The sequence below is a fragment of the Tachypleus tridentatus genome, unplaced genomic scaffold (genome assembly GCF_004210375.1).
Source record: "Tachypleus tridentatus isolate NWPU-2018 unplaced genomic scaffold, ASM421037v1 Hic_cluster_2, whole genome shotgun sequence".
Classification (NCBI taxonomy): domain Eukaryota; kingdom Metazoa; phylum Arthropoda; class Merostomata; order Xiphosura; family Limulidae; genus Tachypleus; species Tachypleus tridentatus.
Genome location: NW_027467782.1, coordinates 19,063,272 through 19,135,360, shown reverse-complemented (window position 1 = coordinate 19,135,360; position 72,089 = coordinate 19,063,272). Strand labels below are relative to the sequence as shown.

Genomic DNA, 72,089 nt, shown 5'->3' with positions numbered 1-72,089 from the left:
GTGTCTCTTGTTCTTTGTAACAAGTGTTACAAGTGTTATTAACACGAGTGTCTCTTGTTCTTTGTAACAAGTGTTACATTAAACACGAGTGTCTCTTGTTCTTTGTAACAAGTGTTACATTAACACGAGTGTCTTTTGTTTTTTGTAACAAGTGTTACATTAACATGAGTGTCTTGTTCTTTGTAACAAGTGTTATATTAACATGTTATATTAACTTACTTGTTACAAAGTACAAGAGCTCATCATGTTAATGTAACACTTGTTACAAAGAACAAAGAGAACTCGTATTAATATAACACCTGTTACAAAGAACTAGAGACACTCATGTTAATGTAACATTTGTTACAAAGAACAAGAGAACTCGTGTTAATGTAATACTTGTTATAAAGAACAAGAAAACTCATTAATAGAAAACTTGGAACAATAAGCAGGAGACACTCGTGTTAACGTGACACTTGTTACAAAGAACAAGACACACTCGTTATAATTTAACACTTTTACACAGAAAGAGACACTCATGTTAATGTTACACTTGTTACAAAGAACAAGAGACACTAATATTAGGTTAATACTTATTGCAAAGAACAAGAGAAATCGTTTTAATATAACACTTGTTACAAAGAACAAGAGACATTCATCTTAATGTAACACTTGTTGCAAAGAACAAGAGAAATCTTGTTATTATAACACTTGTTAGAAAGAACAAGAGACATTCATGTTAATGTAACACTTGTTACAAAGAACAAGAAACAATCATGTTAATCTAACACGTGTTCAAAGAACAAGAGACACTGATGTCAATATAACAAGTGTTACATTAATATGAATGTTTCATGTTCTTTGTAACAAGTGTTACATAAACACGAGTTCTCTTGTTCTTTGTAACAAGTGTTATATTAACATGATTGTTTCTTGTTCTTTGTAACAAGTGTTAAATTAACACGATTGTGTTCTTGTTCTTTGTAACAAGTGTTAAATTAACACGAGTGTATTGTTCTTTTTAACAAGTGTTTCATTAACACGAGTTCTCTTGTTCTTTGTAACAAGTGTTAACATTAACACGAGTTCTCTTGTTCTTTGTAACAAGTGTTTCATTAACACGAGTGTCTCTTGTTCTTTGTAACAAGTGTTACATTAACACGAGTTCTCTTGTTCTTTGTAACAAGTGTTAAATTAACATGAGTGTCTTGTTCTTTGTAACAAGTGTTACATTAACATGAGTGTATTGTTCTTTTAACAAGTGTTACATTAACACGAGTGTCTTGTTCTTTGTAACAAGTGTTAAATTAACACGAGTGTCTTGTTATTTTATAACAAGTGTTAAATTAACACGAAACTAGACACTCATGTTAATGTAACACTTGTTACAAAGAACAAGAGTATTGTTAATGTAATACTTGTTAGAATTAACAGGAGACACTATGTTAATGTAACACTTGTTACAAAGAACAAGAGACACTAATATTGTTTAATACTTGTTACAAAGAACAAGAGAAATCTTTTAATATAACACTTGTTACAAAGAACAAGAGAATCTTGTTGATGTTAATGTAACATTTGTTAATGTAACATTTGTTACAAAGAACAAGAGAACTCGTGTTAATGTAATACTTGTTACAAAGAACAAGAAAACTCATTAATAGAAAACTTGGAACAATAAGCAGGAGACACTCGTGTTAACGTGACACTTGTTACAAAGAACAAGACACACTCGTTATAATTTAACACTTTTTTACACAGAAAGAGATACTCATGTTAATGTTACACTTGTTACAAAGAACAAGAGACACTAATATTAGGTTAATACTTATTGCAAAGAACAAGAGACAATCGTTTTAATGTAACACTTGTTACAAAAGAACAGAGACATTCATCTTAATGTAACACTTGTTGCAAAGAACAAGAGAAATCTTGTTATTATAACACTTGTTACAAAGAACAAGAGTTCATGTTAAAGAAGAAGATGTTAATGTAACACTTGTTACAAAGAACAAGAAACAATCATGTTAATCTAACACGTTTCAAAGAACAAGAGACACTGATGTCAATATAACAAGTGTTACATTAACATGAATGTCTCTTGTTCTTTGTAACAAGTGTTACATAAACACGAGTTCTCTTGTTCTTTTTGTAACAAGTGTCTTGTTCTTTTAACAAGTGTTACATTAACACGAGTGTATTGTTCTTTTTTAACAAGTGTTACATTAACACGAGTGTATGTCTCTTGTTCTTTTAACAAGTGTTAAATTAACACGAGTGTATTGTTCTTTTTTAACAAGTGTTAAATTAACACGAGTGTATTGTTCTTTGTAACAAAAGTGTTAAATTAACACGAGTGTATTGTTCTTTTTAACAAGTGTTAAATTAACACGAGTGTATTGTTCTTTTTAACAAGTGTTAAATTAACACGAGTGTCTAATATTAGTTTAATACTTATTTGTTCTCTTTTTAACAAGTGTTAAATTAACAGTGAGTGTATTGTTCATGTTTTAACAAGTGTTAAATTAACACGAGTGTATTGTTCTTTTAACAAGTGTTAAATTAACACGAGTTATTGTTCTTTTAACAAGTATTGTTCTTTTAACAAGTGTTTCATTAACACGAGTGTATTGTTCTTTATAAAAGTGTTTCATTAACACGAGTGTATTGTTCTTTATCAAAGTGTTTCATTAACACGAGTTCTCTTGTTCTTTGTAACAAGTGTTATATTGACATGAGGTCTCTTGTTGTTTTTAACAAGTGTTACATAAACACGGTCTCTTGTTCTTTATAACAAGTGTTATAATAACGTGTTTCTTGTTCTATATAACAAGTGTTATATTAACATGATTGTTTATTTTTCTTTGTATCAAGTGTTACATTAACATGAGTGTCTCTTGTTCTTTGTAAGAAGTGTAACATAAAGATGATTGTCTCTTCTTTTTGTAACAAGTTTCATATTAACATGAGTTCTCTTATTCTTTGAAACAAGTGTTATATTAACATCATTGTTTCTTGTTTTTTCTAACAAGTGTTACATAAACATGAGTGTCTTGTTCTCTGTAACATGTTTATATTAACACGAGTTCTCTCGTTCTTTGAAACAAGTGTTAATATAACATAATTGTCTCTTGTTGTTTGTAACAAGTGTTATATTAACACGAGTTCTCTTCTTTGTAATAAGTGTTACATTAACATGAGTGACTTTTGTTCTTTGTAACAAGTGTTACATTAACATGAGTGTCTCTTGTTCTTTGTAACAAGTGTTACATTAACACGAGTGTCTCTTGTTCTTTGTAACAAGTGTTACATTAACACGAGTGTCTCTTGTTCTTTGTAACAAGTGTTACATTAACACGAGTGTCTCTTGTTCTTTGTAACAAGTGTTACATTAACACGAGTGTCTCTTGTTCTTTGTAACAAGTGTTACATTAACACGAGTGTCTGTTTTTTGTAACAAGTGTTACATTAACATGAATGTATATTAACATGTTCTTGTTCTTGTAACAAGTGTTATATTAACATGTTATATTAACATATTACTTGTTACAAAGTACAAGAGCCTCTCATGTTAATGTAACACTTGTTACAAAGAACAAGGGAACTCGTATTAATATAACACCTGTTACAAAGAACTAGAGACACTCATGTTAATGTAACATTTGTCACAAAGAACAAGAGAACTCGTGTTAATGTAATACTCGTTATAAAGAACAAGAAAACTCATTAATAGAAAACTTGGAACAATAAGCAGGAGACACTCGTGTTAACGTGACACTTGTTACAAAGAACAAGACACACTCGTTATAATTTAACACTTTTTACACAGAAAGAGATACTCATGTTAATGTTACACTTGTTACAAAGAACAAGAGACACTAATATTAGGTTAATACTTATTGCAAAGAACAAGAGAAATCGTTTTAATATAACACTTGTTACAAAGAACAAGAGACATTCATCTTAATGTAACACTTGTTGCAAAGAACAAGAGAAATCTTTTTATTATAACACTTGTTACAAAGAACAAGAGACATTCATGTTAATGTAACACTTGTTACAAAGAACAAGAGACATTGATGTTAATGTAACACTTGTTACAAAGAACAAGAAACAATCATGTTAATCTAACACGTTTCAAAGAACAAGAGACACTGATGTCAATATAACAAGTGTTACATTAATATGAATGTTTCGTGTTCTTTGTAACTAGGGTTACATAAACACGAGTTCTCTTGTTCTTTGTAACAAGTGTTAAATTAACACGAGTGTATTGTTCTTTTTTAACAAGTGTTAAATTAACACGAGTGTATTGTTCTTTTAACAAGTGTTAAATTAACACGAGTGTATTGTTTTTTAACAAGTGTTAAATTAACACGAGTGTATTGTTTTTTTTAACAAGTGTTAAATTAACACGAGTGTATTGTTCTTTGTAACAAGTGTTAAATTAACACGAGTGTATTGTTCTTTGTAACAAGTGTTAAATTAACACGAGTGTATTGTTCTTTTTAACAAGTGTTAAATTAACACGAGTGTATTGTTCTTTTAACAAGTGTTAAATTAACACGAGTGTATTGTTCTTTTAACAAGTGTTAAATTAACACGAGTGTATTGTTCTTTTAACAAGTGTTAAATTAACACGAGTGTATTGTTCTTTTTAACAAGTGTTAAATTAACACGAGTGTATTGTTCTATTTTTAACAAGTGTTAAATTAACACGAGTGTATTGTTCTTTTTAACAAGTGTTAAATTAACACGAGTGTATTGTTCTTTATAAAAGTGTTTCATTAACACGAGTGTATTGTTCTTTATCAAAGTGTTTCATTAACACGAGTTCTCTTGTTCTTTGTAACAAGTGTTATATTGACATGAGGTCTCTTGTTGTTTTTAACAAGTGTTATAATAACGTGTTTCTTGTTCTATATAACAAGTGTTATATTAACATGATTGTTTATTTTTCTTTGAATCAAGTGTTACATTAACATGAGTGTCTCTTGTTCTTTGTAAGAAGTGTAACATAAAGATGATTGTCTCTTCTTTTTGTAACAAGTTTCATATTAGCATGAGTTCTCTTATTCTTTGAAACAAGTGTTATATTAACATCATTGTTTCTTGTTTTTTGTAACAAGTGTTACATAAACATGAGTGTCTTGTTCTCTGTAACATGTTTATATTAACACGAGTTCTCTCGTTCTTTGAAACAAGTGTTAATATAACATAATTGTCTCTTGTTGTTTGTAACAAGTTATATTAACACGAGTTCTCTTCTTTGTAATAAGTGTTTCATTAACACGAGTGTATTGTTCTTTATCAAAGTGTTTCATAAACACGAGTTCTCTTGTTCTTTGTAACAAGTGTTAAATTAACACGAGTGTATTGTTCTTTTTAACAAGTGTTAAATTAACACGAGTGTATTGTTCTTTTAACAAGTGTTAAATTAACACGAGTGTATTGTTCTTTTAACAAGTGTTAAATTAACACGAGTGTATTATTGTTCTTTTAACAAGTGTTAAATTAACACGAGTTTATTGTTCTTTTTGACAAATGTTAAATTAACACGAGTGTATTGTTCTTTTTAACAAGTGTTAAATTAACACGAGTGTATTGTTCTTTTTGACAAGTGTTAAATTAACACGAGTGTATTGTTCTTTTTTAACAAGTGTTAAATTAACACGAGTGTATTGTTCTTTTAACAAGTGTTAAATTAACACGAGTGTATTGTTCTTTTAACAAGTGTTAAATTAACACGAGTGTATTGTTCTTTTAACAAGTGTTTAATTAATACGAGTGTATTGTTTTTTTTAAAGTGTTTCATTAACACGAGTTCTCTTGTTCTTTCTAACAAGTGTTATATTGACATGAGGTCTCTTGTTGTTTTTTAACAAGTGTTACATAAACACGGTCTCTTGTTCTTTATAACAAGTGTTATAATAACGTGAGTGTTTCTTGTTCTATATAACAAGTGTTATATTAATATGATTGTTTATTGTTCTTTGTATCAAGTGATATATTAACATGATTGTTTCTTGTTCTTTGTAACAAGTGTTACATTAACATGAGTGTCTCTTGTTCTTTGTAAGAAGTGTAACATAAAGATGATTGTCTCTTCTTTTTGTAACAAGTTGTATATTAGCATGAGTTCTCTTATTCTTTGAAACAAGTGTTATATTAACATCATTGTTTCTTGTTTTTTCTAACAAGTGTTACATAAACATGAGTGTCTCTTCTTCTCTGTAACATGTTTATATTAACACGAGTTCTCTCGTTCTTTGAAACAAGTGTTAATATAACATGATTGTCTCTTGTTGTTTGTAACAAGTGTTATATTAACACGAGTTCTCTTCTTTGTAATAAGCGTTACATTAACTTGAGTGTCACTTGTTCTTTGTAACAAGTGTTATATTAACATGTTACTTTTTACAAAGTACAAGAGACTCATGTTAATGTAACACTTGTTACAAAGAAAAGAGAACTCTTATTAATATAACACTTGTTACAACGAACTAGAGACACTCATGTTGATATAACACTTGTTACAAAGAACAAGAGACACTCATGTTGATATAACACGTGTTACAAAGAACAAGAACTCGTATTAATATAACACTTGTTACAAAGAACTAGAGAACTCGTGTTAATGTAATACTTGTTACAAAGAACAAGAAAACTCATTAATAGAAAACTTGGAACAATAAGCAGGAGACACTCGTGTTAATATGACACTTGTTTCAAAGGACAAGACACACTCGTTATAATTTAACACTTTTTACACAGAAAGAGACACTCATGTTAATGTTACACTTGTTACAAAGAACAAGAGACACTAATATTAGGTTAATACTTATTGCAAAGAACAAGAGACATCGTTTTAATATAACACTTGTTACAAAGAATAAGAGACATTCATCTTAATGTAACACTTCTAGAAAAGAACAAGAGAAATCTTGTTATTATAACACTTGTTAGAAACAACAAGAAACATTGATGTTAATGTAACACATGTTACATTAATATGAATGTCTCATGTTCTTTGTAACTGGGGTTACATAAACACGAGTTCTCTTGTTCTTTGTAACAAGTGCTTTATTATCGTAAGTGTTTCATCTTCTTTCTAACAAGTGTTATATTAGCATGATTGTTTCTTGTTCTTTGTAACAAGTGTTAAATTAACACGAGTGTGTTGTTCTTTTTAACAAGTGTTTCATTAACACGAGTTCTCTTGTTCTTTATAAAAGTGTTTCATTAACACGAGTGTCTCTTGTTCTTCGTAACAAGTGTTATATTAACATGTCTCTTGTTCTTTGTCACATGTGTTACACAAACACGAGTTCTCTTGTTCTTTGTAACAAGTGTTACGTTTTCATGAGTGTCTTTTTTTCTTTGTAACAAGTGTTACATTAACATAAGTGTCGTGTTCTTTGTTCTTTGTTATATTAACAAGTGTTACAATTATCATGTTAATGTAACACTTGTTACAAAGTACAAGTGACTATCATGTTAATGTAACACTTGTTAGAAAGAACAAGAGACATTCATGTTAATGTAACACTTGTTACAAAGAACAAGAGACATTCATGTTAATGTAACACATGTTTCAAAGAACAAGAGACACTGATGTTAATATAACAAGTGTTACATTAATATGAATGTCTCTTGTTCTTTGTAACCAATGTTATATTAACATGATTGTCTTGTTCTTTGTAACAAGTGCTCTATTAACACGACTTCTCTTGTTCTTTGTAACAGGTGTTACATAAACGTGGCTTTTGTTCTTTGTAACAAGTGTTATATTAACATGTTACTTTTTACAAAGAACAAGAGACACTCATGTTGATATAACACTTGTTACAAAGAACAAGAGACACTCATGTTGATATAACACGTGTTACAAAGAACAAGAACTCGTATCAATATAACACTTGTTACAAAGAACTAGACACACACTCATGTTAATGTAACACTTGTTACAAAGAACAAGACAATCATGTTAATATAACATTTGTTACAAAGAACAAGAAAACTCATTAATAAAAAACTTGGTACAATAAGCAGGAGACACTCGTGTTAATGTGACACTCGTTACAAAGAACAAGAGACACTAATATTAGTTTAATAGTTATTGCAAAAAACAAGAGAAATCGTTTTAATATAACACTTGTTACAAAGAACAAGAGACATTCATCTTAATGTAACACTTGTTGCAAAGAACAAAAAAGTCATGTTAATCTAACACTTGTTAGATAGAACAAGAGACATTGATGTTAATGTAACACTTGTTACAAAGAACAAGAAACAATCATGTTAATCTAACGTTTCAAAGAACAAGAGACACTGATGTCAATATAACAAGTGTTACATTAATATGAGTATCTCTTGTTCTTTGTAACAAGTGTTACATAAACGTGAGTGTCTTTTGTTCTTTGTAACAAGTGTTACATTAACATGAGTGTCGTGTTCTTTGTAACAAGTGTTATATTAACATGTTACTTGTTACAAAGTACAAGAGCCTCTCATGTTAATGTAACACTTGTTACAAAGAACAAGACAATCATATCAATCTAACTTGTTACAAACAACAAGAGACACTCATGCTGATATAACACGTGTTACAAAGAACAAGAACTCGTATTAATATAACACTTTTTAGAAAGAACAAGAGAACTCGTGTTAATGTGACACTTGTTACAAAGAACAAGAGTCACTCATCTTAATGCAACACTTGTTTCAAAGAACAAGAGAAATATTGTTATTATAACACTTGTTACAAAGAACAAGAGACATTCATGTTAATGTAACACGTTTCAAAGAACAAGAGACACTGATGTCATTATAACAAGTGTAACATTAATATGAGTGTCTCATGTTCTTTGTAACAAGTATTACTTTAACATAATTGTTTTTTGTTCTTTGTAACAAGTGTCACATTAACACGAGTTCTCTTCTTTGTAATAAGTGTTACTTTTAACATGAGTGTCTCATGTTCTTGATAAGAAGTGTCATATTAACACGAGTGTCTCTTGTACTTTGTAACAAGTGTTATATTAACATGAGTGTCTATTGTTTATTGAAACAAGTTTTATATTAACACGTTTTCTTGTTCTTTATAACAAGTGTTTTATTAACACGAGTTTTGTTGTTCTTTATAACAAGTGTTTTATTAACACGAGTGTTCTTTGTAACAAGTGTTAAATAAATATGAGTGTCTATTGTTCTTTTGAACAAATGTTACATTAACACGAGTGTGTCTTGTTTTTTGTATCAAGTGTTATAATAACGTGATTGTTTCTTGTTCTTTGTAACAAGTGTTGCATTAACAAGTTATATAAATTCTAGTCCTCTTGTTCTTTGAAACAAGTGTTACATTAATATTAGTGTTTCTTGTTCTTTGTAACGAGTGTTACATTAACATGTGTGTCTCGTTCTTTGTAAGAAGTTTTATATATACGAGTTGTTCTTTTTAACAAGTGTTACATTGACACGAGTGTCTTTTGTTCTTTGCAAGAAATGTTATTTTACCATGAGTGACTCTTGTTCTTTTAACAAGTGTCATATTAACATCTTTCTTTCTTGTTCTTTGTAACAATTGTTATATTAACATGAGTGTTTCTTGCTCTTTGTAAAATGTGTTATATTAACACGAGTGGGGAAATTTCCTAAAAAACGGGGTAAGCAGTGTCCGAAATGTCTCTAGCAATTGTGGTAAGCAATGGGGAAAATGTTTTTTAGCAACGGTGGTAAGGAGTGGGGAAATTTCCCGAAGAAGGGCGGTACGCAGTGGTGGAAATATCCCTAGGAAGGAAGGTAACCAGTGGTGGAAATGTCCTTAGCAACGGGTATAAGCAGTATTTCCCTTTAGGGTGTATTCAGTGGGGAAATGCCCCTAGCAATGGAAGTAATCAATGGGAAAAATGTCTTAGCAACGTGGGATAAGCAGTGGGGGAAATATCCCTAACAACGTGGGTAAGCAATGGTGGAAGTTTCCCTAGCAAAGGGTGGTTAGCAGTGGGGGAAATGTCCCTCTTAACGGGTGCAAGCAGTGTCCGAAATGTTCCTAGCAACAGGAGTAAGCAGTGGGAAAAATGTATCTTGGAACGTGGTTAGTAGTGGGGGAAATATTCCAAGCAACGGGTGAGGGTAGAGGGGGAAATTTCTTTAGCAATTGGTGTAAGTAGTGGGGAAATGTCCCCAGCCACGCGGTGTAAGCAGTGTCGGAAATGTTTCAATTAACGGGGTAAGCAGTGTCCGAAATGCCCCTAGCAACGGAGGTAAGCAGTAGGGGAAATCTTCCTGGCAACGGGGTAGGAAGTGTGGATAATGTTCCTAGTAATGGGGTTAAGCAGAATCGGAAATGTCCCTAGCAGGTGGTAAGGAGTGTAGGAAATGCCCCCAGCAACAGGAGTAAGCACTTGGGAAATGTCCCTAGCAACCGGGTGTATTGAGTTGCGGAATGTGCCTCTCAGCGAGGGAAACAGTGAAGGAAATGTCCCTAACAACGGGGTGAAAGTAGTAGGGAAAATGTCCCTATCAATGGGGTAAGCAGAGGGGGAGAAATCCCTAGCAACGGGGGTAAGCAGTAGGGGAAATGCCCTTAGCAACAAGGGTAAGCAGTGGAGGAATTGTCCCTAGCAATGGGTGGTAAGAAGTGGGGGATATGTCCCTAGCAACAGTGGTAAGAACTGGGGGAAATGTCCCTAGTAACGGGGAAAGAAATGGGGTAAATGACCTTCGCAACGGAGGTAAGCAGTGGGGTTTAATTTCCCTAGCAACGGGGTAAGAAGTGTGGGAAATGTTCCTAGGAACGTGGGGTAAGCAGTGTAGGAAATGCCTCTAGAAACTGAGGTAAGCAGTGGGGGAAATTTCTTTAGCAATGGTGGTAAACAGTGTAGGAAATGTCCCTAGCAACGGTGGTAAGAACTAGAGGAAATGTCCCTAGTAACGTGGAAAGAACTGGGGGAATGTCCCTAGCAATGGGAGGGAAGCAGTGTCGGACATGTCCCTAGCAACGGGGGTAAGCAGTGGGGTTAATTTTCTAGCAATGGTGTAAACAGGTTGGGAAATGTCTCTAGAAACAGGGGTGGTAAGAAGTGGGGTAAATGTCCCTAGGAACGCGGAATAATCAGAGGGGAAATGTCCTTAGCAACAAGGGTAAGCAGTGAGGGAAATTTCCCTAGCAATGGGGTAAGAAGTGTGGGAAATATTCCTAGGAAAGTGGGTAATCAGAATCGGAAATGTCCCTAGCAGGGGGGTAAGGAGTGTAGGAAATGTCTAGTAACTGGGGTAAGCTGTGCCAGAAATGCCCCCAGCAACGGGGGTAAGCACTTGGGAAATGTCCTTAGCAACAAGGGTTATCAGTGGGGAAAATGTCCCCAGCAACCGGGTGTATTCAGTGGGGGAATGTGCCTCTCAACGGGGGTAAACAGTGAAAAAAATGTCCCTAGCAACGGGGGTAAGCATTGGGGTAACTTTCCATCGCAACTGTGGTAAACAGTGGAGGAAATGTCCCTAGGAACAGGAAATAAACACAGGGGAAATGTCCCTTGCAACTGGTGGTAAGAAGTGTAGTAAATGTCCCTAGCAATGGGGTAAGCACTAGGGGAAATTTCCCTAGCAAATGGGGTAAGCAGTGCCCGAAATGTCCCTAGCAAATGGGGTAAGCCGTGCCCGAAATGTCCCTAGCAAATGGGGTAAGCCGTGCCCGAAATGTCCCTAGCAAATGGGGTAAGCAGTGGGGGAAATGTCCAATGGTTATCTAAAAAAATACAACAAATTAACATTTTCAAAGGGAGTCACTTTTTTCTGTCCATCCCCTTATATGTAATATTTATGTATGTATATGAATACATTGTTTGGAATAACATGGGAAAAGTAGTTTAAAGTCGACATTTGGTGGCCAGAGTAACATTGGCTGCATTTTAGTAGATTAGTATTTGGTAAAATAGTCACATTAAATTTAGAGAAAAAGAGAGGACGCCATTACATTTGAAAATTGTTGAGAAAATCACTAAAATATTTTTAGTGTTTAATTGATTATTCAATTCACATATAGAAGTAAGTGTATTTTAGGGACTATTTCCAAATATGGAAAGAGGGGAGTGGGGGCCACCGTGTTTGATTCACTAGATATTGAGTTTTCTCAGCAAAGAGAAAAGATAAAAGGTCTTTATTTTATATTCTAGCTTTTTAATATTGGTAATTTGAATTCCTAATTCATACAAGACTACAGACTTTGTATTTTGATATCACAAACATCTAACTTGAACCAGTGCTGTTTTCAACATACCACATAAAACACAAAAATTGAACTTTAATGTTTAATTTTTAATTAAGAAATTAAATAATATTTAATATGAAAATCTGAATTATAATGTACAGTTTGATACTAAACTTAAGGAGATAAATTCATAAAATAGTAGTTCAATAAAATTTTGAATGTTGGTCAACAAAAACAATGACATGGCCTTTGACCCATGACCCATTTCAAAACAGTTAACATGAAATTCAGTTTGCACACAAGACTAGTTAATGCCTGAATCACTCTGAATTGGTAGCATTACAGACAAATTTTTAGAAAAATATTCTATAACTAAGTTTGGATTTTCTGTGTACACCATATTTGTAATGTTTACTAATAACTTACATAATTTTATGAAGATGCCCAAAGTATATTTGCAATTATTACATGCATAAAATTACACATTAACAGTTCAATCTAACTGTCCAACTCCACAAGCACAAGATTAAAAGAATTTCTTTTAACAAGGCATTTTCATTTTTTGCAAATCAGGATTTGAAAAAAACCAAAATCATTAACTCGTTATACAACATTTATATTTTCTAATTTACTACATAACTTACTTCTCAGGAATTCTTTTTCTTCCTGTGAAAGAGGATATTTTACCACTTGAGCAAGATCTTTAAGAAGTATAATTATAACTTCACTCTCTGCAGGTGGTAAGTCAGGAGGGATATTACTCTCCAACAGATTCACTAAGTAACTGTACAGTCTCCGAAAGTCTGGTTCACTGTCTTTTTTTGGTGTTTCATGATGTTCCTCAGTTTTTGCAGCTTTAAGCACCTACAGAATATAAAAGAAATACACAATATAATCGTAAGCTGTTTATCTTTAAAACACACATGGATAACATGAACTTTAACTGAAACTGTTGTAAAAGTTTTGATAAATTGAAAGAGAAATGTAATGATAATAAGATCAAAGCACCAGCCATTTTGCATTATGGCTGGTGGGAAAAAGTTATATCAAAACTATGAAAGATGAATATATTTGAATTACACATTAGTTATAAAAATCATTTAAAGATATTCATTTTAATGTAACTGTGGAAAAAATTAATTTTCGCAAAACTCAAGTTATTACAATGCAATATTTGTTGCTGTTGCTGTAACTTAACTAAAGATGAGTAAGGATTTTCTTTATGAAAACTGATTCATAATACATAAATAATTGTGGTGGGACATTACAATTTAACTAACTCTCTTGATATAGGTTTGGTAATTCTGACTAACCATATAACCAATATGAAAGTATCCATACTCTAACTTTTAATGTGATATGTGTATCTTTATGAAATTTGGCAAGCTTTTAGAAAGCAGTGCATGGTTAGTACACACACACACACACACACACACATAAACAGAATATTTACTTAAGCTTGTAGTTATGATGACAATTCATTTGTGGGGATGTTCAACAGAAGGGTTTTGAGAGTAGTATCTACTTGAAAGTTGTTTGAATTATAAAGATGTAAAATTTGAATTAAATAGACCCAACATTTGAAGTTTTTAGATTTAGAATACTCACAATGTTAAAGTAGATGGGAACAAATAAACATAAAAAGAAACTGAAAAGTATAAAACCAAAAGCTACAACACAGGAACATAATAAATTAGACTACAAGAAATATATCACCAAATGAAGCTGAAGTACAATTCAGAACAAGAAAATTTGCAGATTTGAGGAATAAAAATTAGTGCAAATAAAAAGACAGGCTCTAAAGAACACACATTCATGAAATCATTTAATTTAATCAAAGGAGTAATTTTGTTAGGAGTAATGTTATGTTAAACCTGTGAAGCCAACAATGGTAGTGACATAAAATAGGTTAGAGGAAGATATATCAATAATGCAGTTGTATATTCTTGGGGGAACAACTCAGACATATGTTATAAAAGGACATACTTTAATCTTGTTATCTCATTATATAAATAATTAAATAATTTCAAAACTGTACACACCTCTTGATTTGTAAACTGGGTGATTTTAAAGTGCTACAGAAATAACTGGGGGTTGCGTACGAAAAAAACATACACTAGAGAAAATAAGAGACTTTCGACTGGATGAATGAATATAAATAAAGGTTCTTAATGGATAAAAAGAGACTGTACTTAATTATTCTACCTTTCTTGTTCCGTGCTGTATATGTAGTCAAAATTATTCAGAATTTCAGAAACCCTGTAAAAAGTTAATAAAGGATACTAGGTAGGAAATACAAAACTCCCAAGAGAGATTCCATCTGAAGAACAATAAAAATACTAAATGATGTAAAGAACAAGATGCAGAGTCCATGAGACCTTACACAGATAGCCAAATGTTAAATATGTTATATAACCTGAAATCCAATTAAGGTGGTCAGAAACACCTTGATAAACAAGACATATGAGGTGCACAAACAAATTCAATGGAATGAATAAAGCAAGACCTGTGGAACATGAGCCATTGCAAAATATAAAAACTAATGTTGATCTCCTTGGAAATATTACATTTTTCACACCAGAAACAGACAGCCTTATTGGTGAGTTAAGAAAACTACAAAAAGAAAAAGGCATAAAACAAAAAAAGAAGAATTGAGGTCAGTCAGGCTAGGTAACATAATATAAGAAAAACAGCTGTGACTATCTCAGCCCAAATCTCTGGTAGAAAGACTAAGGTGTCTGTACAGAACCTTTCTAAAAGAAAAAATAAGAGTATGAAAAAAATTTGAAAAATGTCAAATCATCTTAATCTTGAAGTTAGTAACAAAATACAACATATCTTCAGAGGAAGAATGGAAACAAGATGCACAAGGTTCAAACAAAGACAGGCAAATTAATACCAGGCTTACATCCAATGATGACATCTTGGTACCAAAGAAAGATGTATGAAAAACACATAAAACAGCAAGAAAAAACAGTGAACACAAAGACATGAAGACTGCAACTGAAACAAAACAAACCATAATCATGAAAATGGTATATGAAACATGAAAAAAATAAAACTTCAAATTCTGTATATAACAGCTAGCCATTACAGAAGATTTATCAAAAGTAATGGAACAGGATTTCTTTGGGACAGGCAAGAAGAATGAAAATCATTAAGGAGCAAGTCAGCATGAGGCAATAAGATTTGGACAGTGGAATTAACTGATCTTATCTTACCCATTACTTGAGAATGAAGATAAAATAGGCAGGTTCAGAGAAACAAGTTTTTTTCCAAGAAAGACTCACAGTACCCACTGCTACAGAAGATGGACTTAGAACTTTAAACCAGTAAAGTATCAAAAATGTGCAATGTTGCCCCTAAGGCACGGAACATGGGATGACCTAAATACCTGTTTAGACTAGCATGATGTGATAACAGCCAAAACAATAGCAAAACTGTAGCAAACAAAGGCAATGAGATCAAGTTCAACTATACTTTTTGAAATATATCACAACAAAGTTTTTGTGAATACTATAACATCTCACTCAGTTCAATTAAAAAAAACATGAAATCCTGATATTCAATTGAAACAGAATAAATCTTTGGAAGAGTGATTTTAAAATGAGATATCAAAAAGATTGCTGATCCTAAAGCTAACAGTTTTTTTTTACTACAAAGAGCTATTACCTCATGTGTACTATCATGCATGTTCCTGCAAATGCCAGAAGCCTTGAACAAAGTTCCCATCCCCTTACGTGCATCAACATATACTGCACCAGTCTTTAATGTAATCATCATAAGACCATAGCTCTCCGTGCAAGTAATCATGGGAGGCAGCACTCAGTGAGAAACCACATCCATTTCAAGCAGAGAATGTTTTTTGTGCAGCTGAAGTTATAGGGGAAAAGATTGTGAATAAGAATCTTTTGGTGAGTGCATATGTCACAAGCTGATGAGATGGCAGATTATTCAAGCATGTATAATCTCACAGAAAGATAGCTGGACATAAGTGTTTAGAGTTGCTAGACCTATATGTCAGGTCATTCCATATTAGAGGAATACCTACATGAGATATTACAAAAAATTAAACAGAAAAAGCATACAGACCCACGTTCTAAAGTAAACCCATGACTTATCCATCTTGTTATAATCAACTTACTTCATAAAACAGCAGATACCTGAAGTACAATATCAGGTAACACCCCAATCCTACTTTCCAAGCAAAGGATGTGTCCACTTAGTATTGGAATATTGGTATTCCATTTAATGAGGAACTCTATGTCGACTTCCCCAACTCCACTAGAAGAATTTGAGGGAAATGGAACTTGCATGGGGGAAAACACAGGAGGGATACATGAATCATTGTTAACAGGCACATACATCTGCAATTAGATGTCACACTGAGAGACAGTACCACGGATTACCATGACTAAAGACAGCAGACACACACCTAGTGCTGTCCTTCATATTTTTGTCAAATGTTGAATAGCCTGGAATATATATTTATAATATATATGTGTGTGCGTGCGTGCACCCATAGAAATCAATGAATGATATGCACAAAGCCTCAACAGAAGAGCTTAATACTTTTAGTACTTCTCTCCACTTTCTGTGAATTTTCAGCAAATATTTCTTTTGAGCAAACACTGGACACTTAGTGTGTTCTATGATCTTAATAATACATAATGTTTGAATGAGGTCATTATGAAAAAAAACAATGCAGAAACGTAAACAATTCAAATTAGAGCCACGATGATGAGTGAATATAGGCAATTGGAATGAGACAATGAATAAAGGAGAGGATGGAACCAACACAGAAGGGAGGAACTGAAAACTAAATATTTCACCCACAGAAGATAAACCAAATGAAGCAAAATCATGATGTGGAGGAAATGTCTGAAAACCAGGATTGGTCATCCATCACAAGGAATAGTATCTGTAGAGTGAGAAACTGCCCATCAGAAACAGGAAAAACCAAAACTGAATCAAATAAGATAGGATGATGTTTGGCCAACAATTTTCCAACTTTGTGGGAATAATAAAAGGATGAAAGTACAACCTCATGGTGGGGATGAGGAATTGTCTCAAGGATTTTTACACAGGTGAGAGGGAGAGTAAAAGTTTAGCAAAACCTCTGAGAAAGTCCTGAGGAACTGAACAGGCATAGAAAAGGCGATTCATCAGAAAAAGAGTTGGAGAACAAAGCTCCTACAAAACTGGAGCCAAGGGGTTGCTTCAGAAACAACTCATCTCAAGGACCTGAAATGGCTAACCCTCAAAGAAGACAAACCATACAGTAACAAAAGAACAAAGAACAGTAGATGAAGGGACCAACAAGGCCATATGTAATGAAAAAAACCTGTTGTAGTCCTCTGGTCCAAAAGGTAATTTACTAAAGGTAGAACAGATGAAGAGCAGCATCAATACAAACTGCATCATTTAAAAAATACCCCAAAAAAGCACTAAAAAGGAAAGAAAAGTAATATAATGCTTTACGAGTGTAAAAAAGGCAATAGTACAGCAGAAACTACAAGAAACATGCAAGATGCTTATGGTGGAGTCTCAATGAAATAAAATGTTGAAGATGGTTTCAAAAGTTCAGTTTGTCCTGTTGAGTTTAATGATAACTCGCTGCAGGCTGCACTTGATAAAGACTGTGCTGTAATAGTTGAAGAACTAGCACGGAAGTTTAATTCAACCCATTCAACAGTTTACTATCATCTGCAACAGCTTGGAAAGATGTCAAAGCTTAAAAAATGGGTCCCCCATGATTTGACAAAAGCCAACCTTAGAACAAGAGTGGACATTTGCACTTATCTGCAATCTCATGAATGTAACTCACCTTTTTTGGAAAGGTTAGTGCCTGGAGATGAAAAATGATTATTTTATAAGAATGTTAAGCACTGAAGAAAATGGGCCTACACCATAGGAAAGTCTTGTTAAGCATTTGGTGGGATCCATCCACTTTGAGTTGCTGCCACTCAATGTAATGATTACATCAGACTTCTGTTGTCAACAGTTATAGCACTTGAATGTTACACTGAATATTGCTGTAATCAGTCGTAAAGGTGTTGTGTTATACCAGGATAATACATGGCCCCATACAACAAGGATCACATCTGCAAAGATTGAAGAGCTAGACTGAAAAAAAACTTCCACATCCTACTTATTCTCCAGACCTTGTCCCATCCGATTATCATGTATTCCAAAGTTTGCAGAACTATCTTGATGGAAAAGAGCTTGAAACACACAATGCTCTGTACAGTAAACAATATAATACATCACTTTTTTGGCTTTCCATTGATTATAATAATTCGGTATAAAATATCAGCAGGAGAGAGCTACTGGAAATTTGTAAAAGAGAGAATGCAGTAGGTGTGCATGGGAACTATGTCTGGTTTTGTATCTTATGGCTCCATATGCAAATAAGATTAAAGGCTATAAAAAATAGACTTTACCTTAGTAATATCTGGATTATAATGAGAAATATATGTGCAACTTTGTACTTCTCAAGAGTTGTAGCAAATAATTAAAAAAGAGGGAATACTTGGAGAATAATGTCAATTTTCATACCAGGGAAAATTAAGGCTTTTGTAAATATTTTGTTATATAAACAAGAACTTAATATTTACAAGATATTAAAATTTGATTCACTGACTATGTTTTCATGCCAAGATTATTTGTATATAATGTTAATAAAGTTAAATTGTGAATGTAAGTCTAAAAGGTCATGTACTTTTACCTACCTGAAGGAAGAGGGTTAAAAGAAAAATTTAAGATAATTTAAATAAAAGTTCTAACCGATCAATTAAACATTTTTTGTTGTTTCTGAAAATCAAAAATATCATGTAAAACACGAATCATAAAAAACGAGTTAGTGTTCAAGAGTCAGAGCTCATGAGGATTACTGTGCATCTTGCCTTCCTATTAGTGGACGGCTATAGTCTAATGGTAATTAAATCACATACCAGCATACTACTCACTGACACACAGTGAAGTGAGAGCTTTATTCTAGACTTATAGCATGTGTAGGAATTTACACAACAGTGTGAAAAAGGGTAAGAGTTCTTTGTTATGCAGAAAGACAAATTTATGAAGATAACGCCAACTCCATAAGTATATAAACACTTTTCTGGACACTGGTATTGTTGAAAAGATTCAGAACCCAAAGGAGATAGAGGAAAAGAGGTTATCTACAAAGTTACAGAATGTCTATACAAAAGACACAGATTAACAAAAGACTGAAAACATAAAAGATGAAACTTAGAATCATAAACAAACTCTTCCAGCTAAGTGTTGGTGAAATTCAGTGTAAACCACATACTGAGCAAAAACCTGCTAATCAACCCCATAATTAAGGCAATCAATGCTATGTGGAAGATTAGTTAACAGTTTGTGTGTGTGAAGACAGAGAGGTAAAGACAGACCATAAAGAGAGAGCTAAAAGCTATAAATCATTCCAAAACAACAAAATGAAAGATGAATGAATCAAGGACAGGTAAATTTTAAAACTCCCATCATGGAACCAAAACTTTGACAAAGGAACTATCATGAGATTCTTACAAGTTCTATCATTGAAAGAAAAAATTCAGATAACAAGTGAGATAAGAAAGATATAAAACAGTCTTCAATCTCCAGAAATTTCTCCCGCCAAAGATGTTCAGAAATTTTTTGTCACATTTGTTAAGAATTTGAATTGAAACTCATAAAGGCTTTCAGGTCTATGTGATTGAACTTACAACTTTTAACTTGCTTCTGGTGAAACATGATTTCTAAAATATAATCACTTTAAATGCAAGATTTTCTTTGTAACCATACTGTATTGCTTCAATACTCAAGGAACTTACTTCTGCTATGATCTTGGAGTAATCATCGTTACGGAAGAAAATATGAACATTCTTTTTTCACAATATCTCCCCAGGATTCTATTGGAGCTTGTTTTCCTTCAATTTGTGATTGATCATTCATTTTATTTTTTCCCTCACAGCTCGCATTTTCCATTTCTGAACATAGGATCTAATTTCCATCAATTCTGGAGTTTTGTGAAAAATAAAACTGATGAAAAGTTACACTTCCCTAACCTAATCAAGTTCACACTGTAACAGTTCTTGTAAAGTAGTTTGTTAATAAAAACAGTATTTCAAACACTAGTGTGTTAGCCAGCTTGAAGAATCATATTACTTGGAAAAGGACCTCACCAGCAATGGTTATAGTAGACGTAGTCTGGTCGAGATATTACTATACGATTTTTTTAATTTTACTCGGATGTTTTTCCTTTTGTACAATGATGAAGCCACTGACCTTCTAAGTCAAACACTTTTGAAACAGACAGGTATGTTGGTTAAAATGCTGATAATATTACAAGACTGAAAACATAAGACACTAAGTCAATAAATCTGAGAAAATGATCAAGAAAAATTTACAAAATATAATCATAGCAAGCAAATACAAACTGACTCTTTTTTAAACTACTCAAAGCTAACACGCCAACTTTGTACAGGCCTCCCAGTTTTGTTATTTACTAGACAGTTAATTTACTATATCAAGGTTCTATTAATTTCAGATATTGTTATGCACTGGTTACAATTAATTTACATTTCTAGAATTCAAACTGAAATACAACTACATAAGAAATGAAATATCACAGTTTTAATAAATGATAATGTGATGCAATAATAGACTATACACATAACATTTTTAAACATTTGGGAAAAATTTATATGATCAAATAGCAACATTTGTACTTTTATTTAGCAAGTTATTTCCTAGTATAGAATATTCTCTTGAAAAGAAATTTTTCTTACATGTATGTGCTGGGTTTTAAAATATTCTTACATTTGAAATCAGACATAAAACGGTAACTTGAAAATAAACATTTCTATAAAATTATTTACAGTACGAGTGAAATTGGCATGTTCCAACACCAAAAATACATTTCTGATAGGTACTTACCTCTACTGAGATAATATCTTTTCCTTCTCTATGCACTGAGACTAGGCAAGTAGAGGTGCACAGAAAGAAGGGAGGATGGAAGCACAGAGAATATCTATTAGAAATATATTTTCAGTGTTGGAAAATGTTAACTGATTATATAATATCTTACCCTTACTCATATAATAACAATAAACAATGAAAAGGTGGAAGGAGAGGTGCAAAAGTTATCTAAACAAGCATCCTCTTTGGAATGTACCCAAAGGGAACTCATGAACTGTGACACCCTCTACAATGGAAACATGTAGGGGCACACCCATGACAGACTGCATCCCTTATGTACAAGGATATTCTCTACTCAAAATAAAGATATGCTTCTCTAAGTTCAGGGAAAATTATGCACAATCCAAAACCCAAGTAATGGAAATGGACGTGCAAGATGGTGCAGTATGACTAAAGTGATAAAAACCATACATGGGTTATCTACAGTCCAAAACCAGACAGTATCAGGTATTTCTCATCCACTCTGCATTAGACGGATCTACACCATTCACACCAACAGAACACCACTGCTCTACTTTCCACTGAGTAAAACTGGTTACACTCAGGAGGAAGTCTCTGATCCATGACCCCAGCAACTAAAAACTAGCAAATGGCAAGAACTCCCATACCCTACTAAATAATAGGGGAGTAAAATGCACTGGGAGGTTGGAGGAACAAAACACCTTAAGACAATGCAATAATTTAGCATGCAACCTTACTTTTAAAAGGCTTCCAGTCCTGGTTTATTAAACTAAAACCAGAAAAATGGGCAGTTATTCCAACACTAGTTTGCTCATGACAGTCCATGAGCAGGTATGGTTTGAACTGGGTTTTGTTTAACAAATAAGATACCATGAGAACAACCTCTAGTGGTCTTTTGGAACATCCCATCTCAACAGTGAGCATTACAGACTTGATTGGCTGCAGGATGCAAATTTATATTTTAGTATACCTTGTTGGGCATCCACATGCCACTGAGTAGGTTACTGAGGTGTAGAATAGAGCACCTATAAAGGTAAGAGAAAAAAGATAAATGATTTGAGGGTTGCAAGTCTTTTAGACTTACCCTGTCCCATCAGGATATATCAATTTAAACAGATTTATCACACACTCCACTTTAAACTCTGAAATTCAAGGAGTAGATGTATTATTTGAGAGTTGGAAAATACTTACACCTGGCAGGGGGTAGGTTAAATCATGAAGTTGTGACATGTCAGGTAAAGCATAACTGCTCCTTGGCATAACTGAGAAGTAAACTTTCCAGCATGAGTTACAAAATCTGTGAATGGAGTGAATTAAATATTTGCTCCCAGATCTTTCAGCCATCAAGTAAAGTACAGCAAAAGCAACCAGGAAAATACCCAAAACATTTGTCTGATATATGTTTCCATTTCACTACAAGTAAGATATGTAACAGCCTCAACTGAGAATGACTCCTCCCACTCTGATTATTGTACAACACCAGATATGGGATGGAGAGACCTGATTTGGCTCTATGCCAAATATAATAATCCTAGAATTCACAAGTTAGCTTGTCAATAGGAAAAAAAAATTATGAAAATAAACTAGAAAACACGTAACATTCAAAGTATCTCTGAATGATCATAATACTAGGAAACCCAACAGCAGCTCTTTGTAGAGAAAAGTTATAACATTATCTTAACAAGACAGATACAGTACAAAGACAGAAGACACACTGACAAAGTTGGAAAGTGTCACAAGATCGATATTGCTAAAAGCAATTGAGTGGAATACAAAGGACTAGAGCAAGTGATAAAAAATCAGACCAATGTTTAGACAAGCAAAGAAACCCTAGCAGTCATGGAACAGTTGCAAGTCGCAGAGGAGGTAAGTTTTGTAATATTTTTTGAACATTCTTCCATGTTTCAATAGAAAGATAGTCATTAAAACACCACATACTATTATTTCAATTTAAATGTTTAAAGCATTACACAAGTATAAACACAATGTTATAATATGTATTATTTCATTGACTTCAGTACTACTCTCATGAAAAAGGTGTGTTCATTTGTATAAGGTCTAATTTGAACCATTTGCATTTGGCATGTTTATGAGGATACATGCGTAAATTACAGAGAAACCTACATTTTCATAAAAGCAATTTTTTAATATTTTGAGACAAACATTTTAAATACAGCTTTGCTTTACAACATAATGCACACAAACTTACTTAATCTCTGTTTAATTCCCAGTTTTTACAACTTTCTCAAACATCACCAAATTTCCAAGACCATACCTTCTTAATCCCTTAAGGAAGACTTTCTTTTCACTATAAGAAAATTAAAATTTCAAAATTATTTTGAGAAAAATCTAACTGTCAATTGAGATGAAACCACTAATATCTGTGCTTTTTCTAAAAATATTAAAAACAGAAACTCATTCTTCTCTAATAAACTGAACTAAAAGAATAAACTTGGAAAATATTAAAACATATATTAACAGCAAAAGTATGAAATGTATATATACAAAATGTAAAAACTTCAACATTAAAAGTAATAAAGTTTTATTTTAAGCTTATTATATGCAAACAGTCCTTGAAAATATTGCTTTACAGATTTTACCTTTTGGAATAATTTGGCTGATACCGTTGCAAGTACTATTAACTTGTTGCAAAATCTGGTTATATAAATACAAAAGAGAAAAGTGATGCTTTAGATTTTAATTTAATGCTTTATATGCTTGAGTGGACTTTATTACCATGTTTGTTTGTCTTCTTATGTTCTTGTAAAATAATATAATGAATACTGCAAATATTTTATATGTAAAATATAAATAATAACTAAGCTCATTACAAATATGCTGAAAATTAAAAGTTTCCTACACTGAAAATGCATTTTAATGGATACTTATCTCTTTCACATAATAGCTTTTCTCAACTTGCATTGAGCTCTATGTGCACAGTTTTGTTCTCCACTAGCCTTGATGTTTCCACCTATCTTTACATGTGATAGAGCTTTACCGTAACATGCAAAAACCCACCACCAACAGGATTATCACAAACCTTCTTTGTACAGATGACTCTCTATTCTTTAGTCGCTCTGATCTGGCTATCCAAGGAGTGTTAAAGTAAAATTTTAGGCTCATCTCATTTGTCAGCCGGACACGTATTTTTGGTATTTGATTCACTTGTCATGTGCGTATGAACTACTGAGAAAGACATAGCTCGTTTCCAATGTTGAGTAAAAAATCATTTGCAAAAATGACTGATTTGACAACATTCACAATGACCAAGTTCAGCTTATGGGCAAGTCAATGTACATATAAAGCCTCTAGCATGATCTCTTTTATTCTTTACTAAACACAACTACACTTGTCACTCATTGCACTGACATCAACATGCACTGAGTTGTCAAATTTCGTATATCAATTACACTTTATACTAGCTCCGCCTGGACATGTGCATTTGAACTTTCTGCTGTCATGAAACCAGTAAATCCTTAATGGATTACTCATTCGAAGAAATATCTTATAACAACTAAAAATTGCTCCCTTCTAGACAAATCTTTGAATTCATCTACCAAAATGGAGAATAGGTTTGCATTTGCTACTTTTTTCCTTGTTTCATCTAAAATGATATCTGATATAATTTCAAGTAACGCATTTTGTAATGTGTGATGATTATACTTCGCATTAGCTTGTTCTTCTGCCAGCTTGGATCGCAGCATTTCTGAATATTTTTTTGCAATAGATCCAATACTGTTATGAGATTGACTTCATTAACCTCATAATTTGTCTCTCAATGTCTCCTTTGTGCAGTGTTTCGGACCACTGTTAGTCTGACCGTATCCGCTACAGTTTTGATGTATTAACGAATTGTACTCATCGTTTCTTTATGCTGTTTATGTATTAGATGTGATACTGTATTTTTTCGCCGTTTTACTTTTTGTATGCAGCATATCTGCCTTTACAGTCAACGTGTCACTCTGATTTATTGTGGTTAAGTTTTAAGTTATTCTTATATGAATCACCTGTACACTTTTTCCAGCTCTTAAAGCTGTCTTATACGAAGGCACTCTCTTCACTTGTTTGTCGAAAATGTGTCGTTATCAGATCTCTAAAATTGAGATGGAAAAACAGCTGACAGTCTAACACTGCATTTTGGTTGGATGTATACTTCATCTGATCTAAGTGGCTGTTCATAGTTCAAATATATTAAAGGAGCATCATTGAAGCATATGAGAAAATTAACTAGATTTTAATGTTTGCAGACCATTAAATTTTTAATAATATTTATTACGACATACACATCAAGAGAAATATAACTGAAGCAGTTTGACAAAACAGAACACCTGTTTTGCGTGTGAATAAAGGTCGGTCAGACTCTGCACATACATATTTCCATATACATTAATTTCTCATGTAAAGTCCTGTCAAAATATTTCAATATCAAATCCTTGTCGTCTCGCACATTAGACAAGTATACTCTACAAATTGAGCTGAAGGTTTAATCAGCTAACATTTACTTATAAGGTTTTTTTTTATATATCTTGAACTACCTTTTCTTTTCTACCAAAATCACTGGTCGTCATTAACAGTTGAATCCAACATTAACTTTCTCTAGAACTTTAATAACTTCAGTTTGACAAAGCTGTGTATTGAGAATTTCGACTGGTTTGCTGAGATTCATCACTCGCTGGGACAGCAGTAAGTCTACAGATTTACAACGTTAAAAAGAAGGGTTCGATTCCCCTCGATGGACAGAGCAGATAGCTTTGCTATATGAAAAACACAAACACACTGCCAAGATTTTATTACAAGACAAAGAGATCGAACGATTAACGTGAGACATCAGACAAACATATCACTTCTAAATTTGGCTTTATAGCTGAGAAAGATTTGTAATAAATTTTCAACTAACAAAATATACCGACGATGTAATAATCGGCTGGTTTCAACATAGCATTCTGGAGACATTTTACTGTATACCATCTCTTGTAAGCCCAGAATGCCACCAACTTTCACTTATGATTTTTTAATTAAATGATTATTTGAACTGCTGATCAGCAAGATTGTTTATTTTTTGAATTTTGCCCAAAGCTACTTGGACTACTATTTTTCCATAGAATAGTAGGATTAACCGTCATATTATAACGTCCCCACGGCTAAAAAAAACGAACATGTTTGGCGTGACGCGGTTTCGAACCCGCGACCCTCAGATTAACTTTTAAGAAGGATTGTGAATATTGTTGTAAGCGTTGTGCCGTTGGATTCTTAGAAGAACAAGGACCACAAAAACGACGCCAGGTACAACTCTGTAACCTACACCTAGATCCTCGTCATGTATGGGTGGATGGTGATGACAAGCTGCCTTTTCTGTAGTCTTACACTGCTAAATTAGGGACGACTAGTGCAGATAGTTCTAGTGTAGTTTTGCGCGAAATTCAAAACAAAACCTCTAGGCTCGGTATGGCCAGCTGGTTAAGCCAGTCGACTCGTAATCTGAGGGTTGTGGGTTCAAATTCCCGTCACACAAAACGTGCTCACCTTTTCAGTCATGGGGCGTTCTAAAGTGACGGTCAATCTCACTATTCGTTGGTAAAATAGTAGCCCAAGCGTTGGCAGTGGATGAGGTTAACTAGCTGCCTTCCCTTTTGTCTTACATTGCTAAATTAGGGACAGCTAGCGCAGATAGCCCTCTTGTAGCTTTGCGCGAAATTCAAAAAACAAAAACAAACAAAAAAAACCTCTTAAAAGTATGCGAGACCAAACGTGGCACACGTGCTCAGGTACATCGCGAGAAACATTGTTGAATCTCCATACTTTCTTCTGCCCCCCCTTTTTTTTTGACAAATCTAGAGTCTAATACAAATGTTAAAAATTCACAATTTTCTTCAATATGAACGTAATCTTATCGACTAACTGTGTTGTCTGGAACACGTATAAGCACTTCTATTGCTCACTCTTCTACAGAACGGTACATTCGACACTCCGACTCACCCACGCGACAACCGTATAGACCTGATAGCATTGCTACCGCCCGTGGATTGGAGGACTTTCGGAAAGGGCTTCTTGCCCTTCGAACTTTATTGTAAGCATCATGAACGTGGTAAATGCCAGAATGGCAACATTCTGAATTAATCTGGATAATTCTCGTTTTAAAAATATTCCTTTATTGTTTTATTTTCAGCAATCACAGTTTTTGATCAGCGTATCTTTAACCATGTCGAACAACGTGACACCATTTAACTTTATCGGGAAACTTTGATTATACAAGCATGTACTCACATTCGTGCGTTCGCCATTGAGAAAATGAAAACTATAGCCTTGCCAGATATCTCGTGCGTCCAAGCACACGAATTTCTTCGCCTTTGCTGAAAAATGGTTGAAGAATTTGTAAACGTGGTGACAAATTACGTGTTTCAATTGCTAAGATATTGAAAAGCAAATGAGCGAAATTCCTCAAATAATAGCGACTGTCGACAATACCAGAAATATTTTCCGTAGCAATTACTCAGTTCTCAGTGTAGATGATAATTTACGTATTACCGAAACTTAATCGTTGATGCACGAAATTTTAAAACTGCAGAATTAGAAAGTTCAAAATGAATTCATGAAATGTCCATTAAGATTTAGTAAAGAAATGAACATAGCTATAAACATTTTTCGAAATCAAGTTTAGTGGCGGGGTACATGGAAGTAGGCACCTCCGAGGTTCAATCTTTCCTTGCAAAAATGTATTAAGATTAGGAAGGCAGGAGAATGCATAATATTTAATAAATAACTCCCAGGGCTCTAAGGCGAGCTCTGGATCCAAGCAGTAACAGGTGCGCTTCAGGCGCACATTTCGTCGCTTCGTTAGGTTAAATAAATCTTGCCCCTCCCCATTATTAAATTGCCTCTTATTTCACTGAAGTCTAAAGTTTTAAAACTAGTAACTGGATTGTGCATTATTTATTTGTGATCGATTTCTTCTCCCAAACGTTTCAAAAAATAAAATAAAAATATGTAGTACTTCTACATCTAAAGTGCTTTGGAATTTTATTTTTGGTTTCTTTTTATTTTAAATAAACAGACGAACTATCATTTAAACATCAAGGTGATGTAAAACAATAAACAGAACTATTTTCAATCCTGTACAATATCCAAAAGGGTATTCACCAATAAAATTAGTCACTGTAAATATATTATTCTGACTCTGGCCTAATAGTTAGCATATGAGGCTGTAAATACGAAGATTTATGGCTCCCATCGGTTGCGGACAGCGAAGAATATACCAAAAGTGGACGGTTATTGTTGTTGACTATCAGGTTAAAATTAACCCTTAGTGTAGATTTGCGAAAACAAAAACTCTATAAACTATCTCAATTCGTATGTTTGATAAGTTTACAGTTACGAACGTACTTGAAAAGGGGGCAGGTGGTTATGCACTCAACTTGAAATCTGAAAGTTTTCACCTAAAGTCATATCTTGTTAAAAGTTATTAGCAGGATTGCCTGTTGGGAAATCTGAATTGAAAAATACCATAGTATTTTCTTGTTATTAATAAAAAGGAGGGTTAATACTTTCTGAACAACTCTAATGACAGTGGGTTCTTGAATGTTAGGTGCATTTCTATATGGTCCAGAATGCTAGAGTCTGGACAATTTTTATAAAAACCCTTACCATTGTCACTATGTAATTGTTTTGAAAGTTTACTAGTAATGAAGGATTTTTTTGTTTTTTTTAAATCAAACAGGTTTATTTATGCTCATCTGATGGGTTGTATAGAACGATACTGTATTTTCAACCTTACATTGCATTAAATAATTTTAATTGGTGTTAGTGAAAATATGAAAATTCATAGTCTACATTTTATGAATGGAACAGCTTAAAAGAGAAAGTTACCTCTATTAAATTGTTTGTACAAAACTGTAGATAACTATAGGAGAGAACACCTAGATTTAGACTATAGCTTCATTGGACTGTTTACAGTAGTAGTGTATTAGTTTTAATTCATTATGTTCCTTTGCTTCTAATGAATGAAAATTTTTCCTATTGATGTTGGTTACACTTCAAATTGTACTTAAAAGTAATAACAACAAAGTGGGATGTGATTGTGAAACTAGTACATTTCAGATTTTAAGTTTGAGATACAGTGTTGTAGAACTTGTATTTTTGATACAGTAGCAAGAGTACTAGTCTTACTGCTGCTAATAAATTGTTTAGAAGTTTGTTAAATGATCTTTGTTCTTTACTTATAGAAGAATACCACTTTTGTGAAAACTTTCCTAGAAAAATTTGACTCCCAAAATTTGTGATTATGCTTCTCCAAAATCTTACATTTTATAAGCTGTACTCATATATGTAGAATATTGTTTTAGTGTAGTGGTGTTTATCCTTATGGAAGTTCAATCTAATACAGTTTTAACTGACATACCAAACTTGTACGTTTCTGAAAATATTTTGCAGGATTATTTAAAATCACAATTAAATGATTATGTAACAATAACATTTGTAATTTATTTGTGTATTCCACTTACTCTCTGGCTTTGCATGTAAAGTTAAGTCCTACATCCTGAGAAAGTAAGTTGTAAACTGACATTTGTTGAAAATGTGGTTAGTAAACCAACTACTACTGTTATTAATACTATACAAAAGAAAGTTCAGAGGTATTCAAAGTAATTATAGAAACATTTTAGGTAGAAAATAAGATTTAAATGTGTTAATTAAAATTTACTCTTACCTGTGGTTAAGAAGCTTGTAAAACACACTTTAGTGACTTATCATTAAAAGTATTTATAACTGACAAAAGAATAACAGAAAGTGACTGGTATCTGCAGTTAACTCAAGCATTAGTTACATCATATAATACAGATTTTCTACCTAGAGTAATTTGCCAAAGCAGTCAGTGCTATTTTTTAACTCTTAGTGTATTATTTCACACGTAAAAAATGTCAAATTTTTGAAACTACCTGCAAGTGTTAGTGTGTGAAAAACAAACATCTAAATACAACTATGGGTGATGTTATATGACTAGCTTCAGTAAGAAAATTACAATGCAAATTCATCTGTTCAACATGTTAGATGCTCACATACATTTGCAACACAAACTTGTATGTATTTTATTAGATATTGTTCCAGTCATTCTGAATAGTTTATTTCAGTGTTCTTGACTAGTCTGAAAGTGAATAGTTACTTTAATCAAGTTAAAATGGCTTTTTGGAATCACTATCAAAGTGGAATAAAACAGTTTACCAACAGGACAACCTGCATTTGTTTTCTATCTCTATGTTTGAAACAATGCCCCCCAGTGAAGTATAAAGTGCTGTTTATTATTTCAAAATAAAAGAATAATTTTTTATACTCCAAGACAGATTCAAGTTACATTACTTGCCTAGCAGATAACTTCAATGATTTGTAGAATAAATACTTAACAAAATTTAGTTAAAAACTTATAAATGGATGAAATTTAAGATTGAGCAATGTATCTAAAGTTAAGGCAAAACAAAATTAAAATCAGCATTGCATCATTATTTCAATGAGTTACAAGAATATGAGATTAAAAAGTTAACATTTCTTTTAGCCAGTCACTGGCATAATTCACCAAACAGCAAAAGTATACACCAACTAATCTAAAACTAATATTTCTTAATATTGAAAAAAATGTAAACATGTAGAGTAAATAGTAAACAAATAATGCTACCTGTAAAAAACAAACTTAAAATGTCACAAGCTACTCAAAAATAAGTAAATTATTAAATAAGAGACCAAAGTTATTACTATTAACAATTCAGTGCGTGTATTATATAAATAGTTGCATGTGTAAGAGGAGCCTTATCAATTTTCACTACAGACATTTTATGTGCAAGTATTGTTCTTCAACACAGAAATGACTATTTCATCATGCATTTCCTTTAGTTGCTGATTAAATATTTTATATTTATCTAGACTACCAATAAGGGCTTGTGAATAAATAATACAGGGTGTTCAGAAAGTCACTGTGCACTTATATATTTATTAACAGACATGCTTCAATATAGAATACAGGAGGTAAATATGAATGACAATTATAAACAATGTTGAAAGTGACCACCGTTGTCATCAATACAGACTTGGATCCTTCTTATTTTGTTTCTAAACACCACTATCAGTTGCTGGCTTGAAATAGACTGAATCAAATATGATTATAAAACTGCACAGTGACTTTCCACACACCCTGTATATCAGTGGCAGAAAACTAATTCCATTTTGACAAAGGATGCTATCCTTGTGTTAAAACATTGAGTTCTGGATCTATTCTTCATTTTATAGGTTTAGTAGCACCATTAATGTATATTAAGATTTATGCATACATTTTTCTTGATCACTTATAGATACACTATTAGTTTAGATAATATTTGAAACCTAAATTATAAAACTCCCAAGTATTTCCAGTATTTGTACAAATACTGGAAACAACTAGTGGTGCTATCAGAGTATATCTACTAACAAGATTGAGATGCATGTTATCTAGTTTAATTTAGAATTTATTCATAGCTAAAAGCATCTAGGTTTTGGAAAACATCTATATTTTGACAATTCAGTTTATTTTAATTCTAATCAGGTAACAATTTAGTGTATTGGAGGTTCTCCTATAACCACTTCTCATAACATTAAACTTGCAAGTCCAAAAATTAAGTGCTATGTACTTTTAAGTCTAGCATCCATTTAATTAGTTATTGTATGTTTGTATTTTTGTTGTTTGAAAAAAACGTGTTAAGTTTTCTCTCCTTTCAAAAAGGGAAATTATTTTTTAAGGAAGCTTTGGTGATAGAACTGGGAGATGCTCATTGTGTCAAACAACAAACAGGTTAATCAAAAGACATTTTACCACAAAATATTTATGCAATACAATAAATACATTAAATAATTAGAAAATGATATGTATTTCAAGAGATTATGTATCACAACCACTATGTTGTTTGTTTAATAACTAAACAAAAACAATGAGTAACAGTCTACCAAAAACTCAAAAAGTTAGTACTTCTATTAAATATCACTCATTTTATAGAAAATACATTTTTTATCCTACACAACTAAATCCATTATTTGAAGTACAATTTACTAGATTTTAATTAACAAGACTGAATAGAGTACTTCAGCAAATACACATTTTGCACAATCACAGTAGAAAGGAAATTCTTCTATAAACAAATCTTGACATTCATTGAGGATGTTACTGCAAGAGTTGATTAATAAGATACTGTAGGTTTGGTTTATCTTGAATTTCAAAAAAGCATTTGCTAAGGTCACTCACAAAACAACTTAAATTAAGGGTGGGTGTGGGGAAAATGTTATTAAATTAGATAGAAATTTAGCTGGAGAGTAGAAAGCAAAGAATAGTAATAAGTGGTGTTAGATCTGACTGGATCACAGTGACAAGTAGTGTACCTCAGTGATCTGTGCTGCTTGCAATTTATATTTGATGTTGACTCTGGAATGACTAATAAAATATTGAAGTTTACATATGAAATTAAGATTTTTAGGGTGGCTAACTGTATCAAAATATCCTGCACTGGGCCAAATGTTGCAAATGATGTTTAAGTATCAAAAATGTAAGGTGATGCATGTAGGTTTTCACAATTCAAATTACTGTTACAAGTTAAACTAGAATACATTAGATACTGCAGTTGGAAAAGAAAAAGGAGAGTGTTGTGATTGAAAAATCACGTACCTCATCTAAGTAGTGTATTGTAGCTAGCAATAGAGCTAACAGAATTTTCAGTAGCATCTACAGAAATACTGAATAGAAGACAAGGGATTTTACTGTTGTTTCACTGTACAGATCACTTATCAGACTTCATTTAAAGTGCTTTAGTTTTTGTTTCCCTTCCTCAAAGACATTGCATTGTTGAAAGAAGTTTAGAGAAGAGGCAGTAGGACGATGCCAGAGGTTGTGGAACTGTTCTATGACTCCTCAGGTCTCTAAAGTTGTTTTCTTGGGAGAGAGATGGGTCAGAGGTGAAAATTTGATACGTTTAAGATTAAGGGTGCAGATCCAAACTTTGTTTAGCAGTGAAAACAAGACAAGGGGGCATAGGTTGAAATTGTGGCAGAGTAGGAGTCATCTGCAATTTTGACAGTTACTTTTCAAACAGGGTGGTTGATTTTTGGAATGAGTTGCCTTCAAACAGTGGAAGAGGTAGAAACCTTCAGAGTTCAAGAAAAGATTGGATGAATACACAAGCAGTAAGGGGTGGTGATAATTTGTAGGTGCATGGGACATCCTTGGAAGGCTATGCTAACAAGTTTCTTTTTTGTCCCTTTAAGATTTTACTTTAAAGTAAAAGACTTTTGCTTGAATACATCCAATATTTTGAAAGGAAGCTTGCCAAATTTGTTTTTCAAAAGAACTGATAAAAGAAATGGAACTTTATCAGTATTCATGTGATAACAAACTTTAACTGTTTACTATTATGATGTACATGTTAATTTTACAGCTTCTAATGGTGGATTGCAACAGACAAAAGAGAAACCTAGATTTTTAGAAGGCTACAAATAAAATCAACTAGGAGTTATGTAAAGAAAGTGCCTTCTCTGTCTGAAAGAATTGCAAAAAAACAACTGATTTTACAATTAAATTTAAAAATTTTTTAAAAAAGATATATCCACTTAAAGGATGGGGAAAAAAGATGTACTTGATTTAACAAGCATGCATTACTAGTTTTCTGTGTAGATGTTTCTCATTGGAAGTCTAGTTGGATTAATAATTAAGAGAGCCTTGAACATTTACTTTATGATGGTGGCAATTACTGGCCAGTTCTACTCTAGTAAATATTCAAGGAATATTCTGGAAGTTTAAATGCAAGTGTAACAAAACTTGGAGCTAAAACTAGCTATTCTTTTCTCTTCTATACAGGTATCACAGCATAAAGAGAGAGATGCACATAGCTAAACCCTTTCTTCCACAGACTCCAACTGAATCCCAGGAACATCTTCAATCTCCTCTACCCATTTATGTGGAATCCTACCATACTGATTGGCAAATAAAAGAATAGTGTTTGTTATCCAAATTTATATTACACAACTTTATAAAATACTATTACTACATTAAATCTAATATGTAACTGCTACATTAAAAGATTTCTTCATTAAGAGTAAGCAATATAAACATTGATGTGAATTTGGAATTTATATTTCAAGAGACAAGCAGTTTTGTCATAGTAAGCTAACTAATGAAACTAAATATATTGTACTCTTAAACACTAGAAAGACAACAGCAGAAAAATAAGATGTGAACAGACATAACAATTTGAAATTACAACTGGGAAGCTATTGGAGGTTGCAGTAACCATTTAATAAAATACTAACATGCAAAACAGTATGCTTACCTGGCTAACTACATCTAATTAAATTACAAACCTAGATGCCAAACCTTGACTAAGTTCAACTGTTATAAATACCTGAATATCACTTAGTGTTTTGAGAAACCTCAGGTTCAATGGTTGAACATGTTCCATGGTAGGGATGTTATAATCATGTCCCATGTAATGGATACGGCTCACTGGGCACACTACACATGCTGTACCACTTCCAAAAATCTCCAGTAGCTATACAAAGACATTAATTCACATACATCAGATTCTCTTATAAACTAAACTTTCTCATTGTGTGAGTGTTTTGTAAGACAGGAGTAATATGTTCAAGCAACAAAGTTTTACTTATATTAAATGTTACACATTGCATGGTACAGTATATTAAAATAATTTAAAAAGGTTTAATGAATAGTAAGTTGCAAAAATAATTGAATCCTAATCCCTTTACAACCATTGGACATCTTGCTTACCAAAGACACTTTTGGTAGATAAATTAGACATATCCACTCACCAGAACTGTATATATTACCAACACATCAAAAAGCTCCTGAATGAGTTCAAACTATATTCAGAACATTAAACTACTGGAAGACAGTTACAGGATGAGTCACACTATTCATGTATATCTCCCAAAGAGCCAAATATAAAACTTTCCACATAGCATATACAAATAAAATGACCATGTAAAATAACATATATAAAAATTTCAGACAACAGTAATAGCAAGTACAATTTGAAAAAACACAGTTCATGTTATATTAGTATATTACAATACTTCATGAAGACACTTAAAGATCATACCAGAATTTGTTTTCATTTGATGTATCACACAGATAAATGCACTCTTTTATTGTATACTACAGATTATTTGTACCAAGATTTACTTTATCTAGCTAAAAACCAAAATGAGAATATTTAATTATTAAGAGTTAGGAATTAAAACTTTATAGTGGTCCCAAAATTTTTGCTTGGAAGGAATCTAACAGACACCAATTTGATATTGGAACTGCAGATAGCCTGATGTGGCTTTGCTATAAGAAAAACAAAGAAATGTAGTAAAATTAAAAAATAGTGTGCATTTGTTTTTACCCAGTTTTCCTTTAGAGCATGTAGTACTTCTTTCATAGTTATCAGTCTTTCAGATACCTTGAACTCATTCTGTAAAGGAGAAACAAGTTTTTAGTATGTGAAACAGGAATCTTGGAAAAAGGAATAAAACTAACTTTTGTTCAAAACATACATTTTAAAAAACAAAAAATTCTAGCATCTTTAGATTATTCTGTTTGTTGAGTAATTTTTGTAAGTAAATAACTGAAAGATTTTCCTACTTAATAGGTCTGATTTCTTCGGATGTTGCTAAACGATCATTTCTAAATTAGGTAAATATGTTTAAAAGACAAAGGTCTCACCCATGTTTTGGCTAAATCTAACAAACTCTGTCTTGTCACACCAGGAAGAATTAATCCATTCAGAGGGGGTGTTATTAACTCTTTTTCTATGAGGGTCAACAAAAAAATATAATTGCATGTCTATGGCTTTATAGCTACAAGTTTTTTGTTGTTTTTTTAATGAGCTTATTCTTAACCAAGATTTAATTGTAATACTTTTCTAAATCATGGTTTTATACTGAACTAATAGTTTATTGTTACTGTGTTTAATACTCATATTTAACTGATAAATACATCAAATCATGATGTAAATACAGATAACTGGATATATTGACAATCCTGTACAAGGTTCAGACTAACCTCCTTTCTCATTTATTAACAGTACAAATATGTTCATCGTTCCCACTTCTGTTAACTGATGATCTTCTCCAAATATCCACAACACTTGCTGTAAATTCATTTTTCAGCATGTCTTTGGATGTAAATTGTTGGGCTATAATTTCTAACAAAAATAATGAAAGGAATTTATTACAGTAAATTAGATTTTCATAAACTACAAAATACAAAAATTACATTAAGCCTTAATTATTAAAGTAGAATAGGATTAAAATAAGATTTAAATATACATATTGAATTCAGCCACATTTACCTATATACAAAATGTTACATATAAAACTTCTTAAATATAGATGTGAAACAAATTTTAGGATACTGTTAAAAGTAGAAAATATGTTTGAGGTATAAACTGTGGTTGCTAAAATAAGACAAACATATGTTTTGTCTCCCTTTTACGCTACTGTTGTTAGAATAGAGTAAATTACAAACCTTTTAGGTATAAACTGATAATAGTATGAATTTAGTAAAGTTTTAGTTTTTCAAACACAATACAATATTCAATCTCAATTAAAAACAAATTTATAATAGTTGATTTTTAGAGATACAAGACTTCAGACAATAATGATTTGCAGTACTACATGAAGAACAAATGCTATGAAAAAAAAGAAATGGTAATATAGAAAAAAACATTTATCACAATTGAAAGTTAATATACTGCTTACGATCCCATCTTCTTGTCTCCAACCCCTCCAGGCCATGCTCGTACATATTTAGGGTCTGCCAGCAAGGAAACAGGTTTCACTCCTGTGCTGAAATATGGACCAACTGGGCCTGTTATAACAAACAGAAGAGCTCTGTTTGCTGCAGCTACACCAAGAGAAGGCTAAAATAAGCAAAACAAGTGTGCAAGGTTAAAATGTACATTATAATCAGTAAAGGAAATTTGAAATATCTCAGATTTGAAAAAGCACCATTTTACTCAAGTTCATCAGATATCTTTAATTTTCATAATTTTTCAAATATAAATTTTACCAGAAGAGTAATGTTTGAATTCCTTATTGAAAACCAATTAAATAATTAAAAACACTTAAGTCTTGTGTATATAATATAATGTAATGTAAAACAAACATTAAAGAAAAATATCTTACCTCTATACCAATAAATGTAGGACGTATATAGAGTGAAGAAGAAGAACTATAAAGGTACCCATTCCTGGTCCAAACTAATCAATTTTTTTATACATTTAACAAGTTCTTTACCATCAAAATCCTAGAGAAAAATAATATATGTAATTTACAAGTATATACATACACTGAATACAGTACAAAATTTGGATTTTTAATTACATTCCAACAATTTAACTTAATGGTAGGGTAGCAAGTTTGTAAAAATACATCATTGGATCATCATGTTATCCAATACTAATAAATGCAATGTTTCAAGTATTGGAAATAACCATTTATTCTTGATGCATCTATGAGTAATTCTTTAAAAAAAAACACTTATAAAAACAGTCACATCTTTAAACTAAAAAAACGTTTAATGAATGTTATCTTACACCAGGGTTCCCAACCTTTTGGCACTCGCAACCCCTTACCTAAAAGTTTGAAACCCATGTGACCCCCTACTTAGGGCTTACTATCAGCAGCTTAATTTTTTTTTTATTTTCTGTGAAGGAGAGGGAAAGAAACATCTGAAAAAATATTTTAAAATTCTGTATTTATTTATTAGCAAATTAAATCACATTGGCCCAACCTGAATTCACAAAAAGAACATATATTTCTTAAAATAATATTAACATAGGTTTGAACAGCTATCCAACCCAGCTAGTGAGATGCCTGATGTTGCATTTCAGCAGCAAGCTTTGAAATTCGTGGCCGAGCATTTGTTAGAGCCAGTCTCATGTCATCTCCAACATCCAATCTGTTCCTATTCTTTGTTTTTATATTGACAAGAGTGGAAAATCCTGCCTCACACAAGTAGGTAGAAGCAAATGGAACAAGGACACATAAAGCTATCATGCTGACTTTGGAGTATGACTGATACATAGCGCACCAGAACTGAGTCACGGATTTCACCTTGAAGAGATCACGAGCTGAAGAGTCATTCCTTAGATTCAGAAATTCATCTTATAAAATTACACATTTTCGAACATCAAAACAGACTGCCATCTCGACGGTTTAAGAATATTTTTTCAAGGTTCACTGTAAAATAGTATATTTACTGGTATGCATACTAGTTATTAAGATTATTGATGACTCAGTAAATCTGCAGTCGTTTTTGAAGTGTACTGCTACAGAATATTTTTTCTGAATTAAATGTGGTTAAATGTATAAATTATAGAAAGAGAAGCAAATATTAATCAGATCTCTTAAGATCTAGTATTCAAAATGAATCTAGGAAATAAATACACAAGAAAGAAAAGTTACATTTTATTTTAATACCATAAATAATTAAAGCAATAACACAAAAATATTTTAAATCAGTTATACACAGTTATACAGCATGTTGCTATTGGCAACCATTCTCAAGGAAGAGTTCGCCTACATTACGTACAGCTACAAGAATGTCTTCGCAACTTGTGTGTCACTCGGCGAGAGACTAGCAAGACTGTAGCAGACTTTCTGGAATATTTGCCTTTATCATCAACATTAAAGACGCTGGATATAAATGTAATGACACCATATTATATAAGGTGTTTTCAATCTGTTCATGTCATATATTGTCAACAAATAACTGAATTAAATGTTTTAATTTCATTACCTTTATTATTAAAATATATAATTTTAAAATGTTCCAAGTTTTCGCACACTAGTGTATGTGTGATGTCATCGCATATACGCTCGTAATTATTTAATCTCTTTCATTATTACGTAAATTTGCTCTCATGAGGTATTTAATTCGAATATTCTGATATCAAAGATTAATAATTTATCGGTCCTCCTGTATTTAATTATCATATCTTTGTACATATAAAACTTGCATGTTCTCACAACAATAAAATATGTATTTTGTGTATTAACCAACGAATCTACGTAAATGTTATAATTTCATACTGTATTGATGCTGCTTTTCGAACATGAATATACGTGAAAATCAGGACTAACCGGTTTATTAAGCGTAAAGCTTTCGTTTTGAAACCGAAGTATCTCGTGATACCTTGCGAGACTAGTCTGTTCCAGTATAATTGTTGCTGACGCTGCCTCGAGGCGGTTGCGAACTTCCGTTCATGCTTGAACTTTTCGATAATACTGGAATATAAATTTTAAAGTCATTGTCAGTATGTGTAATTCAGGAAAACTAATTATTGTATAAGGAAACGACCTTCATGAAATCAGTCTACGAGCTTGCTGAAAAAAAAAGCTTCATGTTAATACATAAATATGCAAACATTAGTCTGAAATGCGTTTAAATAATTGCATGACAATAGACGCCAATGGTAGTGTACGATGCATTTGACAATCTACATAATTTTATATCGTTAGATTGAAAAATGCGGCTAGATTTTCAGAGCAAGCAAGTCATATTTTGAATATAAAACTCAAAGGATTTGTAAAAGAAACAATAAAATAATTTTATATCTGTTATATTAACACACCGTATGAACTGGAATAATTGTGTATTGTTTCTTGATTGTAATAGATTTACTGTTGTACATTTATTTTAGTGCCTACGTTTATTTCAGTGTAGTTTTCTTTTTTTGCATGTGAAGTCTATTCTTCAGTGAATGTTGCGCAAGTTCCTTCTATTCCCGAAATTTGTAACAACACTCAGTTCTAGGCCAGATATAAAAACAGTATTGTCTGTAAGTTTGTAAAACTCTCGTATATAAACCATTATTTATATGCAAAAACGGCTCGTTTGGGCTGAGAAAACACTATTACGTGGTACAGCTAAGTGAAGTTTGAAATTTACTTAAATATTTTCTTTTGAATTAATAAATTAAAACTAATATAATATTAATATTTGAATTACACCCTACGTTTTCATGCCAAATTTACTGACAGTCATAGATAATAATATTTTTTTAGTTAAGTTTTTAATGTAATTCTTTAAAATGTCATGACATTCACATTTTGACCTTACCCGTAAGCATATGGTTAAAGTATGAAAATGATTAGTTATGATACCTACAAACCACATTTTCCCTCATTTTATCTTCATACTGCTCCCTTCAGGTAGTTCAGTAGTAATGTTGAGGGTCTATAATGCTAAAAATCGGATTTTAATACTTATGGCGGGCAGAGATAATTAATTTTTGTGGAACAAATGAACAGTCTTTACAATGACCGAAGAAGGTCGAAACGTTGTTCGCTCTTCTATGTAAAGTGTTTTCTCAGCCCAAACGAGCCGTTTTTGCATATAAATTTCTCAACAAGTGGGTTTCTCGTCATCACTGAAAACCATTATTTGTAATAACCGTTATTATAAATTATATAGTTTTCTTGTTTGTATATAAAAATATATTTGTGTTAAAAAAAGGAAATTGTGTATCAATCTTGTTGGCAAATACTCTAAATTTGATATAAATTAACATTTTATTAACTCATAAATTCAAATTTCTGGTTAATTGAAATAGTAATATGTAAGGTACGAAATAAAATAAATCGGAGACTCGTCGGAAATAAAGTCTAATACATAGCATAATACACTCGAGTCTTGTGTCCGAGATCTGAATCAGAGACAAAATTCGAAATAAATTCCAATTCAAATCTTAATTTAATTTATATTTATCAGTGCCAACAAAAGTTGATCATGTCTGATAATCAAGGTTTTCTTGAATCATCTTCTCTCGAACAACTAAAAAAATATGATAAAAGTGAATTCCTCGAAACTGCCAAACTTGTAGAATTATAGATTAAATAAATCAATGAGAAAAAATGAGCTAAAAAGAGTATTGTTGAAATATCAGTTGATTTGTTGTCTGAGGAATCGTTAGGGGAATGCTCTAATGAATACACTAGCCAATCAGATTTGAGTGATAAAAATATATTAAAATCTAATTGAAGTGCAAACAAATCGAGCTTAAACAAGCCCGCATTGAAGCTCAGAAAGAACATGCCCGTATTGAAGTCGAAAAAGAGAAAGAGCAAGCCTGTGTAAAAGCAGAAACAGAGTAAATGTCTCGAGGCCGAATACGCCTGTATCGAAGTTGTGAAATATAAATTAGGTTGAAAGAAATGGATATTAGACTCGACTCCGATCGACCAAGGCAAAATGACAACTTTAACTTAATCGATATATTAAGGTACCACAATTTAATGGAAATGAAGTTTTGAACATTTTGAAAAAGTTGCCCAAACCATGGAATGGTTCACCGAAAAATGAGCATTATTATTACACAGTGTTGGGATTAATAAAGCCCAAAAAACGTATGCTGCTCTCTCTCTAGAATATTGAACCAATTATGATAAGGTTAAAGCAGCTATCTTCAAAGCATACAATTTAGTACCAGAGGCTTATGGCCAAAAGTCTTGAGGTTACTGCAAGCAAGATAGCGAAACTTATATGGAATTCGCCCATAAAAAGTTTATTTTAATCGATAGTGTAATTCTATGCATATTGGCAACGGTTTCGACAAATTAAGATAGTTATATCCAACTGAGGAATTTAAACGCTATACAAGTGACGACCTCAAACTTATTTGGATGAAAAGAAAGTTGAAACATTACAGGAAGCAGCTTCTCTTTCTGATGATTACACTTCAACACATAAAACCACTTTTCTTAAAATAAATTTCTGCCATCTAAGCAAAACCCTGTATCTTTTCAATCCACTGAAGTTGAAGATGTTTCTAAAAATCCAGCTCTTCTAGTCCGAAATCTTCTGATAGACGGAACAAAACCATCAAGGTCTGTCTGGTATTTCTGTAAAAAAAATTCTGTTCTTGTTATGTCCGATTGTTGGAGTTTGAAAAAGAAAAAGGAAGCAACACCTGTTGAATTTGTGTCCACAGGTGGACGTATTTTCACCAGATCAACTGATATTGTTGATTTGGCTACTGATAAAAGGCTGGTATAGTTAGGGAGGAATTTAGATCATTTGTGTCTGTTAGTTATGTGTCTTTCACAAATAACACTGCTAATCCCATACCAAAACGTATCTTACGCGATACATGAGCGGCTCAATCATTGTTGTTAAAATGTTTATTGCCTTTAGATTCCAGTTATGCAACTGGTAAGTCTGTTATTTCTCAGGGTATTAAGGGTGGGTTTTATTAATGTTTTTCTTCATAAGATTTATTTGACATCAAACCTAGTTTCGGAACCAGTTGTGGTTGAAGTAAGGCCTACTCTGAAGGTGTATCGTTATTGTTGGGAAACGATTTGGCTAGGAGAAAAGTTGTTGCTGAACTCAAGGTGATTAGTGAACCGATCACAGTTTCATCTGAGGATGATGTTGTTGTTGAAGAGAATCCACAGGTGTTTCCGTAATGTATTGTGACTCGAGCTGAGGCTAAGAATTAAGCCAGAAACAAATGATAGAGCCGTGTTCAGAGAACAATATTATGGATTTGTCTTACACATTTTTTGGACCCGTCGAGAATTTTGTGAATATTTGTTCTACTGACAATTCATTGATGAATGCTAATGATGAACAAGAAGCATCTGGTTCAGTGAAGTTCAATTTGTTGGAAGTAAACTGATCGCTGAGCAAGAAAAGGATTCACAGATGTCTTCAGTATTTAAATATACACTCCTAAAGGGTAAACTGAAGAAAGTTCAAAATAATGGTTATTTTTTGAAAAATGTTGTGCTTATGAGAAAATGAAGACCACTAGATGTGCCATCTACAGAGGACTGGGCTCTAGTTTATCAATTCATTGTTCCTGAAGCATATCATTCTGAAAATATTAAACTCCCCATGGGAAGTCATTTAGGTGTTAACAAACATATGACAAATTATGAGAAATTTTAAGGTAAAATGTTTCTCAGTTTTGTGAAACTAGTCGTACCTGTCAATTGATTGAAAAACCAAACAAGAAAAAAATCTTATTGCTCCATTGGAACTTATCCCAGAAACCCTCAGTCGTGTGATTATTGATTGTGTTGGACTATTATCAAAAATAGCATTTGTACTGATGCATTTTTGGATGTTATGTAATTTTATGATTATAAGGTTATTTGTATTGATTGTGTTAAATACTGTCATGTTGAAGTTGTATAACAATTTGATAACGCATTATAGTTAATATATTGTTACCAATGTATATATATAATATTTCAGTTAAAAATCGTCTAACACCAATTTTTAATTCTTTAAGAAGGGGCGTGACTGATTTATTGTTATACATTTATTTTAATATCGGTGTTTATTTCAGTTAAATATTTATAGTTATAAACGCATGCAACTTGTACTGTTAAATGTGTAGTGTGAAATTCCCGCCTATACACTAAATCTGTAGAAGATTCTCGAGTGTAAGAATTAACGATGTATATATGTATATACGTGTCAGTATTGTTGCCTTAGCTGAAATTTCTCGAAACTCTCCTTTCTAGCTAATTGTTTGTTTGTTTTGCAAAAAGTTACTCGAGGGCTATCTGTGCTAGCCGTCCCTAATTTAGCAGTGTAAGACTAGAGGGAAGGCAGCTAGTCATCATCACCCACCGCCAACTCTTGGGCTACTCTTTTACCAACGAATAGTGGGATTGACCGTAACGTTATAACGCCCCCACGGCTGAAAGGGCGAGCAAGTTTGGCGCGACCGGAATGCGAACCCGCAACCCTCAGATTACGAGTCGCACGCCTTAACACGCTTGGCCATGCCGGGCCTTCTAGCTAATAAAATTAACCGACAAAACATGCCAAAAGACAGTATATACTGTTGGTTTGCAATATATATATATATTTGGTATACTATAAACCTCGGAAGCTATAACAGTGATTAGCGTTTATTAATTGTGAACTTCATATAATGATTTGGAACGTTTATAGATTTCGAACATTACAAATCGCTTAACTTCGGTGGATTGACATCAGACGTTAATATTTTCATGAAGACATTGCATAACTTCAGCGATGAAAACGTGTGAACAGCAAAGAGCTAGATAGCTTCCCGTTAAATGAACTGTACCTATATCACTCAAAATTAATTCACTCACCACGAACCCTCGATAAGATATCAAGGAAGTTCTGTATCAGAAAGAAGACTTGATATTGCTTGTTAGTTTGTAAAACTTTGGTACATAAATCATTATTTGCAATAACCATTATTATAAATTGTATTATTGTTTATATATTTAAATACATTTGTATTAAGAAAGAAAACTGTGTATATCAGTTCTGTTGTCAAACATCATAAAGTTGATACATCTCTACAGTTAATTAACACTAAATTTAAGCTATAATTTAACTCAATTTCAAGTTATTTGAAATTGTAATACGTAACATAATAAATTGAAGGATCGTCCGAGATAAACTATAATAAGTAACAAGCGATGATAACCAATGAGATTTGTTTTGGTTTGTTTTGGAATTTCGCACAAAGCTACTCGAGGGCTATCTGTGCTAGCCGTCCCTAATTTAGCAGTGTAAGACTAGAGGGAAGGCAGCTAGTCATCACCACCCACCGCCAACTCTTTACCAACGAATAGTGGGATTGACCGTCACTGTATAACGCCCCCACGGCTGAAAGGGCGAGCATGTTTGGCGCGACCGGAATGCGAACCCGCGACCCTCGGATTACGAGTAGCACGCCTTACGCGCTTGGCCATGCCAGGCCCCCACCCATGAGTTAAAGTAAGTAAATTATTCCCTGATACTACTGTGATAAGAGTAGAAAAAAATAATTCGTCTTGTAAATTGGATGCTAAAGTACTCGAATCAGTTTGTGTGGACTTTTGGCAAGATAAGATAATTACTTAGAGTTTTAAATAAAACAGCGTAAAAAGTTTTATACATGTTGAATTGTTTTGAATATACGTTTTTTAAAATAAGTAGATTGTGTGCTGTCTGTTTATTGTCCACATATATTTTCTGTTAGTCACAGGTGTCTACTGTATAAGTATCACAGCTCACTCATATACATTAAATCCTGAAAACAATCAAAATCATAGTTATATGGATGGAGAAATTGAATATTTAAACCATAAAACAGGCTAGTAAAACAGCAAGATTGTATGTTAAACTGCTACATGATGTTTAGTGATATTATCACCAAAAATACGTCATTTTCAGAAATTTCAAAAAGTATGTCATACATACTAGATATATCAGTGTTAACTAGAACTATTACGATAAATGTAATACCAACATTATCCAGCTCTAAAAACAAGAAAAACCATGTTAAGTATAGAAGAAAAAGCTTTGAAATTAATTACTTAGTGAAGTGTTTTATACATAAAGTGATGGATAACTGTAAACAGTGTGATAGGCAACTGAGGTAAAATACTATTGATTAATCTATGATCCTACGATCCATACTAATATTGTCGTTGGTAACATCATCTGTCTATAGAAAGTTGGTGACACTATCTTTCTATATAAGTACATATCTTATATGAACGAAAATTATAAACATAGTTTGAGACAAGTTGAAATATATATGTTGTTCTATGGAAGTTAAGTAACACTGTCCATCTTTATAACACACACACAATACCTCTAGTAGAACCACCCACTTTTAGAGATTTAGTAACATCAACAGCGTTTGTAAAACATGTGTATGTGAAAAATAAGTAGCATGTGTTAAATAAAATATTTTGTAAAGAACAATAAAAACCACAGTTATATGGATAGAGGAATAGCATGATTAATGTATAAAGATAAGATGGTGAGCTTATTGTAGGATGTCTCAAACTATTGTTATGTAATTACTGTCTAGTTTTAATTATGTCTCCTAAATGTTAAGACTAGCACGGTTATTTTAATAACAGCCTTACTGTTTCACTAGTTTGAGACACCCTACAATAAGCTCACCATCTCATATAATTATCTGTTTATAGAAACACCATCTGCCGTAAAAACACTAACCTTAGTAACATAATTTGCCAAGTAGTACTATCCACCTATAGAACTCTCGTTTCACAGCCCACATTTGTGATATAAATACATCTATAAATGAAAACCACAGTAAGTAAAAATAAAAATAACAAATTTATATTTTTGGTATATATGATTAAATCTCCTAATTGAGTACAAGGTAAGACACCGTACAATGAACTTTACATTCTACATCTATAATAACATCATCGAGATACTGAAACATCATCTGCCTTTTGTGATGACGAGAAACCAAATGGAAGTAAAAATGTACCTCAAGACGGCTTGTATGGGTATTAAAACTTTTATTAAAATAAAGTAGAGAGCAACATTTTGACCTTCTTAGGTCATCTTCAGGTTGACAATAGACCTGTTGTATTTGCTGAGCATTTGTCTTTTTCTATTTAAAACACTAGGTATTTCATCAGAGTTTTCTGTCAGTTATAGCTTGTGTTTTAAAATTTAAGATTTCTTCAGTTATTTCCTTTGTCCTTTCTGTCTGTAGTTTAGGAAAACATCAGGTGTCCTGCTTTCCTTTATAGCTTTTTACTAATTCGTGATGAAGAGAAACCCACTTGAAGTAAAAATGTATATCAGGACGGTTGGTAAAATGTTAATACTCATACCTGAGACACGTAGGTCTTTATTAAGTTGAGTAAAACTCTTCTACTCTCATTTCACGATATTTTGTTGTCTTCTTAATAATTTTAGTATAAACAAATTCAGGTATTAAAATAACTTTTTTCTATCTCTGTACAGTCTCTGGCTTAAAATTTCAGACTTCTACATATATTTGGATATTCATTAAATTCATAAATCTTCCAGCATGTGCAGAGATAAGGAACATCCTTAAATTAGGTAGTGGAAAGTCATAAGTCCATTTTTCATTTTTCTGCTTATGACCATATTCGGCTGTTGATATTTTCTTAAATTTTTTCGTCGTCGCTGGTTGTACCTTTGTCGTTGTTCTCAGCCAAGTCTAAAACTTGATGTAACAAGTTGCTGTGATATATTTACTTTTGTAAATATCTATCCTTATCCATTGAAATGAGTCGGTCCTTGCTATTTATTTAACAAAAAGAGCTGTTTCTTGTTTCTGTTAACGAATCATTAAGCTTAAAGGTCTTGATAACATCTATATAAACAGGGTTTTAGTTTTTTCATTGACAACTTACAATTAATCGACATTGAAAGTTTATGTTTTAAAGAGAACAACAATGCACTTGTTACTTCTTTTATGAAGCACAGAAATGCTAAAATTAATTTTGCAGTTTTCCATAGATAACTTGTTCACTCGTCTTGCATTATTTATAAATATTTTTTTGTGTTGTTGATATTCACTGATTGTATATCCTGATCCTTGTACTGCATTGAATCGTGTTTCCTTCAGTTGTTACAGCAAACATAAGTTCTGGTTTTATTTTGTCAAACTATTCTGCTTCTTCTATTGTCAAACAGTCTGTATCCCTGAAGTCTTGAGATTTATCATGTTTTACTAGAAAAGCTTGACAGGAATCTAATGTTTTGTTCGTGTGCGCAACAATTTTGATCTAACTGCCCGTGTCTTTAATTTTTATACTTCTTATATTATAATCACCTAGGTTATCATAGTCAGTGAATTATTCATTTTTACAAGTAGTTATATTACAGAACGTAGTTTAAACAACTTCTTGGTTGCTTGCAAGAGAATTTCGATGAACGTTCTTAAAGACCGTCATGCCGCATTATTTTTAACATTTAATACGTGTAAGATATAAATATTTACAGTGTGTCAAAATCACAAACAGCAGAAGTGCTGGTACGTTTCTTTCATTTCCATCTAAAATTTCCATTAATGTTGTTTCGGGATACAGAGCGAAAACTTAAACAATGATATTTGTGTATATCATTGGCCAATTGCACATCTCAAGACATTTTAAACATTTTTAGCTACAGAGAGTATTAAGTTGGAGAAAATAATAGATAAAGTATAAAGTTTAATCGTTTGATATTAATGAAGATAGTTCTATAACTCATGCAAATTAAATACCAATATTTTGGGTCAAAATAAGTCTTTTATTTTCATCATGAAAATCACCTAGCACGTAGATTCACTCAGTAAAACTTTCAGAAATGCTCAGGCAAGTTTTTACTGTAAATATAATATTAAAAATATCGATGATTTGTGTACAATAAACTTGTGGTGTATACTCAAAGCTTTCAAAATTTCATGAAGATACATTTAGTAAAGTTCATTATTATTATTTATTAGTGCCACTCAATTCCATTAAGGTACTTAGGGTCGCGTGTTTGAACATGTTTTTTTAAGTGAGTAGGTTGTTAGCCCACTACACCGAGCCGTCCCTAATTTAGCAGTGTAAGAGTAGAGGGAAAGCAGCTAGTCATCACCACCCACCGCCATCTTTTGGGCTACTCTTTTACCAACGAAAAGTGGGATTGACCGTTACATTATAACGCCCCCACGGCTGGGAGGGCGAGCATGTTTGGCGCGATGCGGGCGCGAACCCGCGATCCTCAGATTATGAGTCGCACGCCTTAACGCGCTCGGACATGCCGGACCTTAGTGAAGTTAGGGTTATAGTATTCTAGAGCTTGTGTAACGAGCTGAGGATTAATATCTGCACCAGTCTTCAAGTTATGAACTTATTTCCCTTTACTAAAATAAAACTAATCTGCTGTAAGTCATGGCCAGGTGGTTAAGGCACTCGACTCGTAATCTCAGGTTTGAATCCCTATCACACCAAACATGCTCGTTCTTTCAGCTGTGGGGACGTTATAATGTGACGGTCAGTCCCACTATTCGTTGGTAAAAGAGTAGCCCAAGAGTTGGCGGTGGGTGGTGCTGACTAGCTGGTTTCCCTTTAGTCTTACACTGATATCTTAGGGACGGCTAGCGCAGATAGCCCTCGTGTAGTTTTGCGCAAAATTACAAAAACAAATATTGGTAACTGCTATTTTTGCATTAGCTCTATGTATATTAGCATTTCCATTGTTGTCAAAATATATTTTGTCATTAGAGTATTTTTTTCTTGCAGTAAGTACACCGTGCTATTGTGCCCCTGTCTCTGGAATCCAAATATTCTGTTCAATTTGTTAATGTCATCACACGGTAATGTTCCAAAAAAACATTTGAATATTCTTTGCTCCTATATCAATAATTTTCTTTTTTCTCTTATAATATTTATTGTTAAAGATAGACATTTATTTGTATTATGTAAGTTTTTAAAGAGTTTTGTCAGTTTCTCTGTACATTTAGCCGCTAAATGCACAAATATTTCCTCTCTAAATATCAATCTTACTTCATTAGTAACTTTCTAGTTGTTCAGCCAGCAACATCAATAGTACTCCTACTTTACTTTGGTTGCTGACATTAGGAAGTTGGTTATTCTCTTAAATATTATTTTCATTATTTTCTCAAATAAGCTTTAATTTCTAGCCATATAATCTAGCATTTTATTAAATGTCTGAAGGAGTCTGTACGACTACTTCAACTACATTTTTGACACTTATTTACGAAATCTCTCATGCATGTGCTACTTCTGATTTCTGGATTAAAAGTATCTATTCTAAATGACCCAGATTGTATTTAGACTTATCCTTCTATGGGGTATTTTGACTTTATTTGATAACTATATGTAGTGGTTGCTATGCGTGCTTGTATAGGTGTCTCACTAGTTGCAGGCTCAGGGGGGAGGGAAAGTTTCATTAGTGTCATGGCTTTGTAACTATTGAGCTTCTCTTTTTCTTTCATGTTACCAACATCATCATTATAGAATATACGATTTTACTATACATTCTGCTGTTTGCTTATATACCTACTTCGTGTTCAGATTGTTCATACAGTGAAGCTTCTTTGAGTTTTTATTGTTATTTTGTTCTTTTTTATTTCTTTCACTTCTTCAGGAAGTGTATCATATTCACAGAGTTTATATGTTTTGTACTTTTTAAAAATCTGTTCACGTATATTAGTTGCGAATTCTTGTCAAATATTTCCTTGACTTGTTGGTTTAGTCACCCTAAAAGCATCCTTCCATAGTTTGACAGTTTTTGTTGTTGCCTATCTTAACTATGTAGAGGGGAGGGGGTAGTGGCGTCCCGTTCTAATTCGACTTATTTTAGCTGGGTTTTATTTTTTGTAGTAGTAGTGTTACGCTTGATTTGTTAAATTAAATACCAGTTGCATTTGTTAAAGCATTTCAAATTTATAAACTTCATCTAAGGTGGCCTGGTATGGCCAAGCGTGTTAAGGCATTCGACTCGTAATTCGAGGGTCGCGGGTTCGCATCCTCATCGCGCCAAACATGCTCGCCCTTTCAGCTGTGGGGGCGTAATAATGTGACGGTCCATCCCACTATTCGTTGATAAAAAGAGTAGCCCAAGAGTTGGCAGTGGGTGGTGATGACAAGCTGCCTTCTCTCTAGTCTTACACTGTTAAATTAGGGACTGCTAGCGCAGATAGCCCTCGGTAGCTTTGCGCGAAATTCAAAAAACAAAAACAAACGTTGTTGATTCTTACGCTCGAGAATCTTCTACAAATTTAGAGAACAGGCAATACACATTTAAGAATAGACGTTACATGTGTTTCTAAATATAAATTAAAACGAAACAAACATAGACATTAAAATAAATATATAACACTAAATCCGTTACACACCTTTCAAAACCACGAGCAGAAGCATTTTTCATACCAAAAAGCATTACTTTATGTTGGTACAAGCCATTTGGAGTTATAAACACCGATACTTCTTTTGCCCTGAAAGTGGATGAAACCTGCCAATAACCTTTTAAAAAATCAAACTTCGTGGCAAATTATTTTTGTCCAATTCTATCAATAGAGTAATGTAATCTAGGGATAGGATATGTACTAATTCTGATTAAAGTATTCACCTTAGTTTGTACAAAATTTGTAATTTTTATCTTATTTGTATACAAGAAAACAAAGTGAACTCTCTTCATTAATACAAATTCTATAATTATTTTGTTCTAACATATAATGAACCCAATCATGCAAGTTTTCTTTCTTTTACACTATTTATTCTGTATGATTATTGGTTAATAGTTGTAGCTTTCTCAATATCTTAGTAAAGAACCTCATTCTGTTATGCAACAATATAAAACAAATTAATATAATCATAAATCACAGAAAACAATTCATTCTACTGATAAGAAAATAAATGATAAGTTTTAGATTTACTTTGGTAAAATGAATGAATCATTCAGTTTTAGTAGAATAACTGGTTGTATTCAGCTTGTGCATCATTCATTGATACAAGATTTTATTTCGTTAATAACACTGTTTTTTTTTTCTCTCCAGTGACACAGTGATATATTTGCTGATTCATACCGTTAAAAACCTTGTTTTGACACATGTGGTGGGCAGGGCATAGATAGGCCTTTGTTAGGTTAGTGCTTAATAAGAAACAGCAATACATTTTTGATGATGGTGGAATGCCTCCCGCTAGTACAGCTGTATGTCTCCGGATTTACAACGCTACAATCAAGGGTTCGGTTACCCTCGGTGGGCTGAGCAGATAGCCCGATGTGGCTTTGCTATAAGAACAACACACACACTCGTGTTGGAAAAACACAACGGCATTACTATGTTTATACACTTCTTTAATGCCATAACAGCTAGTCAAGGACATGCAGTAAAACCTTTACATTATGCTGAAAGCTTCGATTTTAACCTTTTTACCAAAACAAATTTGAATTTGATTTTGAGATTCCTTTAATATTTTAGTCGTATCATATGCCTTAGAAAGTCTATCTCTAAAAGTAGAGATACAAGTTAGAACATTTGCAGAATCATTACCGAGTCTCTTCTAGTAATTGTAACAGACAGTAAATCGCTCTCCAATCAGGGGACCAAATGATGTACATACTTTTAATACAGTGTATGTATTTTCACAAAATTTTGCAGCAGTTTTACTAAATATTTGTTCGTGAATATATCGAGTGTTTCTTTCTAACAGTCCGCGTACAAGGTTATTTTCATGTTAAGATTAAAAATACTTTTTTACATCCGAGAAACCTCAGATTTGATTTGTGTATTCTCTAAAACCTCGTAAATACATTTCAAATGTTTCTTTTGAGTAAAATTTTATATTTTATCTGTTATTTTCTTTATTTCATCTCTATACAAGTCGATTAATTTGAACGACCCCGTAACCATCAAAATAAAAATCGAAATAAATCTAAACTACTCTTTTTTATTACAAGTTGTAAATCACTTGTAGAATGTAGATCACATCACTCGATCAAATTACGTTACTCATGACCTGCTAGCGTGCGTGGCTAGTGAAATGTTTTGATATTATTATGTATTTTATTTAATCTAACCTTAAATAAGCTCTACAAATCCATATTTTTACACTTTAGACACTTTTATAATAATAAGGAGAGAATAAACATCAAAACCAAGAAATAAAATACTTACCCGAATCTCCTTTCTCTTGTTGTCGATTGTCGATAATGCTTATTCATTAATATAAAACATAGGCTAGTGATAAGTATTATCGAACAATTGACAGCAAGAAAAAGGAGATCCTGGTAAGCATTTTATTTCTTGTTTTTTCACATTTATCCTAAGTTAGAAAATTAAAGGAAATTGTCTACTTTCGCATGTTATTAATCTATGCGATAAATGCCATTACAAATTCTCCCAAGGTAGTTGTTATCTTCCCTGTGAAAATAATACTTGTACTAACAGTAAAACTGAAAAATTCTCCGTTAAGAAAACAACGTTACGAACACGTCATTTGATAGATTAAAACATTGGTGGTTGTATATAGCATAGAATTACGCGTAAGAGAGAAATATTAACAAATCCTGCAAGAAAGGATGTGACAGGTGATTGTAGAAAGAGGGGTCTGATTTTTATTTGCTATCTCCGTAACCAAATAAAGTGAAGACTATAAAAATTCTGGTTTGTTTGAGCAATGCCTATTTTATAGTGAGTAATGGAGAGGTGGTTTTTAAACTGGAGAAGACTCATACAAAAAAAGTTTTAAAAGTACCACACTAATGAATTTAAAAATTAAAAATAAAATTGTTATATTAAATTAAGATCTGAAACTTATATACTATTAAAATAGATATTATTACGTAATATGTTATGCTATGGTGTTTAGTATAACATAGAGAAAAAGTAGATTAATGTGATTTTAAATGCAAGTCTCTTAAGCCTTGTGATATGCGCAGTGAAGGACGCCTGTCGAGATAGGGATAGCGAGATCACAAGCCTATTCAAATGCACTGAAACTGAAAGATTTTTCAATGACTTTGCGAACCTCAAATAATGAAAAAAAAAGAACACAATGTAAGTAGCTCTCATATTTGAAACAATAGGTTTTATCATATTCTTTAATTTTTTATGGCACCTTTCTGAAGCATCTTTGGACTTTGGATGATAGGTACTATGTTTATGATGTTTGATTTTAAGTTCATACGTAATCTGATTAAATACGTTTGACGTAGAATTGAAACTTGGATCTGACTGAAGAGACCTGAGAAGATAAACCAAAATGAAGAATTGAATCAAAGCCTTAGTAATAGCAGGAGCTATAATCTTCCAAAGAAGTATTGCTTGATGAAAATGGGTGGATGCGTACATAGTGGTCAAAATATAATGATTTCCTGACTTTGTCCTTCTTAGTGAACCAACACAGTCTATTACTAAAAGACTGGAAACTTCTTGAAAAGCTGAAATAGGTTTTAACAGAGCAATTGGTCTTTTGGCTGAGCTAACTGACAATCTAGAATGAGTTGAATGCTTTTCGATGTTCAGAGACATCTTGTCATAACTTAGACCAAAGTAACTGATGTAAAATCTGTTCATAAGTTTAGTTGATTCATAAGAGACCTGCAGAGATATTATACATGCTGAACACAAAATCTCTTTCTTTTGAAGCAGGGCACCACTTTTGGGTGACAAACTCAACAATATTCATCCATAGGGACATCTATTTTCTTATAAGGATGCCAGACACTTTGTGATAGCAATCTTGGACTTGAAGTTTCATCTGTTTCCAGAACCTTTCTGAGAAATCTTGTAGGTCAGTTTCTTCTTCTGCAGCCCTGTAAGTTTCTCTTTAATATTATGACACCTAGTGCTCATCTTTCACATGATTAAATGAAGTTTCAGACAAGTCATTCCTCCAGCTTTATCAGCTCTCTCCTCTCACATATACTTGTTGATAGCTCAAGTCACGGTGTAAAAAAGAAACCATGCCATAGATTATCTTGTAAGAATTGTTAAAGAACTTTTGAGCTTGGCCTATATGTCATCTCTCGATCAGCTGTCACCCTATGTCCTGAGTTTATTACCTAACAAGAGTAAAATACCTTAGACTGGAAGAGTGGCTCATATGGTCATAACAACAGTTTGTTTGGTTTGTTTTAAATTTCGCTTCAAACTACTAGAGAGCTATCTGCGCTAGTCGTCCTTAATTTAACAGTGTAAGACTAGAGTCATTACCACCCACCGCCAACTCTTGGCTACTCTTTTACCAACGAACAGTGGGATTAAACGTCACATTATAGTGCAAACATGGCGGAAAGGGCAAATATGTTTGGTGTGACGGAGATTCGAACCAGCGACCCTCGGATTACGATCCGAGTGCCTTAACCACTTGGCCATGACAACAGCTCCTGCGATTAATTCTGGTTTTTGGAAGACTTCATGAAGAAAGGCATTTAAGGATTCGCATTTTATACCCTTTATAATAACACTAAAACCTATGGAAATCTTTTCAGACAAAGCATCTCCTAATAATAGAGATTGGTAATTCCTAGAACATCTTAAAAGTTTAATGGGTTATAGGTGGGCATTATAACTTTCAGTGAGGAAAACAAATTTTCCAGAAACAAAATGTTTATACTAATTTTTAACAAAACCAGACTCAGTACTTTTAAACTTAGGTAGATCTGAAATAAAACAAATACTTTTGGGCAATATCGGAATAAGATTCCCTTGATTAGATTGAAATTTACTCTGAAGGGGTCAGCAATCTGAAATGAAAAGTATATTTTTCTTGAAATACGTATACAATAGATGACTGGATAATCTAGAATCCTAATGTTTTCTTTGGTCTACAGTAGGTTCTAATTTTTTATTTGAAATAGAATTTGAAGAAAACCTATTACAACTGAAACAAGTATACTGAAATATCTTGTTTTGATATTGTTTCTCGTTATTCTGACTAAAAGAATTACCACTGTTGTATGACAAAGTTCGACAACATATTGATGCACTTCATTTAAAATGGTCTTAATATCACTCTGAATAAACCTTTTGAACTTTTACAGTAATACCAATTGTATGAGCTTTCAAAATCATCATCAACCTCCTTGTAGGTATTACATCTATGAAACAGAATTTGCTTTTCCCTAGCAAACCTGAGATAAGTCTGACTATCTTTGTTTCCCAAATGCGGAATTGTTTTTGACATGTTTTATATATCAGCTCATAAGCGTCTAGTTTTTTTTTGTTTGTTTGGGAATTTCGCACAAAGCTACTCGAGGGCTATCTGTGCTAGCCGTCCCTAATTTAGCAGTGTAAGACTAGAGGGAAGGCAGCTAGTCATCACCACCCACCGCCAACTCTTGGGCTACTCTTTTACCAACGAATAGTGGGATTGACCGTCACATTATACACCCCCACGGCTGGGAGGGCGAGCATGTTTAGCGCGACGCGGGCGCGAACCCGCGACCCTCGGATTACGAGTCGCACGCCTTACGCACTAGGCCATGCCGGGCCCATAAGCGTCTAGAGTACTAGATTTAAAAGCATCATGTTCTGTTCAAAGAATAAGGCTGTCTAGCTTTCTTGGACTTTACAACAAAAGGAACTCTAGAGCAAAGGAAACCATAATCGTTTTGGCCATTGAAAGCTTGTAGCAGCTTCTTTTTAATGTAAGAAATGTATATCAACATCATTTTCACAGAAACGAGAACAAATCTGATGTTACGTTAACATCAAAATCAATCTCCTACTGTTTTATGGTGAGTTTCTTAGTATTTTTCAATTGTTTACTGCAATAATTTTCTGCTTTCTTCAAACCCTATCTGCTTCATTTCTCTTTTACTTTCTTTCTCTCTTATCCTTTTTCATTTTCAATTTGTTTTTTTCTTAACCTCATTTCATCGTTCATAGTCATTTCCAGAAGTAAAGTTTATACATTTTTCTAATGTTTTATTACCGAGAACTTCCTCACCAACCAAATGTTCAAACAAAAGATTAAGATTTCTGATTTACGCATGCTAATTGTAGCATCTCATTTATAAAACTAAATATTTCTAATAAATCATTCTTTCTTAGACAATTTAGTTTTTTTTTCAAAGATGATGTAACTCAAACAGTTCTAGCAAGTGCCTTGCATCAAAGGCAAGTTTGTTTCTGATCGGTAACTTTGTGATTATTACTGAAAGGTTTGGAATATTATGAATGACACATATTTTTAAGTATTAAATCTCCATTTCTTGTTTTACTAAAAGAGTAAAGCAACATTAGACAATCTATTGTATCTAGCACGGGATACTGAACCCAGAACTATATCAATGTAAGTCTTTAAACTTAATGTTGTCTCACCGGGGTACACACATCTTTATGTATAAGAAAACAGTGTTGGTAAGAACCTAAATCAATCCCCAGTTTCTCTTACATATTTTGTTGTAGTAGTAAAAATAAGCAACAAATACAAAAAAAAGGAATTTAAGTAAAACATATATATATATATATATCCTAAAAAACAAATCAATGACAAGCAAACATATATAAAAAACAAATACATCAATTTAAATAAATTAACAAATATTTAACCTTTAGGCTGTTGTATTTATACTGCTTGTTTATCGGTGCTTGGCGAGCGCGTAAGGCGTGCGACTCGTAATCCGAGGGTCGCGGGTTCGCGCCCGCGTCGCGCTAAACATGCTCGCCCTCCCAGCCGTGGGGGCGTTATAATGTGACGGTCAATCCCATTATTCGTTGGTAAAAGAGTAGCTCAAGAGTTGGCGGTGGGTGGTGATGACTAGCTGCCTTCCCTCTAGTCTTACACTGCTAAATTAGGGACGGCTAGCACAGATAGCCCTCGAGTAGCTTTGTGCGAAATTCCAAAAAAAAACAAAAAAAAACTTATCGGTGCTTGAATAATTCCCAAGTTGTCCTATACATGTGTGGGGCAAAAGACTTTTTGAGTTATGTGCAGCATGCTGTCAAAGTACTATCACCGATACAGCAGACTCACAGGAAACTGTGTTGGCTATCTAACTGTAACTAATTTTCTTTAGTTTCCAGAAAATAGTGTTTTCGAAGTGCTGTAACATATTACATTTAAGGAGTACAAGGAACCTGTTGATACATTTAGAATGCCCCATCCAATGAACAAAACTACTAAAAGTCTCATGGTTAGTCCTTATTGTTCAAACATATTTAAATATTTTCAACACTTACACTAAACTTCCTTACAGTTTATACTTCTACCACATTTGAAGGCAACCCGCTTCAAGTGTCAAGTACTCTGTTAAAAAATAAAACATCTATAGCTGAAGATGATTTCTACTCTGGCAAAATTTATATTTGTTCTATCATTCCCTTCATTAATTACAATAAAAAGTTGATGCATCGACACTACTAATTATTTTAACAATCTTAAACAACTCAACTAGATTCCATCTAACTCTTTTCTTTTAAAATAAAAACAATTTCAGAGATCTTAACCTGTTCTCGTATTACACATTTTTCCTACAAGGTATCATCCTCTTGTGAAAACGTTTTCAACATGTCAATGTTTTCTGTAAACTAAGGAGCTCAAGACGGAATACAATGTTTAAAACAAGGCCTAATTAGCCATCTACAACATTATTTTAGACTTGTCTTCAACAATTTTGTACATACAATCTAAAATACAATTTGTCCTACAACTAGTAATTAGCACACTGCTTGCCAAGATTGCTTAAGAAACTGATCAATATAACATCGAAATAATTTTATTCCACAAAACTGTTAAGTGTATTCCAATCAAAATTATATTTATCAGTAGCAGTATCCAAACTGTTAGTAACACCCAAGACTATAATATAATCAGAAAATTTAAATAATTTACTAATCAGTCTTTTGCCTATATCTCTGCTGAATAAAAAGAACAAAGGTCCAAATACTGAATCCTGAATAACTTTCTTGTGCCATTAATCAAGTTTGACTGAATTTAATTTATAACAACATTCTGCTTTCTCACACTTTTACATAAAATAACCAACTAATCTTCATATCTATACAGTTTATTTTTAACGATCCTTTTATGCAGCATATTGTCAAATGCTCTCTGAAAATTCAGATATGTCAAATCAACTACATAAGCAGCAAACTCTTTAAAGTACACTAAAAAATTCGTAAGACCAGATGTTTTCCTAGTGAAACCATGTTGACTATACAACAAAAGTTTAACCCCAGTTGGATTATTTTTCAAAGAATTTTTTTATCAGATTTGAAACACTTTCTACACTACTGATAGACCTATAATTACTGGGACAATTTTTACCACCTTCCTTGAAAATAAAAGTAGCATTAGTTAACTTCCAATCCTTTAGCACCTGTCCACTGTTCAAGGACTTAAAAAATATCGTTTATATTTTCGACTATAATATAGGTCCAGTTTACCTCTTTTTGGTTAACTTGTGCTGGGGATTACTAATGAAGAGTGAAATTTTCCCAAACTAGTATAGCCCTGTTATATACGTTGGTCAAAGTGTAGCTTGAAAGGGACCTCCCTTGAGCTTTGAGATTAAACAGTTTTCAGAATACTAAGTCTATTTATTATACTCCCTATTGTACGGTTATGTAATCTGAGGAACTGAATATTGACCAATGACATTTTTCTCTTCACTTCACCTATCCAGTGTGTAGGTTTTTCTCATTGTGACTATTAAGCACGTTCACATCAACAACATGTTTTATACTTTTCAGCTTATTTCTCTGTCGTTAATTTGTGTTAATGGTTAGTGATAATGAGTGCAATTATTCAAAACTAGTATAACCCAATAACATACGTTGACCAAAAGGTAGATTGTACTGGTCCTCCCTTAAATGAAACTTCGAGATTAAACAGTTTCCAGAATACCAAATTTATTTATTATAAATGATAAAACTACGCCTAAATTACTCTCTCAAAGTAATATCTTATATAAGTACAATAACAGACCACTCATAGCTAGCATGTAACAATAATGTCAGATTAAACAAGTGTATTGAAACGGATTTTTATGCGCAACACATTTCTAACAACTTAAACTAAGAAAAAGCGTATGCTATCCTTGTAACTGTTTGTGATGTATAGGGCATTTGCTAGAATAAATGAAGTTACACTGAGTATACTACTTGTATTACTTACACGAATATGGCTTTGAAAGGGGTAAAAATGAATACTTGAATTATTGTGTAATGAAACTGTTGTTATCTTGGATACACAAATGGAAATTATATTCGAGTTAATCAATTATCAAGGATGTAGAAATAATCATATTACACCAAATCTGTCAACTTCCTGCACACAGTTTGCTGTAAAACGTTCACCTCGGCGACGGTCAACACGAGTCCTTCCATCCTGCCTACAAAGCATAAAACGTGATTCATCGCTGAACCAAACATGCCTCCATCGTCGATGAGACCATACCCGATGTGCCTGAGTCCATTGCAGCCGTGCTTGACCTTGTTGCTGGGTGAGGATGATACCTCTGACTGTACGTCGAGGTCGGATTCCTGCATCTCGTAGACGGTTGCGTACGGTCTGATCGGAAATTCTACGCAGCCTTGGTATGTTTGAGGCAGTAGACGTCGCAGTGGTGGTCCTATCCCGAAGGTGACGTAACCGGATGTAGCGATCTTGTGCGGGCATGGTTACACGAGGTCTGCCAGATCGTGAACGGTCACGAGTTGATCCATATCGTTGGTGACGATTCCATAGCCTTGTAATGGTGTTTGGGTGGACATTCACAGCTATGGCAACATCTGATCGAGATTCGCCTGCTTCCAAGCGACCAATGGCATTGTTGCGTTGTGCTTCAGTCAGTCTTGTCGTAACTGTATTGCGTGTCGGTGGCTTAACACTGAGCTATGGAAACCGAGAACCCGTCACTTTTATAGGGATTTTACACATGTTGCACTTGCAGAACATGCAGATCTTTCAAAAAATTTATTGGACACGAATGCGTTTTGGCGAAAAATCCGATGTTTTCCTCCGTTTTCAAAGTGCACAACTTTTATTGTCATTTTGGTCTGACAATCAGTGCCTTAACACGTGTAACATCACATACTCTGAGCTTGTAACGTTATTACGAGTACAGGTATTGTAACAGTTATTACAGGTACATATATTTCTCTTTAAAATAAAAAAAATATCCATCTGACTATAAATTATGTATAAATACATTCACCATATAAGTTGTGAAACTTGTTTTATGGTATAATAATTTCATGTTGACATTGATAATGAGAAAATAATTCAGAAAATGTCATAATTAGTAGCAAATTATTAAGTTTAGATATTCGTGTCAGATCAATAAAATATTATTGGTTTAAGTTTGTTTGGTTTTTGAATTTCGCGCAAAGCTTCACGAGGGCTATCTGCGCTAGCCGTCCCTAATTTAGCAGTGTAAGACTAGAGGAAAGGTGGCTTGTCAGCACCACCCACCACCAACTCTTGGGCTACTCTATCAACGAATAGTGGGATTGACCGTCACGTTATAACGCCCCCACGTTTTCAATGTATTGTATGTTTGATAATTATGTAATGTGGTGTTTTATATATGGATATCCTGTAGTCTATTAACTTTCATTAATTAACATATATTATCTAAACTGAGAATAAACTATTTTATAGGGTAGTACATGTGAAAATAAAGTATAATGATTTTAATTATATTCTAATTGTTTCTTGTCTGTAACAATTAATGATAACGGTATAGTTAGCCAGAATAGTTGTTTAAGTTTGTAACTACTACCATATTTTTCGGTGTACAAGATGATTCCAAATATAAAACGACCCTGGATGTTTTGAGCTAGTTAAGTGTAGTATATGCAATTCAAATGCTACACACAGCTCAATCCGGCCTTCATTATATCACAAACATGTAACAAGCAACTTTACGAAGTTTTCATTACATTTTAAATCGTTTTATATAATCAAAATATCAAACCTTAAGATGTTCTACAAAACCATATTGGGCCTAACATGGCTAGGTGATAAAGGCGCTCGACTCGCAATCTGAGAGTCACTAGTTCGAATCTTCATCTGATCAAATATGCTCGCCCTTTCTGCATTTTAAGTGTTATAATGTGACGGTCAATCCCAATATTAGTTGGTAAAAAAGTAGCCTAAATTTTGGTGGTGGATGATGGTGACTAGCTGTGCCTTCCCTCTAGTCATACACTATTAAATTAGGAACCGGCTAGCGCAGATATCCTTCGTGTAGCTTTGCGCGAAATTAAAAAGAGCAATAAAAACATGTTAATAAAACTAACGTGTGTTACATACAATATTACCAATATTTTACTATGACAAATACGATCAAAGCATTTCAGATCAAAATGACTTGATTAATTGTAATTAACACGTTTGAGAAATAACTTCTAGGTGTAAAAACTCGAGACAAATATGTCATTATAACACACTAGATGGCATGATATCGACTCATTTACTGAAGAAAGTTGTTGTTTTGAATTAAGCCCAAAGCTACACAATGGGCTATCTGTGCTTTGCCCATCACACTGGGGAGCTACTAAAAACAAAGTAAAATAAACTACACAATTTTGGATAAATATGCTACCGACCGGAGAGTTCTTACTACACCTTTACTTTTGAGCCTATGTATTCATGGGTCTTATAAGACGAGAGGTGAAATCAGACATTGTTTTAAGACTAAAAAGTATCGTCTTATACACTGGCTTATACCGGATCATCTACTTAAACTACGTATTTTATTTTCATATTAAAATCTGTGCTGTTTCGGTTAATAGTTGTCTTTTAAAATTATGTATTTCAAAGTGGTGTTTCATAGTAGATTGCGTAAAGTAAGACGTACTGCAAGATATATAAAATAATTAATATTATAACTAGTTTCTTCACTAGTCTAAGTAATCGAAGTATCAGCATATTCTAATTTGCCAGTGGGAGAGTAGAAAGTCTATGGGCTTATAACACTAAAATCCATTGTTCGTTCGTCGCCGTAAAATATATATTGTCTATCTTTCACATTCAAAGTAAAAGATGTAGCATATTTTTTGATGTTAAAGTAAAATATATATTCCATCGTTCGTTGTGAAAGTAAAAACAAAGCAAAACATGATCTATCTGTTACTGTGAAATACTAGCAGAGAGACATTATTTTGAAAAATCTTTAGCGGTGTTTTGTCATTAAAACGTCGGACGACGTAAGAGGAGGTCTTCGGTCTTCACTCAGTCCGGTTCATTCTTTAAGTTATTCACAAAACGAGAGAAGTGGCATGTAAACATATACTCACTCTCTTCACTTTCACAACATATTTGTTGTATTTATTTATGTACCTCTTTCAAATATTTTCCATTTTGCTGTTATATTAAAGCAAAGAAAAACAAACAGTACATTAGACAAATCAAATGATAATTTAAGTTTAAATTAAGAACACAAAATGTTTTTGTTTGTTTCTAATTCAGGTTTAAGCCAAGCTAACAAGAAGGACCACATTCAGAAGTCGGATACCGGAACTGTCTGGAGAACACAATCTGAAACCGACACTTGGCTACAATCTCTGTGAACGTTTGTTTGTTTGTTTTGAATTTCGCGCAAAGCTACTCGAAAGCCATCTGCGCTAGCCCTCCCTAATTTAGCAGTGTAAGACTAGAGGGAAGGCAGCTAGTTATCACCACCCACCGCCAACTCTTGGGCCACTCTTTTACCAACGAATAGAGAGATTAACCGTCACTTTATAACGCCCACACGGCTAAAAGGGTAAGCATATTTGGTGTGATCGGGATTCGAACCCGCGACCCTCGGATTACGAACCCAACGCCTCAACACACTTGTCCATGTCGGGACTCTCTGTGAACGATTGTGTGATATTTCATTTGTTGGTAGTTAGGTTCACATGAAAGTAAACTTTTTAGATGAATCTAAAACAAATACATTTCTTCCATACCACAGTGGTTTAGTCGTAAGCTACTAATATTTAAAACAGTGTTTTGATACTTGAGATGAAAATAGCGCAAATGGGCTATTGTGCAGCTTACCAACAACGAACAAAAATACATATTGTTTTTTCTAATACGTATTCAAAATTTTGAGCTCAAATTTTGATTAAATAACACTATTATTGGTTTTCTCAGCGTATTTCTACCCAAATAATTAAATTAAAGCTAATTAAACAATGGTATTATTTGAGTTTACTGGTTCCTAAGAAGTGCTAAAAATCCAAACTCAAGGACAAACATGGACTGTCGGAAACAGGTGTGTTCAGATGCACCCTACGTGTCAAAATATCGAACAAATGGCTTTCGATAAACTTTCATTCACGAGTGAGTTTGTATTTTCTAGTTTGAAAGTAGTCGCTTTTCTTTATATCACCCTTGTTGAAAATGCATGGTAGCTGTTTGAATTGTAGATGAAACTGTTTGGATGTGATATTCTACGTGAATGGAATGTGTCTTTAGTTAGTTTCCGGTAGAACGACTGACAAGCAGAATACACGTAGATACTTCGTCCTTGTTCGAGACAATAGATTCTCCTCAGGTACCAACAAAATCAATTGGCTCTAAAGACCGAGGACTGGGATGGATATAAAGCAGTTTGTAAGTTTTATCTAGGAGCTGTATGATGATATTGCGTGTGTGTGTTTGTGTGCATTTTCTTTTAGCAAAGCCACATCGGGCTATCTGTTGAGCCCACCGAGGAGAATCGAACCCCTGATTTGAGCGTTGTAAATCCGTAGACTTACCGCTGTTCTAGCGGAAGCCGTGATGGCATTGCATAAAAAGAACAGCTGATGAATGGGTTATTAATACACTGAAGAACAGCTGATTGGTTTTGTTGTTAACTTGTAATTGTGGGTCTGTGTTTCTAACGATAGAGGAAAGAGTCAACCAACATGAGTCCTGGTGGGCTGTCTATACCAACCCCATTCATGAAGGGTTTCGACAGTTTTCTCAAAGTTGTCTTGCTAAGCCATTAATTCGAATATTAAGGAAATGTTTAAAGAACCAGTCGTTTCGCACATAGAGATATTGGTATAAAGATATGAAAAGTGGCTGAAAGTTTATGTTAAGAAGAGAATTTCACAAACAAATTGAGAAAAGAGTCACGAATATAACTGGTAGTTCAAGAGGGAGTATGACCAGAAATGTTAATAAGTTGTGGCGTCTTGACTAAAAAGGAGAAAATACTGTCAAAGAGACGTGTTTGTCTGATTAGTGAATAACTGGGAAGTCTTATGACGTATAATATATATAAAGTGGTGGATCTGACTTACTTGAAAAGTACAACTTGAAATCTTCTATAACTTTTATCTGTGAAATTGAAGTAAAAAACAAGTCTGTTTTTGTTTTGTTACTCTTGTGTTGTTGTTTTTTTTACATTAAAGTAAACCATAATTTCACTAAGCTCTCTACTTTTGTTGTTTGTTTTGTTTTTTTTAATTTTGCGCAAAGATACTCGAGAGCTATCTGCGCTAGCCGTCCCTAATTTAGCAGTGTAAGACTAGAAGGAAGGAAGCTAGTCATCACCACCCACCGCCAACTCTTGGGCTACTCTTTTACCAACGAATAGAGAGATTAACCGTCACTTTATAACGCCCCCACGGCTGAAAGGTTGAGCATATTTGGTGCGACCGGGATTCGAACCCGCGACTCTCGGATTACGAGTCGAACGCCTTAACACACCTGGCCATGCCGGGCACCTTTAGTTTTGTCTCTCAGGTGTGTGTGTATATATGTGTTTGTACAGCTGAACTTTTCACGCAGTATCAGTGTTTAGTCGTTTTTATTTATTATCACAGCATGAGAAAAATTACTAAGAGTCGTTAATCAACACTTCTTTTAAACTTGTTTTTATACAAGTTGTACTGTTAAAAACGGTTTTCCTTTCAGTAACAAAACCAATATTCAGTATTTCAGTGTCATATATGGTCAGATAATGTGATGTCACTTACTGTATGTAGGAAAACGTCATCATAAAATACGGTATTAATAACGAAACCCCAGAAGAATAAAAAAAACCAGCGTAGCAGTTGCTGAGTCTTTTCATCACGTAAATACAAGGAATATAAAACTAACTGAAGCCACTTTATCTAAGTTTTGATTACTTTAACTACTGCTAAGTGTTTATTTCTTGGAATTTTTGTACAAAGCTGCACAAGCACTGTTTGCACTAGACGTCTCTAATTTAGGATTATAATTTTTGCTAAATTTTGGGTTACACTTTTACCAACTAAAGGTGGGATTGGCAGTAATATTTTAACTCTCCATGACTAAAAAGTGGAACTTGTTAGATGTGACGAAGATTTTAACCCGCTATCCTCAAATTAAGAGTTGCGAGCCCCAACCATCTCGCCATGCTAACTACTGCTAAACAAGATATAAAACTTTCATTTAAATATTGTTTGTCCAGTAAAGAACCCTTTCCGAATCTTAAAAATTCACAGTACTCATTCCAATTAAACATATAATTTTTGTTTAATCTTACTTATTTGTATTCATGTTTTAGTTCATTAACTTGTTCAGTGCCGTAGACGAGATAACTCGTCCAAGCCGATCGGCAACACAGTGCCACAGACGAGTTAATTCGTTCTCAATAATACCTAACTTCAACGCTAGATGTCAGCAACATACATGCGTATGACCTACTTACAAACTGTATCACTTTCGATCCAAAATGGCGTCACGAAAAAAATTACAAAATAAAGAACCATTAGAGTTGTATTGTAGCAGCTGAAATACTTGGCAGTCAACAGGTTAAATTGTAAAACAAACCAGTTTTAGAACCATTATCTACCGTTTTAAATTACCATAAAACATTAATATATACATATATAAATCAACAATATAAACAGCTGTGTTTGGTTGATTTTCTCATACAGTGATTACTTCCAAGGTTACGGCTTAAACGTCCAAAGCTGTCGAAACATTAGAAATACCAATAGGCCTAAAATTTGTTACACAACATGTCCGCTTCTTTTCACAGACCTCTTTATATTTTTATTATTGCTACTCTGATTTCTCGTAGTAGTACATGAAGTAAGAAAAATTAGGAGGGAAAAACACGCAGTGAACTCGATTTAATAAAAGACTATTTGTAATTTGATTTGCAGAGTTTCTCCTTACTTTTAACAACTTTATAAACGTTTCCAATAACTGTATATTTTTCGTACTTTCTCAGATGATGTAAAAACACGTATTAGAACGTGAAACGTAAATCGAGGAGTTTTAGTGAGAATAAACAAACACCATAATTCATAAAGTATATTTTGATAATGTTGGAATATATCCTCTTCTCACCATAATTCATAAAGTATAGTCCGATAATGTTGGAATATGTTCTCTTCTCGTCAGAATCACACAACCCATAAAGAAATAAAATCATAAGACGGAAGAGATTTTTATTTATAAATTTTCAGTAGTACAACGACACGAGAGCGCATTTTTACAATAATAGGACGCGAACCATGAATCATCGGATTCACATATTAATCACCCAGCAAACTTATACTTATTTGGTGTCATAAAAACAGTTAAACACCAAAGTAAAACAATATCTTTTCAAGATACTTGTTGATTTACATAAAGAACACCTGAAACAAGAAACTTTCAACACTCTCACGTACTCCCTACCAGGAGGGAATACACATCTCAGTTTACAGAAATTATCCGAAATAGACGAATAAATCTACAAGAGATTTCTAAAATAATTAGCGGATCTGTTTTCATGATCCTACTTATAGCCAAGTCTGTTAAGGCATTCGACTCGTAATCTGAGTGTCGCGAGTTCGAATCCCGGTCGCACCAGACATGCTCGCCCTTTAAGCCGTGGGGGCGTATTAATGTTACGATAAATCCCACTATTCGTTGGTAAAAAAGTAGCTCAAGAGTTAGCCGTGAGTGGTGATGACTAGCTGCTTTTCCCTAGCCTTACACTGCTAAATTAGGGACGGCTAGCGCAGATAGCCCTCGAGAAGCGTTGCGCGAAATTCAAAACAAATAAACAATGATCCTACTTGTTTGGTCCTGCGCTTAACGTTTACACGGTTTCATTATATTCAGAAATTTGGGTCTTCGGAATCCCAACGCTAGAAACCGGGTTTCGATGTCCGCGGTGGGCAGCGCACAGATAGCCCATTATGTAACTTAGTGCTTAATTTTAAACAAGTTAAGACTATCAATAGCATAGCTACATATTTTGGTGCTTTCAATAATGTATACTGTTGATCTTCGTTGGGTGTTTGATTTTTGTAATTCGGGTGGACAGCATAGTTCTAAATGTAAATAGTTTATCTTACATAAGACATTTTGTAAGTTATTAAAAATTAATAAGATATATTTTTATCTAGATAAGATTTAATCCGTGAAGAACATGTTTATCAAAGAGTGATCGTTAAATAAATGAAAAGTGATCCTAAGATCGGAAATCGATCGATCAGATCGTTTTGTTCATCACGGTAACAAACAATAAGCACAAACATTATATTTAAACGATGTTTGGTGTTAGAACAATGAATGTTTTGTGTTTACCTTTTATAGAGAAAGCTGTGTTCTTAAACGAGTTTTTCTCCACCATGTGTGAAGATCGTAACCTCCTCTAAAATCATTGATTTCAAGAAGGCCGGTGAAAGTTACACTAAAGTCAATACCAACTGGCAGACATTATGTGGAAATCATGGTTATCCTAGACTTTTGAGGGTGTAAGTTTTACAAGCAATACAAGCTTTAGGGGCTCAATCACAAAGGTTTTTCAGTTAAACCGGTTACAAAGGGGGGTTAACCAGAAACATTAAATCCCTAATCAAATGAGGTCAATGTACAAACAATAATAACAAAAATAAACTTTATTCATCCTACTAGACGCACTTTCTTTGTTTGAGGTCGTGGTTACACCTAATATAAGGAAAGTCGTAAGATATAGTTGAAGATCATTTATTATTGTTTTTAATAGGCTCACAATGCATCATAGATGTTATGAGGATGTTGAAAACCATTCACACAGTGCAGTTCAAGGTTGACAAATAACTGTCCTCAGTAAAAATAGTCTTACTCTTGGAAATGTTTATCAACATTGAAATAGCATTTTGGAAGTTGTAATCAGTGATGACGAGAAAACCCAGTTGTAGGGAAATACGTATGTGTAAAAACGGCTGGTTTGGGTTGAAAAAAGTTTTATGTAGGTTTGTGAACCTGACGATGACCGAAATGTTGTTCGGTCCTTTACAATTTTCTCAACCCAAACGTTTATATATTTTGAAAGTTGTATTGAATGTTTCAAAACAAAACATCGAGTCCTTGAAGTTGAATATGAAGAATTGGTCTGACGAGTGTGTGTGTTTTTCTTTTAGGAAAGCCACAAAGGCTATCTGCTCAGCCCACCGAGGGGAATCGAACCCCTGATTTTAGCGTTGTAAATCTGGAGACATACCGCTGTACTAGCGTGGGGCTGGTCAAACGAAATATCTTTGGTTCACAGTTGCCAACAAAGCAACAGCAACAACCCTTCTCTACTTCAATTCGTAATGACGAGACAACCCATTTGTAGAGAAAAATATATGTTTAAAAAAGAACACAAAAAGTCACTTTCAAAAAGATTTTGAACACTGCAAATCAAGTAAACACAACATAACCATAAAAAACACCCAAATACTAAATAAATAAACAAACTTAAAATTAAAGAAGCCTTACTTATACAACAACTCTAGCCCAAAATTAACCAATACAAAGGAACACCTTTATAACTATATTAATAATATAATATAATACAATCAAACCTTCTAAGTACGCCCTCTACATTTCTACACTCAGTTGCATCACCCCCATTCAAACATGTGGTCAGTTATCGGTCAGTTACCTCTTTCTTTCTTTGTGAACCTGACAATGACCGAAGAAGGTCGAAACGTTGTTCGCTCCTCTACATAGTGTTTTCTCTATCCATTGTTTGTTTGTTTGTTTTTTGAATTTCCTCGCAAGGCTATTCGAGGGCTATCTGCGCTAGCCGTCCCTAATTTAGCAGTGTAAGACTAGAGGGAAGACAGCTAGTCATCACCACCCACCGCCAACTCTTGTTCTCTACCCATACCATCCGCTTTTTGCACATAACCTTCTCTACGTTGTATTACCATACAAACATTTCGTCCAACAATCCACAGTCTCTTGGATTCAGGAACAAACTTTCTCTATTACTCGTACACTACACATGTTATTGACTGAGATATTGTAAAAGTATTTAAACAAGTAACCGAAACAGTTTAACTAAATATATGACAATCATTAGAAATTGTTAAAAATAGAATTAATATAGACAAAGATTTAGGCCATGGAGTCATGGACGTAATTTTTTTGAAATCGTTGTTGTAGTTGTTTTGAATTAAGCACAAAGCTACACAATGAGATACCTGTGCTCTGCCCACCACGGGCATCGAAACCCGGATTTTAGTGTTGTAAGTCCGCTGTTATACCGCTGAGCCACTGGGAGGCTTGTTTTTGTGAATGGCACCATTGTAAAACTATGTTAATTACATAAATGCATCGGTTGATGATTGTTTGTTTGTTTTCGAATTTCACGCAAAGTTACACGAGAGCTATCTGCGCTAGCCGTCCCTAATTTAGCAATGTAAGACTAGAGGGAAGGCATCTAGTCATCGCCAGCCACCGCCAACTTTTAGGCTACTCTTTTACCAACGAATAATGGAATTGACCGTCACATTATAACTGTCCAACAGCTGAAAGGGCGAGCATGTTTGGTGTGACAGGGATTCGAACCCGCAACCCTCGGAGTACGTCTCAAGCGCCTTAACCACCTGGCCATGCTGGGGCCTCATGTTGATGAGAAGCTTTATATTTACTTTATCATCTGGAAAATTGTGGAGTTGTTTCCACCGAACCATGTAGAATTATTACAAAAATTTAACTTATATATATTTTTTTAATTTTACAAATAAATTACTGTGCAAGTAAAAACTTTAATGTCTAGTTTGATTAATTTGTTGTTGTTTTTACACAAGAACAGTCTGGTTTTAGGAATTAAAGCTATATTGTTATAGTAGAGATCGAGTTTAGGATCTTCGTAACATTCAAAACATCTACAAAAGTATGTAGAGCAAAGCAATTTCATTTAGAAAATCAGTATTCAATTATTGGATGACCACTCAAAAGAGAAGTTGTACAATTACATTATGATCCTCAACAACTGATGATTCAAGACGAATAAGGATACGTTTATCTAAAGAAGTGTTTGTAAAGATATAAAATAGTTCTTTCAAACCCCGAGCTGATTTCCTTCCTCCTCATTATCTCTTTATAATTACATCAGGGTTCAGCCACTTCATACGCCAACTAACTGTATTTGTCTACTAATTGTATTTGTCCTTATCATAAAGCGTCAGATGAGGCGCCTTATTATTCCAGATGCCAGCCAGAAATAGTAACTGATTGGATAAGTGGAAATATAGTCAAGTTTCATTTGATTATGTATGTGTTCATTAAGAAAATTCATCATAAAAAAAAGGCATAATGGAACTTTACATTTTATGTCATTTTTAATGGCTAGTCCTAAAGTACCGAAGAGATAGTATCTACGTATTTACAGTTATTAAAACATGTCTTGTATTTCCAACATCGGGTCCGAGACAAATTACATTAAAAACATGGTAATTCCAAAAAATTCAAAGATAATAAAACCCAAAAGATAGAAAAAGTCATTAACAAAGGTTATGGGAAAAAAATATTTGACGAAAATTAAACAAAACCCTACAAAACTTTTGAACAATGATGAAATCAAAATCAATACGTTTCAACGAGGGTAATAAAAAATAAAAAAACAAGTTGTTTATTAAAGGATATTTTGAAATTGTTACTCAAGTTTATAAAACACAAGATATTAAGTTGTTTGTTGTTGTGGTTAGTTCTTACATTTCATTTCTTTCAAAGATACTTCAGGAATATCTGCTCTTGCAATCCCCAACTGTAAAGTGATAAACTGGAGGGAAGTCATCTTTTTAACCCAGATGGTTTGGGTATTCGACTTCTAAGCCGAGGGTTGCGGGTTCGCATCCCCCATCACACTTTGTTTTTGGGCCCGGCATGGCCAAGCGTGTTAAGGCGTGCGACTCGTAATCCGAGGGTCGCGGGTTCACATGCTCGCCCCTTTTAGCCGTGGGGGCGTTATAATGTTATGGTCAATCCCACTATTCGTTGGTAAAAGTAGCCCAAGAGTTGGCGGTGGGTGGTGATGACTAGCTGCCTTCCCTCTATTATTACACTGGTAAATTAAGGACGGCTAGCGCAGATAGCCCTCGAGTAGCTTTGTGCGAAATTCAAAAACAAACAAACAATCTTTTTAACACCATCCATCATAGAATACATAAGAATAAACAGTGTCAATAACACACCCTCATGGATCATGAGAAGTAACCATGAGTGAAGGAAGAGAGTGAGCCGGGACAAGAACAGTAATCTTTCATTAACAGCACAGTTTGAACTATTCACACCTAGTGGCACACATTAAAGTTATTCCACTATGACGTCACACGTAATGCTACTCGATCCACTAATCAACGTCCAGCATCCTATATGAATGTGAATTTGAGAGAGTCCCAGATGTCGACATGTCTCAGTCTATTGTTACGTATTATAATAATCCTAGACGAGTCTCCGATTTATTTTGTAACGTACTGCAAGCTCAAATAGCCGGAAATGTTACTTTAATTTAAAAGTTAATTGC

At 33.4% G+C, this 72,089-nt stretch overlaps 1 protein-coding gene and 1 pseudogene across 5 annotated transcripts; both read right to left on the bottom strand.

Moving 5' to 3' along the window:
* Positions 1-11,999: 11,999 nt before the first annotated feature.
* On the bottom strand, positions 12,000-24,678 carry LOC143242546 (uncharacterized). Of its 4 annotated transcripts, XR_013022900.1 has the most exons (4): positions 24,171-24,678; positions 23,340-23,438; positions 20,023-20,207; positions 12,020-13,054 (listed from the first exon to the last, which is right to left on the bottom strand). XR_013022900.1 is itself a non-coding variant. In XM_076485961.1 (2 exons), the coding sequence occupies exons 1-2, from the start codon at positions 22,472-22,474 to the stop codon at positions 12,794-12,796; spliced, it is 414 nt and encodes a 137-aa protein (XP_076342076.1). In that variant the 5' UTR covers positions 22,475-22,570; the 3' UTR covers positions 12,026-12,793. The 4 variants fall into 4 exon arrangements, 1 of the variants encoding a protein (XP_076342076.1); XR_013022899.1 differs by lacking the exon at positions 20,023-20,207 and having other exon boundaries at positions 12,816-13,054; positions 24,171-24,644; XR_013022898.1 differs by lacking the exons at positions 20,023-20,207; positions 24,171-24,678 and having other exon boundaries at positions 12,000-13,054; positions 23,340-23,543.
* Positions 24,679-30,819: 6,141 nt separating this feature from the next.
* On the bottom strand, positions 30,820-53,940 carry LOC143242213 (branched-chain-amino-acid aminotransferase-like; annotated as a pseudogene). Its single transcript, XR_013022570.1, has 8 exons — positions 53,614-53,940; positions 37,316-37,436; positions 36,890-37,050; positions 36,192-36,333; positions 35,853-35,938; positions 35,533-35,601; positions 34,531-34,677; positions 30,820-34,102 (listed from the first exon to the last, which is right to left on the bottom strand). The product of XR_013022570.1 is annotated as a branched-chain-amino-acid aminotransferase-like (transcript).
* Positions 53,941-72,089: the final 18,149 nt, after the last annotated feature.

Coding starts and splice junctions, on each gene's coding strand:
- LOC143242546 (XM_076485961.1), bottom strand. CDS start 22,474: ATGGCTGAAAGATCTGGGAGCAAATATTTAATTCACTCCATTCACAGA. Junction 13,055..22,321: donor TAACCTACCCCCTGCCAGGT/GTAAGTATTTTC, acceptor TATATTCTGTAG/GTGCTTAAAGCTGCAAAAAC.